Raw genomic sequence first — 72,089 nt, forward strand, 5'->3', positions numbered from 1 at the left:
GGCCAATCAAATTAAAAGAAGGTAATTAAAATACATTAAAGGATAAAGAAGAGAGAAATTCTGGAATTTGCAACAGCCATTTCTTCTTCCTCCTTTGCCGTCCCATGTCTCTCCCTTCACTCCACCATTTTTGAATTTACAAAGCTTGAATTCCTTGGTCTTTTCTCAATAAAACCCTAACCTAGCAACATAAAAATTTGTTCTTACATCCTAGTGAAGCTTTTGGGAACAAAAAGAAGTAAAGTGGAAGAGTTCTTACAAGCTTGAAGGGTGACTCCATTAGAGGTTTGTGACCTAACCTTGGTTTTCACTTTAAATTCATGTATAAGGACTATGAATGAGTGCAAATGACAAAGAAATTGATGAAATACCATTTGTATGCCATTCCTAAATTTCGGCAGCCTTGGTTGGGGTATGATTGTGATGATTTTTATGGAGCTAACATGCTAGTATGGCTGCCCTCAATATGTATCTCCTAAGTGGATTGATGAAATGCAATGATAATGCATGGTTTGTAATGTTTGAGTTAGGGTTTGGGGTGGAAATTGAGACTTTGATCATGTCATGATGGAAGTAGGTTTTAATGGTCAATTAGTGACCATTTGGTTTGTTTGAATAAAAAATGAAGTGAATTGTGTAGTGGGATTTGAGTTTGGTGTGCCTGCCCTTCGTGACCTGCAGGACTGGGCATGAGTCCAGCAAGTTTGGGCAGCAATAACTGGAATTGCAGACGTTCAATTGGTGCAAGGCCAATTGGACATGAAACTAGACACATAATGGCACAACTTTAGTGAAGAAACCATGCCCAGAAAACCAAATCAAGTTGATCAAATGATTGCCCTAATCTGGGTGACCTGCATTCTACCTGGGCAAAATGACCAAATGAACAGTGTTTAGTCATTTGGCCATAACTCAGTGTAGAAAGGTCCAATTGACCTGAAATTTTACCAAAAATAAGCTGAGATATGGACCAACAACTTTCATGAAGAAACCTAACCCAAATTATGACCATAACATATTCAAAAAGTGACCTGAAGTCACTGCTCCTAATACTGTAGATTTGGTCAGTCCAGAAATTCTAGAGAAATTTCAATCCAGTTGTGGTTTTTGGGCTATAACTTAAGCTACAAAACTCCAAATGGAGTGATTTAAAAAAATAAATGCAACTAGACAAAATGAGGAACAACTTTCATGTTGATCATTTTGCCAAATTCCCACTGCAAAAATGACTAATGGAACAGTAAAGACAAAGCATGAAAACTGAAAATTCTGTCCAATTAATATTAAGTTTAGAAATGGTAGTGGCAATCAATACCAACAAATTTAGAATGCAAAATGTGGTATGTTGGGAGTATTAGAACCAATGTACCTATTGTCTATGCAAAAGTCAACATTTTAGTTGACTAATGAATTGAATAGTAACACTAAAAACTTGAATTTCAAAAATTGTGAAACTTAAAAATGTAAAATGCCCTAGTATACCTAGCAAGATTGGTTTGGATAGGTTGGCATGCCAATAGGGTTCAGTTAGCAGTACTGCATATGGCTTCATGCCATTCTGTGTTTCATGGCTTCCTATGCCATTTTGTGACATAATAGCCTTTGGCTATGTTATTTGAGTTGTTATACTCGAGTTTTATCCCTGATCATTATTACAGCTTATCAGCTGTTCTATTGCACACCGGGAGACACAATGTGACCAATGGTGTGATGGTCCGAGGTACTTAGTACCCAGTGCCAGTTAACCCATTTATCCAGTCCAGTCGACTAATATGGGTTACTCGGGCAATGATAATAAATTTTACCAAATTTTAATCGAATAATACTGCAATAAATATCAGAAATTAATTCTACCCAAAAATGAAATCATACATTCTGCATATTTATTTTATTTTATTTTATTTTATATTGTCACCACTAAGCAGAATTGCTTAGCGTGTCGCTTTTGCCACGCGCAGGTACTGGAGACCTAGCTGGGGAGCCCAGCAGACATCAGATCGGGTGAGCCTTCAAATTTGCATCCGGAGTCCAGAGTCACCTCTCATCTACAGTGCATATAGAAGGACATTAAGACTTTGGGTAGGATTTTGTATTTTGCATTTTGTATTAGTTTTGGACTATAACTATAAACTCTTGAAATTATTTGATGATGTAAATATATGAAATTTCATGTTATTGAAATTTTCTATATAATGTATGTGGAAAAATGAAATGTTGAGAAATATGTATAAATGTGCTTCAAGTGATTAAGTGAAAAGAAAAATTTCTGAAAATAGTATTGTGATTTGAGATTGAGTTGAGATATGTGTGTATAATGGAGTTTGGATTTGGAAATTATATTGGAAGTGTTTTTAAACAGGTTCAGAAGAACTGTTTTTCCAAATTATAGTCGGCACTCTGCCGGATTTTCTATAAAAATTACATAAAAATTCAGTTTTATCAAAAATTGTAAATAAATGAATTAAAAGGGATAAATTGTAATTGAAACATGAATTGGTGTTCTGGCACACTGAGTGGCATATCTTGCTCGGCTACACTGTAGACGGGTAAGGGGTGTCACATTTTACCTTTATCCTTTCCTTGTTAACTACATTATTACCTCTTAGTCCATTACAACTCTTAAAAGTCCTTTTGATATTTTGATAGTATTTGGATATATTAGTGGAGATTGAAATTGAAGAATTGCCTAATGGATTGGGATAACATTCATCCATCCATTTATTTCCATTGTTATCTGTGATGCTTTAGTTTATGGAATGCTCTAGAGTCTATCTAAGTATGATTTTTTTTTTTGGTAATTGATTGGTTTGGGCTTTATGAGATAGATAATTGACTCAAGGCTAAGCAATGATAGCTTTGGTAGGGATTAAATTCTTTGTACCTTGAAAGTGGGTATATGATTTGTTAGTGGCTAAAGGCAAGCTTGAGAGCTTGGATAAGTAGTTTTCATGAATCCAAGGAAGGTACCCCAATTGCATTAATTGTTTTTAATTAGCTTGAGGATAAGCAAAGCTTTGAGTTTGGAGAAATTCATTACACTCATTTCGTATATGCATTTTAGGGTAGTTTTGAATCTGTTTTACCCTTATAATTAAGTACTTTTCATGTTTTTAGCTTATTTGTTAATTTTAGTTACTTGATATTTAATTTTTGCAATTTTGATGTTTTAATAGGTTTTTATGGTAAATTGAAGGTCAATGATGCATTAGGAGATGATTTGAAGAAATCTGGAGCCTTGAAGAATGAAAAAAGTTGAAGAAATCAAGCTTTGAAAACTAAGTTTGCCGAGATTTACTTGAGATATTGCTTGAGATGTTGCTTATGGTATGTCACACTGCTTAGCCTATGACATAGGGCAAGTCGCAAGTCAAGCACGGCTTAATTCTAGCATATTTAGAATTTTTAACATAAACCTACCGAGATTTGCATGAGAAGTTGCTTGAGATCCTATTTAGGGTATGTCATAATGCTTAAGATGTGGCTCATGTTAAGCTAGAAGTTAAGCATAGCGAAAATTTCATTGCAACACAAAAATTACCGAGGTTTGCTTAAGATGTTGCTTACCCTATATAGACAGGTAATGCAGAACCTAGAATTTGCTTAAGATGTTGCTTAGGGTTAAGCAACTTCATCAGCAGGTAATTCAGAGCGAGAAAAATTATGCTAACCTAGAAATTTCTACACCTCATCTCTATCCATTTATTTTTCCTTGTCCATTTTTAGACCTATTTTAGGGCAACTTTTGGGACCATATAAAAGCATCATTTTTTAGTTTTTGCCCGAATGAGTGAGAAGAAGAATCATTAAAAATAGAAAGGAATAGGAAACGCCATTAATCCTGGACAAAGGAGCTGCTACTACCACTTTTCGAAAGCTCTAGAATTTCAAGATTTTGGGTTCTTCTACCTGAGTTCTTTTATTTTTAGTCCCTTATCATATTTTTCTTTACTTTTTCATCATTTCCTCTTGTAAATATCAACATGAGTGAGTAGAATCTTTAGATTTCAAAGTTGGAAGCTGTTGTAAATATCAACATGAGTGAGTAGAATCTTTAGATTTCAAAGTTGGAAATTGTGTTTTAGATTAATTTATGAATTTGGACTAGTTTATTCTAGATTTTATATAAATATGAGCTTTCATTCTTCTCGGTGTGTGTCTATTTTACTTACTTAATATTGATACCCATTGGTCATTGTCTTAATCTTTGATTTGAAGGACCGAAAAATGAAAATCATTAATAGATATCACGGATTAGAACTTAAAATCACTTAGATTTAGAAATAAACTAGGAATTTAAGAGGATTCATTGATTAGTTACAAAACTTAATGGGTTTTAAGTGAATCACATGCCATACGATAGTAGGTTTGGTTTTCTTAAAATACTATTTGGTTTGCTTGAAAAAAATATCAAAAGATTTTAGAATCAATCACCTTCAAACTCTATTTTCTCTTAAGATTGGATGAACCAAGACAAATCCTGATTAAGTTATACATAAACCCCAACTCTGGAATCATTTTTATAATTAATTAATCTTTGATTTTAATTACCTGTTATTAATTTAGTTTAATTGCATCTAGATTAAGAATTTACTTGCCTTACTATTTACTTATTTTGTTTTGATTTACCAATTTCATCAAGACTATTTACATTTACATTTTATTTCCATTATTATTAGCCCAAATAATCTCTTCATTCATAGTTTGGTACTCAAATGCAAATCCTCGTAAGAATAATACTTGACTTATCACTTTATTATTTGATACGGTCTGCACACTTGTGGAAACTCAACATTAAATTGGTCAGTAATTATGTTGGTATAAATTTTTTTAAATTTAAATTCTCTTTCTCATTGGTAAAGCATCGGTAAATCGTCAGTAAATTACCAATGAAATTCTGTGGTCAATAATTTTCATAGTTATTTTTAAAATTTCTTGTAATATATTTATTTAATATCAAAATTTCATAGGGTTCATATAAGTTATAAAATATTTTAAATAATATAAATCAAAGAAAATAATTTATTTAATATTATAAAAATGTGTAATAGCAAGCATAACAATTCATTAACAAAGTTACATGTTACCAAAAAGAGTTCCACAAAACTATATATATCTTATATATAAACAAAATTGAGGCAATAACCTCTGTAACTCATGACCAAAATATACTAACTATGTCTTCAACTCTTATCCCTAAAGAGGGAGATAGAAGAAGGGAGCGAGTTGGGGCTTATTAAGTAAAAGCTTATTAGGGAAGAAAATGTGTTTAAATGAAATAATTCATACATGTGAATGCAACATACACATGGTTTTCATAGCACAAACAAATCATAACTGGATAGTTCATTTCACCAGTGGTTCCTCCATCCCATTTCCTTAGCTTCTATTTCGTATACAACATAAATGGATTCCAGATACATAGAACTGCCTTACCTAGACATCCCATTGCATTTCATTAGTGAGATTATTTGCATGCATGCAATTACTTTCCTTTCCTTTCCTTTTTTATTGGAAACTAGTAGGTCATCAATGAACTATCGTCACATCACAAGTAATAATGCACCTTTGTGATTTATGAAATAAATATTAATTTATATAAATATGCAATTATAATATAATTATAATATAAATGTCTTGATTCATGAATGTACATAAAATAAAATAAAATAAAATAATTTAAATGTTAATTTAAAAAAATTTTTAGAATATTCTATTCACATTAGAACTATCTCACCTACTGCTAAACAGTCCTTAGACTCTTTAACTTTAGATCCTTGATGTCCTAACTTCATGTCTACGAGAAACTATTTGAAAGGGCATTTAATTAGGATTTAAACATAATCGTATAAAATTATAATTTTGCTAGTAGAACCACTTTCGACTGCCAAAAGTCTCATGCATTGTTTACATGAATGTTCATATAGTTTGGTGCTATTCTTCGGCTACTGAACCTATGATTTTCTAGAATTTAGTTCACAATCCAACACTCGGGTTCTAAACTCTAAAAGCTTAACATTTGATCCTCGAGTTCTTATTCTAATCCCATTCTACTATTTTATGCTTTAAATAGCTAAAATTATTCTTAAACAACCTAAATTTCTAAATTAAAGTTAAAATCCATAAATTTATAATAAACCCTACAACAAACCTAAACTAATTTCATTAACAAATATTAATCCTAAATCATTAAATAACCTAAAAAAAGGGCAGGGAGAGCTTACCTCATTTAGTTGGGGTCCTCAAGGGAGAGAATTCTTCCAATTCTTCTCCACATAAGCTTGAGAGGGGAGAAAAAGAAACTTTTACCCTTTTTAGGAGCTTAGGGTTGATTTCTACTCATTTGAGAGTTAGGGTAGTGAGCTTTGGGGAGAAAGGGTTGAGAGAACGGAAGGAGAGAGAAAGAAAAGATGAGAGAAATCAAGGTTCTAGAAGGCTTTGATATTTTCAAGTTTTAACTTAGGTTTAGGGAAAGGTCTCTTTATAGGTAATTAAAATTTAAAATTCTCTTTTGAATGTTTATTTTGACAAAACCCAATTCTTGGAAACTTCCTGTCATTCAGGACTTTGAGAATATTCTGACTCAAGGCATATATTTTGGCTGGCTTGAATGAGAGGTATTACAAGCGAACTTATGAAATGCCATGGATATCATATAGTAACCATGGAGAAGATCTTGAGGAGCTTTTCACAATCGAAGCAAACCAACAAAAAAGTAAAATTGCCTAATTAGTGAGTCAATTGACGCTCTCTTTAATAATTCTAACTCTTTTTTGTGCATCGACAACTTTGTTTGGAATAAATTAAATGCGTGAAAAGAATTAAATTGAATTTTCATACAATCAGATTTTTTTTATTTTTTTTATTTATTTTAAAATGATTTTTTAAGTTAAAAAAGTTGAATGATTTTACTTATTATATTTCTAAACATGGAAATTTATTAAAAAAAATCAATTTAATTAAATTTTTACAAATTTATCATTTTTAAAAAGATTGAAGAATAACTTAAATTAATGTGAAATCAGAAATAACTCCATCAAAATTTATCATAAAAAAAAACCATCAACTCACAAGTTACCTGATTTTTTTTTAAGCCTATAAAGGTAAAGATATTTACTTTTACCAAAATGAATTGAATACATTATAATGGAATTGTGCCCGCGTCACAAAGACCAATACCTTACATAATCATTTGAGAGGCATTTTCTTCATGGGAGTCTAGTTCACAATGGTCCCATGAATGCTTCAAGATGAATTGTTTTATAGCACACATACATGATATAAAGCAACACATAGAATACACTAACAATTCATCTTCCAATTATTATTCTCAATCCCCACGCAACCCTTTCACTCAAATGATACCATCCTCATTTCCCACGAATACAATCCAAATCTAACCCCTCACTTCCAAATGGCATGAACAAAGTCTAGTTTTACTGTTTTACCGTAGCAACATCTTTTTCCTTTTTTACAATTACTCTAATTAAAATTTGAATTTGAAATCTTATTATCTTGAAAATAACTCTAATATTATTAAATTAAAACTTATTGATCAAATTCTAGTTATTCTTAGATAAATAATGTAAATACTTTTAATAAAATATCTATTTTAAAATCATTTTAAATTCAATAAAATTGAAATAGTGTATCATAAAAATCTTAAATTTAAATCCCATTAAATCAAATAAATCAAGAAAATTTATTTTAAAAATATATTTTTATTTAAACTCAATTTATAAGTCAAAACATATTATATATGAATATATTCATTTTGCATACGTAACTCAGCTCTTTTGCATCCACAGAAGATAAACAAAAATTTTCCATAAAAGTAAGTTAAATTAATGTCTATTTTCTATATAAATTTTAACCTTGTTTTATTATACCATTTATGTTTTCAATTAATAACAAGTTTATAACATATGATTTTAGTTAATGGGATTACCATGTGTTAAGAAATGGTGTTAAAAAAAAAAAGATTTTACATTAAAAATTAATATCTAAGAAGCCTCTACATCTACTAGCCTAGATTTTAGGATTGTATCTTAGATGAAAAAGCTCAACAACAACAATAATAATAATAATATTTAAAAGAAAAAAAATCTAAATTTAAGAACACATGTAAATACTAATCAATTCTTCATATTATTTTTTTAAATTATATTTAAATTTATTCATATAAATCCAAAGTATAAATATGTAAATCTAACATATTCTACATGTATCCCATTATGCATACATATTATGTTTCCCATTATGCATACATATTATGTTTTGAATCTATAATGAATTAAATCTAGACAAAATTTACCATTTCTTTAAAGTTTAAATCAAGTTCATAGCAAACATTGGTGTGCACTAGAAGGTTCTTCAAATCTAAAGCTTCTTCAAATCTACATCTATCTCAAATTAACCTTGCAGCTTTAGTTTAACCAATTGCCAGCCTTAATGAAAGTGATAGCTAAACTGTAGTTTTGGGTTAGTTACAATTAAACTTTAAGAAATGGACTAAACAAGAGAGAAAGATGCAATTGAACATCTCATCTAATACATTATATAATTATTTTTTTCAAGAAAAATGCTAGTATAATTTTAGATGACCAGTCTTTATCCTTTTTGACTAAACCCTATAAAATTATTCTTTAATTACATTGTATAAAAGCAGCACCACTTGAGGTTTTAGCAACCCGTTTTTCTTTCTCTTTAAATAATAGAGAAGGGTTTAATTTTCTTGGTTTTCTTTAGCAAGAAAGTAAGCTAGCTAGCTATCTTGTGGGTCTGCTTCTGTAATGGAGTGAACACAGTTTCAATGATCTCTATGGTACCACTCACATGCACTAGTCCAGCTAGCTTTTTATCTCTCTTCCAGATTGCCTAAACGTAACTCGAAAGCAAAAATCAAACTGATCAGAGCAAGCAAAAGCTGCAAAAACACAAGCATTCTTGTTGTTTTCGCAAAGGGTACTATACCCAATTCCTTTATATAACATATATCAATCCACTGACCTCTAGCTAGGTCTCATACCCTTTTTTCAATTCTTGCCTATCTAGCTATAGTGCAATGGGTACAATCCCGTATGATTCTGATGGCATCACAAATCAATTTGATATGATTTGGCAAGTATTGAAAGTACCAATAATCATACCAGCATTGAAATTATTGGTGATAATGTGCTTAGTAATGTCAATAATGCTCTTCATTGAAAGGGTGTATATGGGCTTTGTTATAGTTTTTGTGAAGTTGTTAGCGAGGAAAGCTAGCAAGAGGTACAAATGGGAGCCCATGAAGGATGATATTGAACTTGGAAATTCTTCTTATCCAATGGTTCTAGTTCAAATTCCAATGTACAATGAAAAGGAGGTACTTTCTCAAGCTTACAATTAAAGAAGTCCTTTTATTTTTTATTAGTGAAATAAGTTATATAAATATCTAGCTCTCTTCATTCTCATAAAATCTTTATGCGTAATATTCTTTTGTATGTATGCAGGTTTATCAACTGTCAATAGGAGCTGCATGTGGGCTTTCCTGGCCGTCTGATCGAATCATAATCCAAGTACTTGATGATTCAACTGACGCTGGCATTAAGGTTCCTATAATTAACTCAATCTTGCTATCCTAGTTCTCCCCTGGGGTTTCAAGGTACTTGTACCCTGTGCCCAAAATGTTGCACCTTGATTTTGGGTAAAAGTTTATATTTAGTTCACCATAGACCAGGGTAATTAGGCTTTGTCAGGGGTCGATTCCGTCCTAAACTGGATTGGAATTGATTTCGATCGAACTAGGAATTGACATGAGTCAACGGTTCAGTAAATTAGATTGGCCTCGAATCGGATTATTGGGAGGGGCTGCTCCTGAGGCTCTGAATCAGAACCAAATTGAATTCGACAACTCAAATCATCGATTTTGGCCCAATTCAAACTAGATTGAAAAAAAAAAAAAGGTATGTGGCAGCTTTAAAGAGTACTGCATGGATTAAATTATTTTCAAACAGGAACAAAATTGCCAAAATTGACATTGAAATGGCTTTTAAATTGGACCAAAACTAGATCAAAACTGATTAAAAATCAGAACCAGCTAAAGTCGGTTGATCTGAATCACCAATTTTGATCCAAAATCGACCCAGCCCGAACCCCTTGCCGGCCCTAGGGGTAGTTACAAGTGGGAGCTCTAGATCCAACACCCTACCCTTCTTAAAAAAAAAAGTTAAAAAAAAAAATGGATTAGCATTCCAATAATTGAGAACAATCTCGGCATCTTCCTCCTTTTCTAATAAATTATTTATTCAATTTAAGCAAAAAAAATTAGCATAATTTGGTGCTTGTGTTTTGTTGGTTTTGGCTCATATAAAACAGAGCTTGGTGGAAATAGAATGCCAGAGATGGGCAAGCAAAGGCATAAATATAAAGTACGAGATAAGGGACAACAGAAATGGGTACAAGGCGGGAGCTCTTAAAGAAGGAATGAAACACAGCTATGTGAAACATTGTGACTATGTAGCCATTTTTGATGCTGACTTCCAGCCTGAGCCTGACTTCCTTTGGCGTACCATTCCTTTTCTTCTCCACAATCCTCAGATTGCTCTTGTTCAAGCTCGCTGGAAATTTGGTAAAATTAATATTTTCTTTGTAATTAATAATTCTACTGATCCTTAATTACATTTTACTCGTGGGTTATTTTGCATAGGCTCATTTGTTACACTTGCAAGTTATTCTGTCCCCTGGTTTGATCTGGTTGTGGTTTTTGGGGTGGTTTTGTAGTTAATGCTGATGAATGCTTAATGACAAGGATGCAAGAAATGTCACTGGATTACCATTTCACAGTGGAGCAAGAAGTGGGCTCTTCGACCTATGCCTTCTTTGGATTCAATGGTACAAACCATCTTAAAACTAGTAAAACCATCTTAAAACTAAGTAACAAACAAATGTCTAATAAAAAATGGAGTCTGCAGCTTTCCATACATCTTAAACAAGCCAATTCCGACTTCTATATTCAATGCAGGAACTGCTGGTGTATGGAGAATTTCAGCTCTCAATGAAGCAGGAGGATGGAAGGATAGAACAACTGTGGAAGATATGGATTTGGCTGTCAGGGCAAGTCTAAAAGGCTGGAAATTCGTTTATATTTCTGACCTCAAGGTATCTACCAAAGGCTGCAATATCTGTTAGTTTCCCTTAATTGACTTCTATTAGCCTTCTGCTCAAAGTTGTCGTTAATTTGTTATTTGTGCTATGAAAACATATGCAAAACCCGGTTTGATTCTTGTGTTTTAGGTGAAAAATGAATTACCAAGCACATTCAAAGCGTACAGATACCAGCAACATAGATGGTCTTGTGGCCCTGCAAATCTCTTCAAGAAAATGGCGATGGAAATAGTAAGAAACAAGGTAAATGCTCTTTCAATTTTCATATTCATTTACACATTTTTTGGTTCATTTGGCTCTGATAGGGACTCAAATTTTGAGCTTGAAACCTAAAGACAATTCAAATATTTATATTTTAGACCATCTTCGTACTTTAACTACTGTTATCATGTACTATCTTCTGCAGAAAGTGTCAATGTGGAAGAAGTTTTATGTGATCTACAGCTTCTTCTTCGTTCGAAAGATCGTAGCTCATATCGTTACATTCCTATTTTATTGTGTTGTTTTGCCAGCAACTGTTTTGGTTCCTGAAGTAGAAGTTCCCAAGTGGGGATCTGTCTATATTCCTTCTACTATTACACTGCTTAATGCTGTTGGAACTCCAAGGTCTCCACCTACAAGACAAAACTTACCAATTGTGCAACATATTAATTAGTCAGCTTCTAATTATAATTCTGTGTATATTTATAATTTTGCAGATCACTGCATCTACTGATTTTCTGGGTTCTCTTTGAGAATGTCATATCTCTGCACAGAACCAAGGCCACATTTATCGGTTTGTTGGAGGCAGGAAGAGTGAATGAATGGGTTGTCACTGAAAAACTTGGAGATGCTCTCAAGATTAAATCAACTGCCAAAGCTCCCAAGAAACCTAGCTTCAGGATTGGAGAAAGGTAAACTTAATATTGGAATCCTTATTTTATTTCAATCAGCATAGCATTTAGCACAAGAAGTCCTTCACATTAAAAAATAAATAAATAAATAAATAAATCTTAAGCATGATGAACTAGTCAACTCATATTCATGTGGGTTATGCTCCATTTTTCTTTTGACCTCCGCACCCAATAGATCTTATACTTTTGAGTTGGATCAAGTTTCTCTCACAAAGTTGAATAAAATGCATTTGCAATGTGGATTTATCTTGCTAGACATGGTCTATCATGAACCCAAGATACAATATGTATGATGTGATCCACTTATTAAATATATGATCTCACATATTTGTGCCTTGAATCTATAATAACTAAGTCTAGGCAAGAATTTTCCAATAATCTAATGAAGAATCACAAAGTGCTCCTAAACATCCTGCTCTATCCAAACCCCTCAGGACTAATTATGCTGATATAATCTTGTGATAATTGCAAGCGTAATGTTTGTGTGTGTGTGTGTGTGTGTGTGTATATATATATATATATATATTATAAGCAAAAATTTGTAAGAAAAGAGTTACAAAATGAAGTTGACACAAGCTTCTTTGTTGTTTGCATATATACACAGAATGCACTTGCTAGAGCTTGGAGTTGGAGCCTATCTCTTCTTTTGTGGTTGCTATGATTATGCCTTTGGAAAGAATAGTTACTTCATATACCTATTCCTCCAATCAATGGCCTTCTTCATTGCAGGAATTGGCTATGTTGGGACCTTCGTTCCCAGCTTTTAGCCAAAAGCCTTGGCCAAGAATGATTACACAATTTTTTGGGAGCCTTTCCCTTTTTCTTTTAATTATATAGTCCTTTCCTCCAAGAAACTATAGTCCTCTAGTTCCTTTGGGAGCCTTTCCCTTTTTCTTTTAATTATATACACAATTTTTTTTTTTCAATTGTTGAGAGAGTATATTCTGGTCATTCTTTAATATTGAACATAAGCAAAATTCTATAAAAGGAACAATTATTTTTTTGTTGTTGTTTTTAAAGTAGAGAATTTAAGAGGTGAAGCTGTAATTTAGTGTACGTAAAATGGGATTTATCCAAAGTAAATGATGTAGACAAATATATTATATGGGTTGTTTGGAAATAGGGAATTGGAATTTTTTTTTTTCTTGGAAATAAAAGTGAAAGGTGAAAAGGATGCTTATATTGAAATCAGAATTCTACGCTTGCCCTTTCTCTCTTTTGTACTTTACACTCTTCTGATCCTAATTTCACATTCACTGATGAGATCATATTTGCTTTATGAAAATATCAACTTTCTTCAATTTAGATATGCTTTTTTAAATATACTATTATCTTTAATTAACTTTCCTTTTAGTTATATGTCAATCTACCATTTAATATTAAATTATATTATGTTGCCTGCCATATCAATACTGACAACGCTAATACTTAACACCCCCTTAAACCATTCAAAATTAAAATTATTAAATTAAATTGCAGACTCTATTTATTTTATGAAAAATAATTTATATATAAAAAATATTTTCTATGAAAATATTTTTTGCTATTTGGTTACAATATTAAACTAATATAATGTGCTTATATCATGTATATATAAGTGTTTTCATATCATAATAAGTTTATTAAAATAAAAAATTACTTTCTCTTTTAAAACTGAAGGAGTGGAAGCATGGATTAAAGGGCATTAGGAGCTTGAATTTTAAAAATTAATCTAGGGTTACGTGCCACATGTTTGATGAGTTATGTGCCTAATCAATTTTCAATGCCCAACTGCATACCAAAACACATTTTAGCATGCTTTAAACTTTCATTTGCCATCAAAGATTGTGAATTAACATTTAATTCAACTAAACCCTAACTAAAAGAGGGGTTTTTGATTACTAACCTCAAAGTGCACAATCAATGAATCCCTCTTGCTTTTGATGCCTCTAGGACTCCAATTGCAGTCCCTCTAGCTTGTCCACTACAAGCACACCAAGAAGCAACTATGGCAGCCCCAAATCTTATCTCTCAGGCCTTGCCAACCACTTGATGATATGGTTTAGTGCTTTAGTGAAGGTTAAAGGATGTTTAGTGAATTAGAAACAATTTCTAACACTTTTAATTCAAAGAAAACAAATAATTTATCTTTGAATCAAGTGAGAAAATGAAGAGAAGAGGAGAACACCAATTTGCCATCCACTTTGAAGAAGAAGAAGAGAATTAATTCTCTTTCTTCCTTTTCCCCTTTTATAGTAAAGTCAAACCTTATTAACTCCTTGTCACATGTTGCCACAAGATCTCATCTTTCTTTTGGTTGACTTAATCATATGGAGTCAAGTGTCAAGCTCCATTTAAATCATAAAAAGTGGTCTTCCATCATAGGAAGACAAGCGGCAAGATCATATGATGCCATGTGTCAATATCTCATGGTGCCATATGTCACCATACGATTTTGAGTTCTAAATTCAAAATAATAATTTCTCTTCTTTAAATTAATTTATATCAAATATAAATTAATTGATTAATTAATCTCCATTAATTAATTTCTTACAATTAAATTCATATTTAAAGGATGTATAATATAAATTTAATTTATATTATACATCCAATAACCTAGATTTTGTTTGAAGTTATGCTAGGGACTTTACAATCTTATTGCAAACCAAACCTATTTAATTAATTAATTAAACTCTTTAATTAATCAATTATATCACATTTTACTTGGTGATTAACTTGTGTAGATGTGTGACTCACTATGCTCATTACTTATTGGCAATGATAAATGATATTATCACATAATATCATTAGAACTTTTTCTTGCCTTAAACGATTTCTCTAAATCATTTCAGGCATATCATAGACTATGGTTGACACCTAGCATAGCATGCCATGGCCACCCAATCAGTAATAAGGAATACCTTAAATGAACCTTTAATCATATGTTACCATGCACTAGAATCTCTCCGTTACAAAATCCTAATTCTAGCTGGAGTCATGGTTAATGTCAAACTTCATTCACTATGAACATTATGTTCTCTTTTAATTCCAATTCTTGATTAATTAGATTTTCTTGTCAGAAACTCTTTCCTGACTAAATCTATCCGTCCTGGCCAGGAACTTAAATCATCAAGAATAATTAAATGAACATAGGATCTCATCCCTATTTACTTAGGGTAATGGATTTCATCTTGATCAACACCTATCTTCATATATAACTAGTAGGAGCCAACACATGCCTATATAGCCATACACAGTATGAGTATGAAGGCAATATCAAACTCAAACCACCTATATACAAGATAATTGTGTTATCTCAGATCTAAAAATTATATGCACTAATATGATATATGACAATGCAATGACAAGAGTAAACTCCATGTGCTTGTCATAAGCGTCACTGGTTCGGCCTACTTATCATGTATAAGTGCCTATCATGTTTGTTATTCGGCATGAGACTCACAACTCCAACTTATTTATATCTCATATTAATACTTTGGGAACAAACATGATTACAATCTTTCTAGATAAAGTCATATCCTCTGAGAAGTATCCTTGATTGTGAACCAATTTATGATACTTTGTACTAGAAATACTGTCACTCATATTCTTAACAACTTAAGAATAGAATTTCTAACAAAATATCAATGGACCTTTTCAATTACACATAAATAGATTATGTAAACGGCAAAGTGAAATTTCCTTTTATTAATAAGATATGTACAAGATACACACAAAATGATATGCTCTAGGGCATACTACTAACAATCTCCCACTAGCACTAGAGTCATTCATTACAATATCTTAGACCCATCTTATGTCGGTCTAACTGAGTTTGTGATATAGGCTTTGTGAATGGATAAGCTGGATTTTTAGCTGATGCTATTTTCTGCATGGCTACATTGCTTCGCCCAACTATCTCTCTGATAATGTGGTAACACCTTTCTATGCATTTGGATTTCTTGTGAAATCAGGGTTCCTTAGCCTGTACGACCGCTCCATTATTGTCACAGTAGAGAGGAACTGTTGACTCAATGAAAGGAACTACAGCAAGTTCTATCACGAATTTCTTTATCCAAAAAGCCTCTTTTGCAGCATCTAATGCAGTAATGTACTCGGCCTCTGTAGTGCAATTAGCAGTCGTACTCTGTTTGGAACTCTTCTAACTAACTGGACCTCCATTACAAATGAACACAAAACTAGAGGTAGACTTTCTATCATCGATATCTGATTGAAAATCAGAATCAGTATAAGCATCCAATTGTAGGTCGCCACCTTCATAAATCAAGAATAAATCCTTAGTTCTTTTCAAGTACTTAAGGATATTCTTGACAGCTATCCAGTGTTCCAAACCTGGATTGGATTGAAACCTGCTAGTCAAACTAACAGAATACGCGATATCCGGCCTAGTACACAACATTGCATATATCAAACTTCCAATAGCCGAGGCATATGGAATCCTAGCCATCTTGTCTCTTTCTTCAGGTGTCTTTGGAGATATCTCTTTAGAAAGATGGATGCCATGTCTTACTGGTAACAATCCTCTCTTGGAATCAAGCATGTTAAACCTCTTTAACACCTTTTCCAAGTATAGACTTTGGGATAAACCAATTATTCTTTTCGCTCTATCTCTATAGATATGAATTCCAAGAATATAGGTTACTTCCCCTAAGTCTTTCATGGAGAATGTACTTGACAACCATAACTTGACAGTTGTCAGTATACCTATGTCATTGCATATCAACAAAATATCATCTACATATAAGATAAGGAAAGTGATAGTACTTTCACTAACCTTCTTATATACACATGGTTCATCCACATTTTTTATAAAACCAAATGACTTAATGGCTTCATCAAAACGAATGTTCCAACTCCTCGAAGCTTGTTTTAACACATAAATGGATCGTTTTAGCTTGCATACCTTGGAACTATCTTTGGATTCAAAACCCCTAGGTTGTTTCATGAAAATGTTTTCATCAATATTTTCATTGAGAAAAGCTGTTTTGACATCCATCTGCCAAATCTCATAATCATAGTATGAGCTATTGCTAATAAAATCCTAATTGATTTAAGCATGACAACAGGCAAGAAAGTCTCCTCATAGTCGATTCCTTACCTTTGGCGAAACCCTTTTGCTACTAGCCTTACCTTATAAGTCTCTACTTTTCCATCAGAACCAATCTTCTTCTTGAAAACCCATTTATTTCCTATAGGTACAATACCTTCAAATGGGTCAACAAGATCCTAAACTTGGTTCTTATGTATGAAATCAATTTCGGATTTCATAGCTTCAATCCATTTAGAAGAGTCTCTATCTGATATAGCTTCTTCATAGGTAAAAGGATCATCTCCATGATCTATTTCTTCATGAGCAAACAACTCTTGTTCATCTGCATGAAGAAAACCATATCTCTCTAGTGATGAGATATCCTGGTTGATCTACGAGGAATTACTGTAGAAGTTTCATCAATAAGCATAGGTTGACTAGATGGATCTATATCCATCTGATTTGTTAGTTGGTCAGAATTCTCTAATTCTAACTCTATTTGCCTTCCTTTGCCACCTTCTTGAATAAACTGTTGTTCAAGAAATATGGCATCTCTACTTACCACAACCTTTTGTGATGTAGGCAAATAAAAATAATATCCAAAACTTTCTTTTGGATACCCAATAAATCGACCTCTTTCTGATTTGGTTTCTAATTTATCAATCTTCAGCTTTTTAATGTAAGCTGGACTGTAACACCCCTATTTGCATAGCTTGGTAGATTTTACTGTTCCGGTGACGGGTATCGGTCCGGATAATTAAGGGGATTAGAACCACACTTAAAACAACTAGATGAGCTATAAACACAAATAGTTGGTAATTGCCAATTAGTTAAGTATAAATAAGAAAAACAAAATATAAGAAGTTAAACGAGCTGAAAGTCACAGCGATGGGTGACCTTCTCGTGAAGGACTGCGAAGTCAATTTAAACTCAAATTTCGAATTGTAAAATGTGACGCTGTGGTCCTTAGGACCATTATAAACACAGTGGAAAAGAGAAAATCACGAAAAAGAATTGTTAAGTCAGTCAAATAACTAGGTCAGAGAGCCGGAAGAAATATTGAATTATTTATTGAACCACCGAGGGGCAATTTGGTCAATTGACCCCGAGAGCTGACTCCTGACCTAACTGTCAAATAAAATCGGAGAAAAGAAAATTTCAGAGTTAGGAATTAAATTAAAGAACTAATAGAAAAAAAAAAAGAAGAAAATGAAAAAGTGAAGGGAGATGACATCATGCATGACATCTTGCATGATGCCATAAATATTATAATTAATAAATTTAATTAAATTGATTTATGGTCTTCCTAAGACATAAAAAAAAAAAAGAAAAGAAAAGGAAAGAAAAAAAAATAATGTAACACCCTCCTGGTAGCAATTCCGTACATTTTACTGTTCCGGTGACCAGTGTCGATCTGGACATCTAGAATGTCCGGAAAAATATTTAAACATAAGTGAGGGACCATAATCAATTCAAATATTAATAATAAAAATTTAATAAAAATTTTAGAAATAAAATACAACCAAATTAAACGAGCCGATGCCCTAGCGAGGGGTAACCAGAGGGAAGTTGCGGTTCTCGCAACGAGGAGCCCTAGACCTGGGGGAAAAATTATAAAATAATTTTTGGGACTCCAGAGAAGGGTCATTGAGGTTCCTATGGCATTACAATGCCAAGAAAATATTTAGGAAAATTTTTCAATCGGTACAACCAATTTTGACCCGTTAAGCCAAACGGAGGGCATTTTGGTCATTTCGCCTTCAGAGGTGATTTTTGGCCGACTTATCCAGTTAAGTAAATAATTAATATGACATAAAATATGAATAAACATTACCAAAAATTAAATTGAAATTGAGTAGTGATGAAAAGAAAAGAAAAATCCATAAAAATGCCAAATATGACATCATTATGATGTCATTTGAAAGTCTCCACCAATTATAATTAAACAACCATATTATTAACTAATAAAAGAGACTAAATGAAGACCAAATTAACCAAAAATACAGCAGCCACCTCCTTCAAACCAGCCAAAACGTAGAGAGAGAGAAGATAGGGTTTCCACCATAGCCATTCTTTGCAAGCTTTCATTCTCATGCTTCCTCACCATATTTCCTCAAGACCCCAACACTAAAATGAATCCTTGGACCTAGAGGAAGTGTTTGGCAGCCAAGAGAGTACAAGAAAAGTGAAGATTAAACTTGGGCAAAAAGTGCCACTTAGAGGTTAGTGCATTAGATACCTAAAACTCTTTATTTTCATGATTAGTAACTTGAATTGAGTAAGAATTTGTAACTAAAATGAGCAATAATTATGTGTATACATACCATAAATTTCGGCTACCCTATTGAAGGAACAATAATGGAGTGTTTTGATGGACTTAAAGTGGATTAGAGATTATGTTTAAACCATATATGCATGTGGATAGTGAATGAGATAGTTAATTCAAGCTGTTTTGAAAACTCATATGGAAATTAGGGTTTTGAGAAGTGAAAATTTGACTTGGCTTAGGAAATTGTTAGAGAACCTTTTAATGGTCAATTAGTGACCATTTGAGGTAAGTTGACCACAATTTGGACTGAAATATAGCATGGCAGAGTGTGTAGGCTGCCTAAGGACAGCAGCAGAGTGACTGAAATTTCAGTCCATTTGGACTGCCATATCTTTGGCTGTGTTGGTCCAATTGGTGTTTGGCCAATTGGACATGAAACTAGTCTTACAATGGCACATTTTTTCTGAAGAAACCATGTCCAAAAGACCAAAGCAAGAGGACCAAAAGTTGGCCCCAATCCGGATCCCCGCATAAAGACTGCGAAATGACCAAATGAACGAGAATCGTTCATTTGGCCATAACTCACTTTAGATTTGGTCAATTGACCTGAAATGTTTACAGCAACAAGTTAAGACATAGACAAACAACTTTCATGAAGAAACCTACCCCAAATTATGGCCAGAACCTATTCAAATATGCAGTCACAATCACTGTTCATGTTACTGTAGATATGGTAATTTCTACAGAATGGAAATCTGGCCAGCTGTAGTTTTTGGACCATAGTGTAGGGCCACAGTCGAGGTGACACTAACGAAGATCTGTTTATCTTTCTTATTTTGAATAGGATATGGATCCTTCATCTTAGAGAGCCGTTGAGGAGGAAGTGGAGAGTCATGCTCCACCTGCAGCAATGAGACCGGGGCATGAGAGAATGCGCTCACTTGACTCAAGCGAGCATGCTCAGCCTCCACAGGCCATGTTCCAACAAATGGCCGACTTCTTCAGACAAATGGCCGGGGTAATGCCAGCACCACCACCACCACCACCAGCTTCACAGCAGAAATCACACCTAGAAAGGCTAAGGAAGTTTGGAGCTGTGGACTTCTATGGCAAGAGAGAAGATGACTCATTGCGGTAGAGAATTGGTTGAATGCAGGCAGAGTACTAAAACAACTCCACTGCACTCCAGAGCAAAACCTGGAAGCTGCCATCTCTTTACTGCAAGATGATGCATATGAGTGGTGGGACACCGTGTCCAGTGAAGTGCAGATAGAAGCTGTAACTTGGGACTTCTTTCTTTCAGAATTTAAGAAGAAATATGTGGGTACTATATATCTGGAAGAGAGAAGAAGAGAGTTTATTAACCTGAGGCAGAGACAGCTGTCAGTGGCCGAATATGAGAAGGAGTTTGTTCGATTAAGCCGTTATGGAAGGGAGATAGTCCCTAATGAAGCTGAAAGGTGCAAGAGATTTGAAGAGGGACTAAATGACAACATCAAGATCCAGCTCACTGCCTTGGGAATCACAGAATTTACCAAGTTAGTGGAAGCTGCAATAAAGGTGGAAAAAGTAAGAATCAATGAGCAGACCAGAAAGGATAGACAGTAGAAGAGGGGCCCGGGTCAGTCTAGTTCAGCTCCTGCATTTGGGAAGAAGTTCAAGGGTCCTCCTGCACAGAGTTCACCACCCACGTGGTCGTGGTCGGCCTCGGGGCCTGTGCCACAGTTCACCCCTAGGAGAGGTCAGTCCACACCATCAGTGGGCAGCTCTCCAGGGATGGGGTTCAGGGGACCAGCCCCAGCATCTTCTGCATGTCCACACTGCCTGAAGTGGCATAAGGGGGAGTGTTGGAGAGTAACTGGTGCCTGCTTGAGGTGTGGGTCAACAGAGCATCAGCTGAGGAACTGTTCACGCATAACTACTGCAGCTGCTCCAACACAAGCAGAAAGACCTGCTCCTGCACCACAGAGAGGTAGAAAATCCGCGATCTCGACGCATGGGACCATCACAGAGGCCTGCATCTGAGCCAGCAGAGAGGCCAGATAATAGACCACCTGCCAGAAATTATGCCCTGAGAGCTCAGGAGGAGCAAGATGCCCCGGACGTCATCAGGGGTACGTTCTCCCTCTACAATACACCTGTGCATGCATTGGTGGATCCAGGATCCACTCACTCATACATCTGCATCAACCTACCCGTAGAAAGGGGGATACTAATAGGGGAGAGTGACCATGACATTCTGGCCACTAATCCATTGGGCCACAGTGTAGTGGTGAACAAAGTATACAAGGGTTGCCCGTTAAGGATTCAGGGGTATGAATTCTTGGCAGACTTGATTGAGTTGCCCTTCCATGAGTTTGACGTGATTTTGGGAATGGACTGGTTGTCACGTCATCAGGCAATAGTTGATTGCAAATTGAAGAGAATTTCTCTAAAAACTTCAGAGGCTAATGAGATCACGGTTGTGGGGGAAAGGACAGATTTCCTGTCCAATGTCATCTCAGCCATAGTTGCAAGAAGAATGATGAGAAAAGGCTGTGAAGCCTACCTAGCACATGTGGTGGATACTAGGCAGGCTAAGCCAAACCTGAGTAATATACCCACAGTAAGAGACTTCCCAGAGGTATTTCCTGAAGAATTGCCTGGTTTGCCACCAGAAAGGGAAGTCGAATTTGCTATTGAGACACCGTACAAAGACCAATATTATTGCTCCTTATAGGATGGCACCCATGCATTGAAGGAGTTGAAAACTTCGCTGCAAGAGTTGCTTGATAAGGGGTTTATACGCCCAAAGGTGTCACAATGGGGAGCTCCGGTCTGTTTGTGAAAAAGAAGGATGGGACTTTGAGGCTATGCATTGATTAATGGCGCTTGAATAAAGTGACAAAGTGAAGAACAAATATCCGTTGCCTAGAATTGATGATCTGCTTGATCACCAAGGGAGCAGGAGTATTTTCTAAGATTGATCTCGCATCGTGGTATCATCGATTGAGGGTGAAGGATGTAGATGTGCCCAAGATCGCATTCAGACCCGTATGGGCATTATGAGTTTACGGTGATGCCCTTTGGCCTAACAAATGCACCAGCGCATTCATGGACCTTATGAACCGTATCTTCCATCCATACTTAGATCGGTTCGTAGTGGTCTTTATTGATGATATTCGTGTATTCCAAGACCGATGAAGAACATGATGAGCATTTGAAGATTGTTCTCAGAAACCCCGAGAGAGAAGAAGTCAGTATGCTAAGTTGTCCAAGTGTGACTTCGGTTAAATGAGATTGCATTTCTTGGACACATAGTGTCACCGATGGGATTAGGTGGATCCCAAGAAAATAGAAGCGATGATGGAATGGAAGCCTCCCAGAATACAACGAGGTCGAAGCTTCTTGGGGCCACCGGGTATTACGTAAGATTTGTGAAGGGATTTTCTTTAATAGCCGCTCCAATGACCAAGTTGTTACACAAGAATGTCGATTTGACTGGAATGACAAGTGTCGCACCAGCTTTGAGAAGTTGAAGGCTATGTTGACAGAGGCACCAGTGTTAACACAGCCAGTGTCAGGAAAGGACTTCGTGGTCTATAGTGATGCTTCTCATAATGGGTTAGGGTGTGTATTGATGCAAAAGGGGAAGGTGGTCGCTTATGCTTCCAGACAGCTAAGGCCACATGAACAGAACTACCCTACCCATGATCTAGAGCTTGCAGCAATTATCTTCGATCAAGATATGGAGGCATTACTTGTATGGTGAAAAGTGCTACATTTACATAGACCACAAAAGCACAAATACTTGCAACCCGGAAGGAGCTCAACCTTAGACAGAGGCGATGGATTGAGTTCTGAAGGACTATGACTGTAATTGGCTACCATCACGGGAAGGCAAATGTAGTTCTTGATGCTTTGAGCAGAAAATCCATGACACCTTGAGATCATTGAATGCCCGTCTATCTTTGATTCGAGATGGAGCTATTTTGGCCGAGTTGCAAGTGAGGCCAAACTCACAAGCAGATTGTAGATGGGCAAAAGGCACATGAAAAGTTAATGGCGAGTATGAGCAAGATCTCGAGGGAAAAGCAATCGATTATGGGGTGAAAGCAGATGGGTGCTCAGACTACAAAAAAGACTGTGTACGGATGATGGGGAATTGAAGACCAAGATTCTAAAAGAGGCACACACCGGTGTATATGCTATGCACCGTGAAGTACAAAGATGTATCATGATCCAAGCTTGATTGGTGGCCTGGTATGAAGAGGGACATAGCTGACTATGTAACTAAATGCTTGACATGTCAGCAAGTCAAGGCAGAACATCAAGTTCCATCAGGTTTGCTACAGCCTATACGCATACCTGAATGGAAATGGGATCGGGTCACCATGGATTTTGTAAGTGGTCTACCTCTCACCCAGAAGAAACATGATGCAGCATGGGTAATAGTTGATAGATTGACAAAGTCAGCACACTTTCTGCCAGTTAGGACTGACTACTCACTAGAGAGGTTAGCAGAATTGTATATCAGTGAGATAGTTAGACTGCATGGAATTCCACTTTCCATCATATCTGATCGAGATTCAAGGTTTACATCGAGATTCTGGAAGAAGTTACATGAGTCCTTGGGTACACAACTCCATTTCAGCACAGCTTTCCATCCTCAGACGGATGGGCAATCAGAAAGAGTAATCCAGGTAAACAATTGAAACTAATGAAATTGATACAAATATTGAATTAAAATGATAACAATAACGTAAAATATATGTTAGGTCCTTGAGGATATGCTGAGGAGTTGTGTCATTGAGTTTGAGGGAAGTTGGGACAGATACCTCCCACTGGCAGAATTTGCATATAACAATAGCTACCAGGCTAGCATTCAAATGGCCCCATATGAAGCACTGTATGGAAGAAAATGTAGAACTCAGCAGTCTTTGGACTGAATTGGGCGAAGATAAACTAGTAGGCTGCACTGGTGAAACAGATCGAGGACAAAGTAAAATTGATCAAAGCTAATCAAGGTTGCCTCGATGCATGTAAATCTTATGCCGACCTGAAGAGAAAAGAAATAGAATATGTGATTGGCGACAAAGTGTTCCTCAAGGTGTCACCGTGGAAGAATGTATTGAGGTTTGGAAGAAAAGGTAAGTTAAGCCCTAGGTTCATTGGCCCATATGAAGTCATTGAATGTGTGGGTCCAGTAGCTTATAGGCTAGCTTTACCACCAGAGCTGGACAAGATCCACAATGTGTTCCACGTGTCCATGCTCAGAAGATACCGCTCAGATCCTTCACATGTCATCTCCAGGGAAGAAATTGAAATACAACCGGATTTGACATATGAAGAAGAACCTCTACGAATCCTAGCTCGGGAAGTGAAAGAGTTGAGGAACAAGCAGATTCCACTGGTGAAAGTGCTTTGGAGGCACCACAACACCGAGGAGGCAACTTGGGAAAGTGAAGAGACGATGAGGCAACAGTTCCCTCAACTGTTTGCATCAGGTAAATTTCGAGGACGAAATTTAAATTAGAGGGGAAGAGTTGTAACACCCTCCCGGTAGCAATTCCGTACATTATACTGTTCCGGTGACCAGTGTCGATCCGGACAGCTAGAATGTCTGGAAAAATATTTAAACTTAAGTTAGGGACCATAATCAATTCAAATATTAATAAGAAAAATTTAATAAAAATTTTAGAAATAAAATACAACCAAATTAAACGAGCCGGTGCCCTAGCGAGGGGTAACCAGAGGGAAGTTGCGGTTCTCGCAACGAGGAGCCCTAGACCCGGGGGAAAAATTATAAAATAATTTTTGGGACTCCAGAGAAGGGTCATTGAGGTTCCTATGGCATTAGAATGCCAAGAAAATATTTAGGAAAATTTTTCAATCGGTACAGCCAATTTTGACCCGTTAAGTCAAACGGAGGGCATTTTGGTCATTTCGCCTTCAGAGGTGATTTTTGGCCGACTTATCCAGTTAAGTAAATAATTAATATGACATAAAATATGAAGAAACATTACTAAAAATTAAATTGAAATTGAGTAGTGATGAAAAGAAAAGAAAAATCCATAAAAATGCCAAATATGACATCATTATGATGTCATTTGAAAGTCTCCACCAATTATAATTAAACAACCATATTATTAACTAATAAAAGAGACTAAATGAAGACAAAATTAACCAAAAATACAGCAGCCACCTCCTTCAAACTAGCCAAAAGGTAGAGAGAGAGAAGATAGGGTTTCCACCATAGCCATTCTTTGCAAGCTTTCATTCTCATGCTTCCTCACCATATTTCCTCAAGACCCCAACACTAAAATGAATCCTTGGACCTAGAGGAAGTGTTTGGCAGCCAAGAGAGTACAAGAAAAGTGAAGATTAAACTTGGGGAAAAAGTGCCACTTAGAGGTTAGTGCATTAGATACCTAAAACTCTTTATTTTCATGATTAGTAACTTGAATTGAGTAAGAATTTATAACTAAAATGAACAATAATTATGTGTATACATACCATAAATTTCGGCTACCCTATTGAAGGAACAATAATGGAGTGTTTTGATGGACTTAAAGTGGATTAGAGATTATGTTTAAACCATATATGCATGTGGATAGTGAATGAGATAGTTAATTCAAGCATGTTGTGAAAACTCATATGGAAATTAGGGTTTTGAGAAGTGAAAATTTGACTTGGCTTAGGAAATTGTTAGAGAACCTTTTAATGGTCAATTAGTGACCATTTGAGGTAAGTTGACCACAATTTGGACTGAAATATAGCATGGCAAAGTGAGTGTGTAGGCTGCCTAAGGACAAGGCAGAGTGATCAAATTTCAGTCCACTTGGACTGCCATATCTTTGGCTGTGTTGGTCCAATTGGTGTTTGGCCAATTGGACATGAAACTAGGCTTACAATGGCACATTTTTGCTGAAGAAACCATGCCCAAAAGACCAAAGCAAGAGGACCAAAAGTTGGCCCCAACTGATCCCCGCACAAGACTGCAGAATGACCAAATGAACAGTAACTGTTCATTTGGCCATAACTCACTTTAGATTTGGTCAATTGACCTGAAATTTTTACAGCAATAAGACATAGACAAACAACTTTCATGAAGAAACCTACCCCAAATTATGGCCAGAACCTATTCAAATATGCAGTCACAGTCACTGTTCATGTTATTGTAGATATGGTAATTTCTGCAGAATGGAAATCCGGCCAGCTGTAGTTTTTGGACCATATCTGGAGCTGCAAAACTCCAAATGGAGTGATTCAAAAAAAGGAAATTCAACTAGACAAAATAAGGAACAACTTTTATGTTTACCAATTCCTCAAATTTCCACTGTAACAGTTCCTAATGGAACAGTAAAGTTATGGTACAAAATCTGAAAAATCTGCTCCTTTGGTTTAATACTTAGAAATGGTATTAACGCTTAATGCCAATAAGTTTTAAATATAAAATGTGGTATGTTGGGAGTGCCAAAGTCAATGTACATATTTTCTATCCAAAAGTCAACATTTTTGTTGACCAATGAGGTGAATAGTAACACCAAAACATGAAATTTACAAATTGAAGAATTTAAAAGTTTCAAATGCCCTAGTATATCTAACAAGATTGGTTTGGATAGTTTGGCATGCCAATAGGATTCAGTTAGCAGTACTGCACATGGCAATATGCCATTCTGTGATTTTATGGCTTTTAGCCATTCTGACCTTGCATTGAGACTTGGCCTTGTGCCTGGTATTATTTACAGCTTGTTAGCTGTTCTATTGCACACTGGGAGATGCATATGTGACCGATGGTGTGACGGCCCGAGGTACTCGATACCCAGTGCCAGTTTTCCCGTTTATCCAGTCCAATCGTCTAGTGTAGGTTACTTGGGCAACCAAATGAATAAAAGTGGGCAAAGTTAATGAAATAATAGATATACCAATACCAAATAAAGAAATCATACACATTCTATACATACTTACTTTCAGCTATTTTCTTTTATTATATTATTGCACCACTAAGCATTATTGCTTAGTGCGTTACTTTTGCCACGCGTAGGTACTGGAGATACAGATCGTGAGCCCAGTAGACCGCAGACTGGGTGAGTTCATCCTGCAGCTCTGCACAGTGTCCGTGTCACCTCACTACCTGCAGTGCATTGGTAGGGCACTAGGTGTCATTTTGTCATTTGGTAACTAAATTTTTATTTTCTCATATGTATTTGGATCTATGTAATGCATTTTGATGTTCATGTAAATAATGAAAGTTATGGTCATGAATGCAAAATTTGAGCATTTATTTGTTGTTTGTATATGAGTATTCTGAGAAATGGATGTTTGAGAAATGAAAAGGTTGTTGAGACCTGAAATTGAAAAATTGTTGAGATTTTGGATATTGGAGTTTGGGAATGATTGAATGTGAATATTGGAAGTGTTTTTTTTCAGGTTTCGAAGAACTGTTTTCTCCATTTTTAGCCGGTACTCTGCCCGATTTTCTTTAAAATTTTCGGAACCTCAAATAAATAATACTTTTGATAAATGGCTAAAATAAATTATATTTCATAAATTATATTCACAAGCATGGTATAAATTATTTAAGGTATATTAGAATGTGCCGGTACACCGTGTGGCATTACTTACTCGGGTATACTGTACACGGGTAAGGGGTGTCACAAATAAAGTCTTCTTCATCTTCCCTAAGTTGCTGCCCCACCTCTCCCTTAACACCACCATTACCACACCTCCATGAAAGCTTGCTCCAAGTTTTAAATCCCCCATTAAACCCTAATTTCTTCCCTAATCACTTCATAAAACCTTATTTTCTTCCTTTGAGAAAGAGATTTAGCAAGAAAGAAAGAAGAAAAGAGAAGAAAAATTGAAGATTGAATATCAAAGTTGAGGTAAGCTATTTACTTTGGAATTTTGAGTTTAATACATATGTTTATGATTGAATGAACTTAGAAATAAGCTTAAAATGAAATGAAGACAAGTGTTATGGGACAAAGTTGAATTTTGGCCAACTAGGGTTTGATATATGTATGCATGGACTTGGTGAATTTAAAGGTGTATGTGAGCTTATTGGTGTTGAATGCTTATGATTAAATGTCTTGAATTAGTTAAATGCAATGAATTAGTGTGGTTAGGCTTTGACACCTAGGGTTTAGAGGCAAAAATTTGGAGAAATGGTGAAATGATGTATATGATCTTGTTTGAAGTGAAAAATGGTCATTTGTGACCAAATGAAGTGTGTTGGAAGTGTTGGAGTTAAGGTTAAATTCGGATTCAATGTGGTCATGCTGCTGGCAGCAGGACCAAGGTCACTTTGAGGGACCAAATATGAAAATTTACAAGTCCAATTGGTATGATACCAATTGGGAATGAAAATAGACACTAAATGATACAATTTTCTTTCATGAACCATACCCAAAAAGTGACCAAAACCTAGTGAATAAATTGACCCAATCCGGAAAATCTCAGTCTATCCGGTACAAAATGACCAAATGAACAGTGTTTGTTCATTTGGCCATAACTTGAGCTAGGCAGGTCTAAATGACCTGAAATTTTACCAGTGGATAGTTGAGATATAGATCTAAAACTTTCATGAAGAATATAAACCTAAATTATGCCATTAACCAAGTCATTTGGCCACCCAAATTCGGTGACCTAAAACTGCCAGAACCAAAATTTGAGAATTATAGTTTGTTGAATGAAATTGTATAAATGAAATGTAAATTTTCTTATACATTTAAGGATTTATTGCATGGTTTTGAGAATCGTAAATTTTAAGTTTGATGTGTTGCCAACCTTGAACATGAATTTATGATGATTAAATATATTGATGATTTGTAAATACTTTGTAAATAGAAATTGTTTTGAATATGATTTGAAACCACAGTTGACATGGCAAAATTTGTTGTGAATTCTCATTAGCTTGTCTAGTGAGATATCTCCTCCACTAGATGGGGCGAGTTCCTTCCTCTCTAGCTTGCCAGTTGGAGAAGAATTTGAATGAGTACTCATATATACTAGCTAGTCTTTATTTCTCCCTTTTAGCCTCGGTTATTAGGAGAGTGTGAAATGTCGTGGTGTACAACATGGCATCTATTTGAATTTTGGGTCATGGGTTCAACTGTGTGAATTGTTGACAATACCCTTTAAATTATGCATAATTTGATAAATTGTGATTGAAATAAATAGTTTGTTAGTGATTCAAAATATTTTTGTATTGTTTTAGAATTTAAAAGAAATGTAAATAAATAGTTACTATTTGATCAAAACGTTATTCAAATGAATAAGTTGCATGAATTAAAATATTGATTTTTGAATGTCATGGATTTTGAAGAATTTAGAAATCTTAAATTTTTATTCATTATGAATTGTTAAGAATAATTTTTATTAAGTTTTAAATTATTAGTTTGTGCACCACTGAGTTCACCACTCAGCGATAGCTTTGTATGCTGTCGCAGGAGAAAGAAAATATATAGAGCAGCTGAGTGAGGTTACTAAAGGACACGGACAGATTATCCTTGGGTATATCATAGGTATACCCTTGTACATTAGCTTTTGATGTAATTCTGTAATTATATGTATGAAATTTACTCTGAGCAGTTGTACCAACTCTTTTGTAATATATATATTTAGATTGTAATCAAATACAAATTATTGTAATATTATATTGAGATTTTATGTATTTATAAAGTTTGCACTACTAAATTTCTAATACTCCCACGAATATAAATATTTATTTTGTTATCTTAATGAGATATTTCAATGTTTGATTTAATTTAAACTGTGTATTGAATTGCTTGTGTTGATTTGTGAAATGAGGATGGTTTGAATTTTGAGACTTGAGAAATTGGTTGAGATAGATTGTGAAATTTGAAGAAGTTGTTGAGAAAAATATTGAGAGTGTCTTTATTTTCAGGTTTTGAAGAACTATTTTCTTAAAATACAGACGACACTCTGCCGAAATTTTTGTAAAAATTGCGGAGATTTTTAAATATCTAAAAAAATTTGATTTATGTTTGGACTTTAAATAAAGATTTTTAATATTTGAGAAAATTTTACCCACCAATTTAAAAATGAACGAAAATCGTTTCAAATCCCTTGTAGTATATTTAATGGGTTACCGGTAGGCGAAGTACGGTAATTCATTAGGTGTACTATGGGAGCATGTTACATCTTACGAGGAGTAGGTTGTGACATGTTTTAGTGGTATCAGAGCTAGTTTTTAAAGTAAATTTTGAACTGTGAATTTGAAATATTTTTCGATAAGTACAACTGCTTGAATGTTTGATACATATAGTACATTTCCATCATAAAAAAGAGCTAACGGGGTGAAAACTCTTTGTGTTAGTTGTACAGGAAATAGAAGAAAAAATCTTGTGAATAGATATGAACAAGGGGGATAAAACGGTAGAGTAGTCTGATACAGCTAACGTACAAGGAGAGGCCCCAGTTTCGCAGAGTGTTGGAGGTCCAACTGCACCAATCCCTCTTATACAAATTACTGCACAAACGGCCCAGTAGATGGCCACGTTCTTTCAGCAAATGGTTGATAATCTGTCAGCCCAGGCTCAAGCACAAACCCAACCCTCTCAAGAGCAGCATGAAAAAGAGAAAAGTGGGAAACTTATTGGTCAAAGTTCAGGTAGTAATTTGGGAAAGAGAAAAGATTTTGAGGGACCCCGAGCTCCTAAGTATGACAGAGGTCAATCTTCAGGGCAGAAACAATCACGAACCATTCGTCAAAGTACCTGAAGTTCCTACTCAATCTGTATCTGTGACGTTTGTGGAAAATTTCATGGGGGTATTTGCCATAGGGTCACTACAGCCTGCTTCAATTGTGGTGGAATTGGACATTTCGCCCGAGATTGTACTAGTGCACGTCGATTTATGCCACATACTACACTAGAGGAATCAGTTCAAGATTCTGATTTTAGAGGCTCACTAATAGTCAGTAGGGGCAGAGGCAGAAGTAGAGACAGCACTTCAGGTAATCCTCACACAATGGACCAACCCAAGCAGAGGAATACACTAGAAAGAGGGAATGCCATGCATCGAGGGGAAGAAGCAGAGACTTCAGATGTAGTTGCCAGTCTGTTCTTAACTTGTGAAAGGAATAATTATGTACTATTTGATTCTAGCTCTACTTATTTATATGCTAATGTAAAATTATATGTTCTACTGTTATTCCCTTGCATGGAGATAAATTTTAATGTGTTAGTAATTAGTCTTTTAGGATAAGAATTGCGATAATAAGCATGATTGGAATTAATTTTTGAAAAGTTTCTAGTGAGAGACATCTCCTAGACTATGATAAATTATAAAGTTAATTTGTAAGCTTAATTAGGTAAGGCAAGAGGACCAAAAAGTAAGTTATAGCAATATATCTGCCCTAGATGGAAGTAAAGGTATTACTGTTGATAGATGTCAGTAAGTACCATAATCAAAATAAGTTTAAGATATTAGTGGATTTGAAAGAAATAAGACATAGGGAAGTTTGATTTATTGGGATATATCGTAGTAACTATGCAATATTCTTGATGTTTGTGCTGTAAGCTACAGATTACAGTACTGACTTGAGATTTATTGTGTAGAGCTACCTACTACCCAATAGTATATAAGGATAAGAATAGTTATAAATGACTTTCACTCTGGTACAAATATACCAGAATATAGTTTTATTACTAGAACTGAGTTTGAAAATCCTAATTCGGGATTCAAAACTCTATAATTAGAATATCAAAAGATCATGGTTGCAAGGTAGTGAGAGTTAAAGACTCCATTACCCTAGCATGAATTACAATACATCAAGAATTGTTATAAGACTAGAGATTTTAGCATGGTAAAAATTTAAAAATAACACCTATAGGGCTAAGTCATCCAGTCTCCAATATGGGGTTATAGTTGTTTTGATATTGCAATGGATCTTTTGCTCAAAGTTTAGTAAGGAATAATATTCTATTTGTGTAGTAGTGAGACACAAAATATAATTTTGTTCCCCTGGAAGAGACAGGATGCTATGGATGACAATTATAACTTATAAAACAGTTAAGAAATGATGTTCTACTGAGAACAGTAATTTGATAGGAACTATATGCTCAGGTTTTCTTTAGGAAGAGCACAATTTTATTGTGCGGATCATAAGGATTAGATTAGAATTAAAGTGAAACTTTTGAATAGCATGGGAAACAAGAGAGTCTGGTAGACTCCCTTCTTAAGATTAAAGAATTGTTTATGGTTAAAAAAAAGGGTAATGATCGCAAACCAGTAGAAAAATAAGCTATAAAATATTGGTAGATAAAAGAGTTGTGGAAGTAAAAATTAGAATAGTTGGTGCAAATGTAATAAAGAAACGTTATGAATATTAGTTAAAGTGTTGACTAGAATGGTCAGAGGACCAAATCAAAGTAATATCGAAGTATAGTGGATTTATTAGGGATGATAAGAGGTGTTAAATTACGACTCAACAGTCAAGTTAAGGAAGAAGATAAGATTGAGGAATAAAATAATTAAAGTTAAGTTGTGGAAGAAAAAAAAATGAGTCTACAAAGGAAAATAATGGCTAAAACAACAGCAAGAAAAGACTAAAATATTCTAAACTAAACTGAAGGTTGCATTAAATGATCAAGAGATTTGATAAGAAAAGAGTAAAACTAAGTTCCTACCCATAGGATCGTATGAGGTCCTAGAAAGAGTGGATCCATTAGCACACAGATTTGCTTACCTCTAAAATTGAAATGAATTTGAATCTAACTTATGATAGAGGCTCATAAGAAACTTGGCACACGAGGTGAGCAATCGATGCGAAAATAGTATTGGTGAAATTGTTGTGGAACCATCATTCGTGTAACACCCCTCACCCGTCTACAGTGTAGCCGAGCAAGGCGTGCTACAATCGGTGCAGAAGCACCCTAATTTATCTTACTTTATTTTTTTTTAATTTTGAATTCGTTAAATTTGACATCAATTATTTTTTTCGACGGAGAAACTAGCGGAGTTTCTCCTATTTTATTATCATTTGACATATTTCAATATTCACCTGTTTGAAATTCAATAATATTTCCAAAATAAAATCTTATCCATGCTAATCATAATTATCTCATATTTCAAATCTCATCCATACATTTCAATTTCATAATCATTTCCATACATTTCCATTCATACTCAATTCATATGTAAACATTCTCAAATTTCATGAGCAAAATTTTCAAATTTCCTTAATTTACATAATTTACAAAATAATTACAAAATTTCATAATTTACATGATATACAAATTAATTACAATTTGCTAATTTATATTACAATATAAGAAATAAATAACATACACAATACATGATATGCTTAAGGTTGAGCCCTATCTACATGCATTGCTGAGGAGGTGACAACCTTGAACGCTCTGCAGATCAAAACTCCAAAATCTCTGTTTAGTATTCGCTGGGCTTTAACTTCAGTACCTGCGCGAGGAAACAATTCCATCGCGCTAAGCATTGCTGGTTAGTGGTGCAATAATATAACAAGGAAATAATATACAAATAAAGATAGAAATAAAACATCATTCAAATAATTAAGATCTATTTATACTTCACATGCGGTTTCTAAAATTTAATATGTTTTATCCTAATTTAGTATTCTTTGGAAGCGTTTATTTCGCCAATGTACAGTAATAATGTACAAGAAAAAAAAATGATCTGAAAATAATAAATTTATGCTTATATTATTATATAAGTCTCATTTGCAATATTTATTTATTTTATTATTTTCTTTGCTAATCTTTTAGCATTTTCCCAATACTTGCTAGGTTGTCTCAGATTATCTCATAATAAGTAAATTTTAATATCTGTCCAGTTCATTTCGATTCTTTCTAATAAATAACTATTCTAATTTATTTTAGGTCATCTTACTCATTTATTTTATTTTATTTCTAATATTTTAAATTGCTAATATTCTTAACTTATCTCAATAAATTTCACTGCCCAAGTAACCTATGACAGGCTGACTAAACTGGATAACGGGTCGTTGGCACTGGACACCTTGGTGCCTCGGGCCGTCATACCATGGGACGCAGAACGTCAACCACGTATGCAGTCAGTATGGCTAGAAAGCCATGATAACACATAATCGGGCATAAAAGCCATGAATGTTGGCATAAAGCCATGAATACGGGCACAAAGCCATGAATACAGGCATAAAGCCTTTCGCAGTACTGTTAAAACAATACCCTATTGGCATGCCAAACTATCCAATCTGACACACATGTCTAGGCAATACAAGGGCACATAATATCATTAAACATTAATATATTGTGTTTTATGACTTCATTATTTCATAATAAATTTCAATTATAATTCATACATTCATTTGATCATTTATATGATCACAATTCACATCAATTATCCTTTTTATACCATTGTACTCAAAATACTTCTCCTTTCTACAATAATGAGAACTAATGTCTCATTCATACATTAATATGGTTCATTTATTCATTCTTTTTGTTATTCATATTAATCACAATTCTAAACAATGGTTCACATGTACCATTGTATTCAAAACATTTTTTCTTTTCTCATTTATACATTCAAGAATCTACTTATGTAATTGCAAATTTTATATTTCAAGTTGAGTTATTAATATTTTATAAATTCCATTTGTGATGGGCATATAAGCCCTAACTATCTATTCACATCAATTAGGTGACTTATTTTTCATGTTTCAAGTAATCCATGAATATTTCATGGATTTCAAATTTATGGCCTTAATTTCTTTTTAACAATGTTGACTAGGATGCATAGTCCACATTTGTCATACAATTCTAAGCATTTAAGCTTAGAATTGGTTCTAGGTATTCATCTTAATTTACTAATTATTTTGATTACTATTCACCTTACTAGTCAACCAAAATGTTGACTTTTTCATACTTAGTGGATATATTAATTCTAATTACACCAAGATCCCACATTTTGAGTTTTACATTTGCTAGTATTAATTGCCAATTGCAATTTAAAGTCCCCTAGATGCATTTCTAATTTCAAATTTTGAATTTCAAGTTTTGGTGTCACTATTCACCTCATTGGTCAACAAAAATGTTGACTTTTGGATAGAGAATAGGTACATTGGTTTTGACACTCCAAACATACCACATTTTGCATTTAAAACTTGTTGGAAGTGATCACCATTACCATTTCTAAGCCTAACACTAAGTGGTAGAATTTTCAGTTTTTGTACCATAAGTTTACTGTTCTATTAGGGACTGTTATAGTGGAAATTTGAGGAAATGGTAAACATGAAAGTTGTTCCTTATTTTGTCTAGTTGAATTTCCTTTTTTGAATCACTCCATTTGGAGTTTTGTGGCTCCAGATATGGTCCAAAAACCACAGCTGGCCGGATTTCAATTCTGCAGAATTTACCAAATCTACAGTACCATAAACAGTGACTGCCACTGCCATTTGGGTTAGGTTCTGGTCATAATTTGGGGTAGGTTTCTTCATAAAAGTTGTTTTTCTATGTCTTAACTTGTTGCTGTAAAAATTTCAGGTCAATTGACCATTTCTACAGTGATTTATGGCCAAATGAACAGTTACTATTCATTTGGTCATTTCTGCAGGTGTTGTTGCAAGGTATCCGGATTGGGGCCAACTTTTGGTCCTCTTGCTTTGGTCTTTTGGGCATGGTTTCTTCAGCAAAAATGTGCTATTATAAGTCTAGTTTCATGTCCAATTGGCCAAACACCAATTGAACCTACACAGCCAAAGTTATGGCTATCTAAGTGGGCTGGAATCACAGCCTCATTGCTGCTGTCTCTAGGCAGCCTGCACATTTCACTTTGCCATGCATTAGCTCACTTCAAATTATGATTAACTTGCCTCAAATGGTCACTAATTGACCATTAAAATGTTCATTCACCATTACCTAAACAAGGTCCAAGTTTCTCTCTAAAACCCTAACCCTAATTGACCAAGCCTCCAATTCATGCATCCCACTCCTAATTTGCTATACTAATCATATAATTTATAAGAGGGGCAGCAATATGTCACTTTAAACCAAAGATTTCTCCTAACCCTAACTCATGTCAAGGCTGCCAAAACTTCATGGAATATAACCATGCTTCATTAATTCAATTTTTGTCAAATTTTTAACTTAACTTAGCTCAAATTCATGATTAGAAAGATGTAAAAGCAAAGGTTATGGCACTAACCTCTTTGGTGATTTTCTAAGCTTGTTCACACCTCACTTTCTTCCACTTTCTCTTCTTCTAATTGCTGCCCAAGTCTTGCTCTAGTGGTAAGGGAAATTTTTAGTGAAGGGAGGACAAGGTTTTGAGGTGGTTTGAAGTGGGAAATGAAGCTTAAGGGAGCTTTAATGGTAGAACCTCTTCTCTCTCTCTCTCTCAACGTTTTTTAGGCTGCCCAAAGGTTGAAGATGCTGATTGTTTTTTCAAATTTTTGGTCACTTTTATCTCTTTTAATGAGTTTAACAAATTGTGATTGGTGGATAGGTTTTTAATGACATCATATGATGTCATTATTAGGTATTTTCTTTCATTTTCTTTTCTTTTCATCTCTACTCATTTTCAATTTAATTTTTAGTAATGTTTATTCACATTTTGTGTCATAATAATTATTTACTTAACTGGACAAGTCGGCCAAAAATCGTCTCTGAAGGCGAAATGACCAAAATGCCCTCCGTTTGGCTTAACGGGTCAAAATTGTCTGTACCGATTGAAAAATTTTTCTAAATATTTTCTTGGCATTCTAATGCCATAGGAACCTCAATGACCCTTCTCTGGAGTCCCAAAAATTATTTTATGAATTTTTCCCCGGGTCTAGGGCTCCTCGTTGCGAGAACCGCAACTTCACTCTGGTTACCCATCGCTTGGGCACCGGCTCGTTTAACTTGGTTGTATTTTATTTCAAAAATTTTTCCTAAATTTTTCTTATTAATATTTGAGTTAATTATGGTTCCTGACTTTAGTTTAAATATTTTTCCGGACGTTCTAGCTGTCCGGACCGACACCGGTCACCGAAACTGTAGAATGTACGGAGTTGCTACAGTGAGGGTGTTACAATTCGGGCTAGGAGGCTACTTGGGAATGGGAGGAGGACATGAGGAGGCAGCACCCGCAGCTGTTCAGAGATTGATACCAGGTAAAATTTTGAGACGAAATTTATATTAAGGAGGGGAGAATTGTAACACCCCTATTTCCATAGCCTGGTAGATTTTACTGTTTCGGTGACCAGTGTCGGTCCGGACAATTAAAGGGATTAGAACCACACTTAAGACAACTAGATAAGCTATAAACACAAATAATTGACAATTTCCAATTAGTTAAGTATAAATAATAAAAATAGAAATAAGAAGTAAAACGAGCCGAGAGTCACAGCGATGGGTGACCTTTACGGGAAGGACTGCGAAGTCAATTTAAACTCAAATTTCGAACCGTAAAATGTGACGCTGCGGTCCTTAGGACCATTACGAACACAGGGGAAAAGAGAAAATCACGAAAAAGAATTGTTAAGTCAGTCAAATAATTAGGTCAGGGAGCCGAAAGAAATATTGAATTATTTGCAAACCGGGTTGAACCGGCAAGGGGCAATTTGGTTAATTGACCCTGAGAGCTGACTGCTGACCTAACTGTCAAATAAAATCGGAGAAAAGAAAATTTTGGAGTCGGGAATTAAATTAAAGAACTAATAGAAAAAAAAAAGAAGGAAATGAAAAAGTGAAGGGAGATGACATCATGCACGACATCATGCATGATGCCATAAATATTATAATTAATAAATTTAATTAAATTGATTTATGGTCTTCCTAAGACATAAAAAAAAAGAAAGAAAAAAAAAATAAAAGTCTTCTTCATCTTCCCTAAGTTGCCGCCCCACCTCTCCTTTAACACCACCATTACCACACCTCCATGAAAGCTTGCTCCAAGTTTTAAATCCCCCATTAAACCCTAATTTCTTCCCCAATCACTTCATAAAACCTTATTTTCTTCCTTTGAGAAAGAGATTTAGCAAGAAACAAAGAAGAAAAGAGGAGAAAAATTGAAGATTGAATATCAAAGTTGAGGTAAGCTATTTACTTTGGAATTTTGAGTTTAATACATGTGTTTATGATTGAATGAACTGAGAAATAAGCTTAAAATGAAATGAAAACAAGTGTTATGGGACAAAGTTGAATTTTGGCCAACTAGGGTTTGATATATGTATGCATGAACTTGGTGAATTTAAAGGTGTATGTGAGCTTATTGGTGTTGAATGCTTATGATTAAATGTCTTGAATTAGTTAAATGAAATGAATTAGTGTGGTTAGGGTTTGACACCTAGGGTTTAGAGGTAAAAATTTGGAGAAATGGTGAAATGATGCAGTTGATCTAGTTTGACGTGAAAAATGGTCATTTGTGACCAAATGAAGTGTGTTGGAAGTGTTGGAGTTAAGGTTAAATTCAAATTCAATGTGGTCATGCTGCTGGCAGCAGGACCAAGGTCCCTTTGAGGGACAAAAAATAAAAATTTACAAGTCTAATTGGTATGAGACCAATTGGGAATGAAAATAGACACTAAATGACACAATTTTCATTTAGGAACCATGCCCAAAAAGTGACCAAAACCTTGTGAATAAATTGACCCAATCCGGAAAATCTTAGTCTGCCTTGTACAAAATGACCAAATAAACAGTATTTGTTCATTTGGCCATAACTTGAGCTAGGCAGGTTTAAATGACCCAAAATTTTACCAATGGACAGTTGAGATATAGACCTAAAACTTTCATGAAGAACACAAACCCAAATTATGCCATTAACCAAGTCATTTGGCCACCCAAATTTGGTGACCTAAAACTGCCAAAACAAAAATTTGCTTAGAAATCTGGGTTAACTCCAATCCGGCAGCCATGGTTCAAATGGCTATAACTTGAGCTACAAAACTCCAATTGGAGTGACTCAAAAAGGAGAATAAACTTAAGACAATAGGGAACATTTTCTATGAGGAAGTTTTGCCAAATTCTAACAATAAAATGACTAATGGAACAGTGCAACTTTAGACACCAAAACTGAAAATTTATTAAATTTGCCTAAAAGACTTAGAATTTGAATAAATAACCAAAACCAACAAATTTAGTAACCAAAATTTAATATGTGGGTGAAGTTGGAATTCCCATACCTAATAAGCCTTAGAAAGTCAACAAATTGACTTGAATAGTATAGTGAATAGTAACCCCGAAACGTAAAATTTAAAGAACGTCAAGTTTAGCACATTAGAGCTAGGTAAAAGTAAAGTTAAATTTATTTTTGGATTTATGTTAAGTTATGATACTGAAACACTGTGAAACTGTGTGTTTCAGTTGAAAAAAATACCTGAAAATAAGCTGAGGGATTGAGTCAAGGCCAAGAGGTGACTCGTATAAGGTTTGTGCACAACTAACTCTTTTGTTATATTTTTATTTCTAAATCGATTTGAACAAGTTATTTTATGATTTATAAATTTTGATGTGTTGAGAATTATAGTTTGTTGAATGAAATTATATAAATGAAATGTAAATTTTCTTATACATTTAAGGATTTATTGCATGATTTTGAGAATCGTAAATTTTAAGTTTGATGTGTTGCCAACCTTGAGCATGAATTTATGATGATTAAATATATTGATGATTTGTAAATACTTTGTAAATAGAAATTGTTTTGAATATGATTTGAAACCACAGTTGACATGGCAAAATTTGTTGTGAATTCTCATTAGCTTGTCTAGTGAGATATCTCCTCCACTAGATGGGGCGAGTTCCTTCCTCTTTGGCTTGCCAGTTGGAGAAGAATTTGAATGAGTACTCATATATACTAGCTAGTCTTTGTTTCTCCCTTTTAGCCTCGGTTATTGAGACAGTGTGAAATGTCGTGGTGTACAACACGGCATCTATTTGAATTTTGGGTCATGGGTTCAACTGTGTGAATTGTTGGCAACGCCCTTTAAATTATGCATAATTTGATAAATTGTGATTGAAATAAATAGTTTGTTAGTGATTCAAAATATTTTTGTATTGTTTCGGAGTTTAAAAGAAATGTAAATAAATAGTTACTATTTGATCAAAATGTTATTCAAATGAATAAGTTGCATGAATGAAAATATTGATTTTTGAATGTCATGAATTTTGAAGAATTTAGAAATTTTAAATTGTTATTCATTATGAATTGTTAAGAATAATTTGTATTAAGTTTTAAATTATTAGTTTGTGCACCACTGAGTTCACCACTCAGCGATAGCTTTGTATGCTGTCGCAGGTGAAAGAAAATATATAGAGCAGCTGAGCGAGGTTACTAAAGGACACGGTGAGATTATCCTCGGGTATATCATAGGTATACCCTTGTACATTAGCTTTTGATGTAATTCTGTAATTATATGTATGAAATTTACTCTGAGCAGTTGTACCAACTCTTTTGTAATATATATATTTAGATTGTAATCAAATACAAATTATTGTAATATTGTCTTGAGATTTTATGTATTTATAAAGTTTGCACTACTAAATTTTTAATACTCCCATGAATATAAATATTCATTTTGTTATCTTAATGAGATATTTCAATGTTTGATTTAATTTAAACTGTGTATTGAATTGCTTGTGTTGATTTGTGAAATGAGGATGATTTGAATTTTGAGACTTGAGAAATTGGTTGAGATTGATTGTGAAATTTGAAGAAGTTGTTGAGAAAAATATTGGGAGTGTCTTTATTTTCAGATTTTGAAGAACTGTTTTCTTAAAATACAGACGACACTCTGCCGAAATTTTTGTAAAAATTGCGGAGATTTTTAAATATCTAAAAAAATTTGTTTTATGTTTGGACTTTAAATAAAGATTTTTAATATTTGAGAAAATTTTACCCACTAATTTAAAAATGAACGAAAATCGTTTCAAATCCCTTGTAGTAAATTTAATGGGTTACCGGTAGGCGAAGTACGATAATTCATTAGGTGTACTATCGGAGCATATTACATCTTATGAGGAGTAGGTTATGACATGTTTTTGTGGTATCAGAGCTAGTTTTTAAAGTAAAATTTGAACTATGAATTTGAAATATTTTTCGATAAGTACAACTGCTCAAATGTTTGATACATATAGTACATTTACATCATAAAAATGAACTAACGGGGAGAAATCTCCTTGTATTGGTTGTACAGGAAATAGAAAAAAAAATCCTGTGAATAGATATGGACAAGGGGGATAAAACGGTAGAGTAGTATGATACAGCTAACGTACAAGGTGAGGCCCCAGTTTCGCAGAACGTTGGAGGTCCAATTGCACCAGTCCCTCCTATAGAAATTACTGCATAAATGGCCCAGTAGATGGCCATGTTCTTTCAGCAAATGGCTGATAATCGGTTAGCCCAGGCCCAAGTACAAACCCAAGCCCCTCAAAAGCAGCATGAAAAAGAGAAAAGTGGGAAACTTATTGGTCAAAGTTCGAGTAGTAAATTGGGAAAGAGAAAATATTTTCAGGGACCTCGAGCTCCTAAGTATGACAGAGGCCTATCTTCACGGCAGAAACAATCACGAACCATTCGTTAAAGTACCAGAAGTTCCTACTCAATCCGTATCTGTGACGTTTGTGGAAAATTTCATGGGGGTATTTGCCATAGGGTCACTGGAGCCTGCTTCAATTGTGGTGGAATTGGACATTTCGCCTGAGATTGTACTAGCGCACGTCGATTTATGCCACATACTACACCAGAGGAATCAGTTCAAGATTCTGATTTTAGAGGCTCATTAATAGTCAGTAGGGCAGAGGCAGAAGTAGAGACAGCACTTCGGGTAATCCTCGCACAATGGACCAACCCGAGCAGAGGAATACACTAGAAAGAGGGAACGCCATGCATCGAGGGAAAGAAGCAGAGACTTCAGATGTAGTTGTCGGTATGTTCTTAACTTGTGAAAGGAATAATTATATACTATTTGATTCTGCCTCTACTTATTTATATGCTAATGTAAAATTATATGTTCTGCTGTTATTCCCTTGCATGGAGATAAATTTTAATGTGTTAGTAATTAGTCTTTTAGGATAAGAATTGCGATAATAAGCATGATTGGAATTAAATTTTGAAAAGTTTCTAGTGAGAGACATCTCCTAGACTATGATGAATTATAAAGTTAATTAGTAAGCTTAATTAGGTAAGGCAAGAGGACCAAAAAGTAAGTTATAGCAATATATCTGCCCTAGATGGAAGTAAAGGTATACTATTGATAGATGTCAGTAAGTACCAGAATCAAAATAAGTTTAAGATATTAGTGGATTTGAAAGAAATAAGACATAGGGAAGTTTGATTTATTGGGATGTATCGTAGTAACTATGCAATATTCTTGATGTTTGTGCCGTAGTCGCAGACATCTGATCGACTTGAGATTTATTGTGTAGAGCTACGTACTACCCAATAGTACATAAGGATAAGAATAGTTATAAATGACTTTCGCTCTGGTACAAATATACCAAAATATAGTTTTATTACTAGAACTGAGTTTGAAAATCCTAATTTGGGATTTAAAACTCTATAATTAGAATATCAAAAGATCATGGTTGCAAGGTAGTGAGAGTTAAAGACTCTGTTACCCTAGCATGAATTACAATATATCAAGAATTGTTAAGAGACTAGAGATTTTAACATGGTAAAAATTTAAAAATAACACCTATAGAGCTAAGTCATCCAGTCTCCGATATGGGGTTGTAGTTGTTTTGATATTGCAAAGGATCTTTTGCTCAAAGTTTAGTAAGAAATAATATTTTATTTGTGTAGTAGTGAGACACAAAATATAATTTTGTTCCCCTGGATGAGACAGGATGCTATGGATGACAATTATAACTTATAAAACAGTTAAGAAATGATGTTCTACTGATAACAGTAATTCGATAGGAACTATATGCTCAGGTATTCTTTAGGAAGAGCACAATTTTATTGTGCGGATCATAATGATTAGATTAGAATTAAAGCGAAACTTTTGAATAGCATGGGAAACAGGAGAGTCTGGTAGACTCCCTTCTTAAGATTAAAGAATTGTTTATGGTTAAAAAAAAAAAAAGGGTAATGATCGCAAACCAGTAGAAAAATAAGCTATAGAATATTGATAGATAAAAGAGTTGTGGAAGTAAAAATTAGAATAGTTGGTGCAAATGTAATAAAGAAACGTTATGAATATTAGTTAAAGTGTTGACTAGAATGGTCAGAGGACCAAATCAAAGTAATATCGAAGTATAGTGGATTTATTAGTGATGATAAGAGGTGTTAAATTACGACTCGACAGTCAAGTTAAGGAAGAAGATAAGATTGAGGAATAAAATAATTAAAGCTAAGTTGTGGAATTAAAAAAAAAAAAGAGACTACAAAGGAAAATAATGGCTAAAACAACAACAAGAGAAGACTAAAATATTCTAAACCAAACTGAAGGTTGCATTAAATGATCAAGAGATTTGATAAGAAAAGAGTAAAACTAAGTTCCTACCCTTAGGATCGTATGAGGTCCTAGAAAGAGTGGATCTACTAGCACACAGATTTGCTTACCTCTAAAATTGAAATGAATTTGAATCTAACTTATAACAGAGGCTCATAAGAAACTTGGCACACGAGGTGAGCAATCGATGAGTAAATAGTATTGGTGAAAATGCTGTGGAACCATCATTTGAGCCAGGAGGCTACTTGGGAATGAGAGGAGGACATGAGGAGACAGCACCCGCAGCTGTTCAGAGATTGATACCAGGTAAAATTTCGAGACGAAATTTATATTAAGGAGGGGAGAATTGTAACACCCTATTTGCATAGCCTGGTAGATTTTACTGTTTCGGTGACCAGTATCGGTCCAGACAATTAAGGGGATTAGAACCACACTTAAGACAACTAGATGAGCTATAAACACAAATAATTGATAATTGCCAATTATTTAAGTACAAATAAGAAAAACAGAACATCAGAAGTTAAACGAGCTGAGAGTCACAGCGATGGGTGACCTTATCGGGAAGGACTACAAAGTTATTTTAAACTCAAAATTCGAACCGTAAAATGTGACGCTGCGGTCCTTAGGACCATTACGAACACAGGGGAAAAGAGAAAATCACGAAAAAGAATTGTTAAGTCAGTCAAATAATTAGGTCAGGGAGCCGGAAGAAATATTGAATTATTTGCAAACCGGGTTGAACTGGTGAGGGGCAATTTGGTCAATTGACCCCGAGAGCTGACTCCTAACCTAACTGTAAAATAAAATCGGAGAAAAGAAAATTTTGGAGTCGGGAATTAGTTTAAAGAACTAATAGAAAAAAAAAGAAGGAAATGAAAAAGTGAAGGGTGATGACATCATGCATGACATCATGCATGATGCCATAAATATTATAATTAATAAATTTAATTAAATTGATTCATGGTCTTCCTAAGACATAAAAAAAAGAAAAGAAAAGGAAAGAAAAAGAAAAAGAAAAATAAATAAAAGTCTTCTTCATCTTCCCTAAGTTGTCGCCCCACCTCTCCTTTAACACCACCATTACCACACCTCCATGAAAGCTTGCTCCAAGCTTTAAATCCCCCATTAAACCCTAATTTCTTCCCGAATCACTTCATAAAATCTTATTTTCTTCCTCTGAGAAAGAGATTTAGCAAGAAACAAAGAAGAAAAGAGCAGAAAAATTGAAAATTGAATATCAAAGTTGAGGTAAGCTATTTACTTTAGAATTTTGAGTTTAATACATGTGTTTATGATTGAATGAACTTAGAAATAAGCTTAAAATGAAATGAAGACAAGGGTTATGGGACAAAGTTGAATTTTGGCCAACTTGGTTTTGATATATGTATGCATGAACTTGGTGAATTTAAAGGTGTATGTGAGTTTATTGGTGTTGAATGCTTATGATTAAATGTCTTGAATTAGTTAAATGCAATGAATTAGTGTGGTTAGGGTTTGACACCTAGGGTTTAGAGGTAAAAATTTGGAGAAATGGTGAAATGATGTATTTGATCTAGTTTGAAGTGAAAAATGGTCATTTGTGACCAAATGAAGTGTATTGGAAGTGTTGGAGTTAAGGTTAAATTCGGATTCAATGTGGTCATGCTGCTGGCAGTAGGACCAAGGTCCCTTTGAGGGACCAAAAATAAAAATTTACAAGTCCAATTGGTATGAGACCAGTTGGGAATGAAAATAGACACTAAATGACACAATTTTCATTCAGGAACCATGCCCAAAAAGTGACCAAAACCTAGTGAATAAATTGACCCAATCCGGAAAATCTCAGTCTGCCATGTACAAAATGACCAAATGAACAGTATTTGTTCATTTGGCCATAACTTGAGCTAGGCAGGTCTAAATGACCTAAAATTTTACCAATGGACAGTTGAGATATAGACCTAAAACTTTCATGAAGAACACAAACCCAAATTATGTCATTAACCAAGTCATTTGGGCACCCAAATTTGGTGACCTAAAACTGCTAGAACCAAAATTTGCCCAGAAATCTGGGTTAAGTCCAATCCAGCAGCCATGGTTCAAATGGCTATAACTTGAGCTACAAAACTCCAATTGGAGTGATTAAAAAAGCAGAATAAACTTAAGACAATAGGGAACATTTTCTATAGGAAGTTTTGCCAAATTATAACAATAAAATGACCAATGAAACAGTGCAACTTCAAACACCAAAACTGAAAATTTATCAAATTTGCCTAAAACACTTAGAATTTGAATAAACAACCAAAACCAACAAATTTAATGACCAAAATGTGGTATGTGGGTGAAGTTGGAATTTCCATACCTAATAAGCCTTAGAAAGTCAACAAATTGACTTGAATAGTATAGTGAATAGTAACCCCGAAACGTAAAATTTAAAGAACGTCAAGTTTAGCACATTAGAGCTAGGTAAAAGTAAAGTTAAATTTATTTTTGGATTTATGTTAAGTTATGATATCAAACATCATGGAAACTGTGTGTTTCAGTTGAAAAAAATACCTGAAAATAAGCTGAGGGATCGAGTCAAGGCCAAGAGGTGACTCGTATAAGGTTTGTGCACAACTAACTCTTTTGTTATATTTTTATTTCTAAATCGATTTGAACAAGTTATTTTATGATTTATAAATTTTGATGTGTTGAGAATTATAGTTTGTTGAATGAAATTGTATAAATGAAATGTAAATTTTCTTATGCATTTATGGATTTATTGCATGGTTTTGAGAATCGTAAATTTTAAGTTTGATGTGTTGCCAACCTTGAGCATAAATTTATGATGATTAAATATATTGATGATTCGTAAATATTTTGTAAATAGAAATTGTTTTGAATATGATTTGAAATCACAGTTGACATGGCAAAATTTATTGTGAATTCTCATTAGCTTGTCTAGTGAGATATCTTCTCCACTAGATGGGGCGAGATCCTTCCTCTCTGGCTTGCCAGTTGGGGAAGAATTTGAATGAGTACTCATATATACTAGCTAGTCTTTGTTTCTCCCTTTTAGCCTCGGTTATTGGAAGAGTGTGAAATGTCGTGGTGTACAACGCGGCATCTATTTGAATTTTGGGTCATGGGTTCAACTGTGTGAATTGTTGGCAACGCCCTTTAAATTATGCATAATTTGATAAATTGTGATTGAAATAAATAGTTTGTTAGTGATTCAAAATATGTTTGTATTGTTTCGGAATTTAAAAGAAATGTAAATAAATAGTTACTATTTGATCAAAATGTTATTCAAATGGATAAGTTGCATGAATGAAAATATTGATTTTCGAATGTCATGGATTTTGAAGAATTTAGAAATTTTAAATTTTTATTCATTATGAATTGTTAAGAATAATTTGTATTAAGTTTTAAATTATTAGTTTGTGCACCACTGAGTTCACCACTCAGCGATAGCTTTGTATGCTGTCGCAGGTGAAAGAAAATATATAGAGCAGCTAAGCGAGGTTACTAAAGGACACGGTGAGATTATCCTTGGGTATATCATAGGTATACCCTTACACATTAGCTTTTGATGTAATTCTGTAATTATATGTATAAAATTTACTCTGAGCAGTTGTACCAACTCTTTTGTAATATATATATTTAGATTGTAATCAAATACAAATTATTGTAATATTGTCTTGATATTTTATGTATTTATAAAGTTTGCACTACTAAATTTTTAATACACCCATGAATGTAAATATTCATTTTGTTATCTTAATGAGATATTTCAATGATTGATTTAATTTAAACTGTGTATTGAATTGCTTATGTTGATTTGTGAAATGAGGATGGTTTGAATTTTGAGACTTGAGAAATTGGTTGAGACTGATTGAGAAATTCGAAGAAGTTGTTGAGAAAAATATTGGGAGTGTCTTTATTTTCAGGTTTTTAAGAACTGTTTTCTTAAAATACAGACAGCACTCTGCTGAAATTTTTGTAAAAATTGTAGAGATTTTTAAATATCTAAAAAAATTTGATTTATGTTTGGACTTTAAATAAAGGTTTTTAATATTTTAGAAAATTTTACCCACCAATTTAAAAATGAACAAAAATCATTTCAAATCCCTTGTAGTATATTTAATGGATTACCGGTAGGCGAAGTACGGTAATTCATTAGGTGTACTAGGGAGTATGTTACATTTTACGAGGAGTAGGTTATGACATGTTTTAGTGGTATCAGAGCTAGTTTTTAAAGTAAATTTTGAACTATGAATTTGAAATATTTTTTGATTAGTACAACTGCTCGATTGTTTGATACATATAGTACATTTACATCATAAAAATGAACTAACGGGGAGAAATCTCCTTGTATTGGTTGTACAGGAAATAGAAAAAAAAATCCTGTGAATAGATATGGACAAGGGGGATAAAACGGTGAAGCGATGCGTCTGACTAACGTCTGAGAGAGGCCCCAGTTTCGCAGAGCGTTGGAGGTCCAACTACACCAGTCCCTCCTATACAAATTACTGCACAAACGGCCCTGTAGATGGCCATGTTCTTTCAGCAAATGGCTGATAATCTGTCAGCCCAGGCCCAAGTACAAACCCAACCCCCTCAAGAGCAGCATGAAAAAGAGAAAAGATTTTGAGGGACCCCGAGCTCCTAAGTATGACAAAGATCGATCTTCAGGGCGGAAGCAATCAAGAACCATTCGTCAAAGAAGTAAAAGTTCCTACTCGATTCGTATCTGTGATGTTTGTGGAAAATTTCATGGGGGTATTTGCAATAAGGTCACTGGGGCCTGCTTCAATTGTGGTGGAATTGGACATTTCGCCCGAGATTGTGCTAGCGCACGTCGATTTATGCCACATACTACACCAGAGGAATCAGTTCAAGATTTTGATTTTAGAGGCTCATTAATAGTCAGTAGGGGTAGAGGCAGAAGTAGAGACAACACTTCGGGCAATCCTCGCACAATGGACCAACTCGAGCAGAGGAATACACTAGAAAGAGGGAATGCCATGCATCGAGGGAAAGAAGCAGAGACTTCAGATGTAGTTGCCGATATGTTCTTAACTTGTGAAAGGAATAATTATGCACTATTTGATTCCGGCTCTACTTATTTATATGCTAATGTAAAATTATATGTTCTACTCCTATTCCCTTGCATGGAGATAAATTTTAATGTGTTAGTAATTAGTCTTTTAGGATAAGAATTGCAATAATAAGCATGATTGGAATTATTTTTGAAAAAGTTTCTAGTGAGAGACATCTCCTAGACTATGATAAGTTATAAAGTTAATTAGTAAGCTTAATTAGGTAAGGCAAGAGGACCAAAAAGTAAGTTGTAGCAATATATCTGCCCTAGATGGAAGTAAAGGTATTACTGTTGATAGATGTCAATAAGTACCATAATCAAAATAAGTTTAAGATATTAGTGGATTTGAAAGAAATAAGACATAGGGAAGTTTGACTTATTAGGATGTATCATAGTAACTATGCAATATTCTTGATGTTTGTGCTGTTAGCTGCAGATTACAGTACTGACTTGAGATTTATTGTGTAGAGTTACGTACTACCCAATAGTACATAAGGATAAGAATAGTTATAAATGACTTTCGCTCTGGTACAAATATACCAGAATATAGTTTGATTGCTAGAGAATTGTTATGAGACTAGAGATTTTAGCATGGTAAAAATTTAAAAATAACACCTATAGGGCTAGGTCATCCAGTCTCCGATATGGGGTTGCAGTTGTTTTGATATTGCAATGGATCTTTTGCTCAAAGTTTGGTAAGGAATAATATTTTATTTGTGTAGTAGTGAGACACAAAATATAATTTTGTTCCCCTGGAAGAGACAGGATGCTATGGATGACAATTATAACTTATAAAACAGTTAAGAAATGATGTTCTACTGATAACAGTAATTCGATAGGAACTATATGCTCAGGTATTCTTTAGGAAGAGCACAATTTTATTGTGCGGATCATAATGATTAGATTAGAATTAAAGCGAAACTTTTGAATAGCATGGGAAACAGGAGAGTCTGGTAGACTCCCTTCTTAAGATTAAAGAATTATTTATTGTTAAAAAAAAAAAGGGTAATGATCGCAAACCAGTAGAAAAATAAGCTATAGAATATTGATAGATAAAAGAGTTGTGGAAGTAAAAATTAGAATAGTTGGTGCAAATGTAATAAAGAAATGTTATGAATATTAGTTAAAGTGTTGACTAGAATGGTCAGAGGACCAAATCAAAGTAATATCGAAGTATAGTGGATTTATTAGTGACGATAAGAGGTGTTAAATTACGACTCGACAATCAAGTTAAGGAAGAAGATAAGATTGAGGAAGAAAACAATTAAAGTTAGGTTGTGGAATAAAAAAAAAAAAGAGACTACAAAGGAAAATAATAGCTAAAACAACAGCAAGAAAAGACTAAAATATTCTAAACTAAACTGAAGGTTGCATTAAATGATCAAGAGATTTGATAAGAAAAGAGTAAAACTAAGTTCCTACCCATAGGATCGTATGAGGTCCTAGAAAGAGTGGATCCACTAGCACACAGATTTGCTTACCTCTAAAATTGAAATGAATTTGAATCTAACTTATGACACAGGCTCATAAGAAACTTGGCACACGAGGTGAGCAATCAATGAGTAAATAGTATTGGTGAAAGTGCTGTGAAACCATCATTCGGGCCAGGAGGCTACTTGGGAATGAGAGGAGGACATGAGGAGACAGCACCTGCAGCTGTTCAGAGATTGATACCAGGTAAAATTTCGAGACGAAATTTATATTAAGGGGGGGGGGGGGGAGAATTGTAACACCCCTATTTGCATAGCCTGGTAGATTTTACTGTTTCGGTGATCGGTGTCTGTAACACCCCTAAGTTCGGTAGTGCGTTTTACTGTTCCGGTGACCAGTGTTGTCCGGACAGCTAGGATGCCTAGAACTACACTTCGTTATGATAGAGGAGACATAAAATAATGAAATACAAGAAAAGAAAATACAAGAAAAAGAAAGGAAAAATAATAGCAAAGAAATGTAACCAAGTTAAGCGAGCCGAGAACCCTAGCGATGGGTGACCGCACCGGGAAGTCACGGCATGGACCGTTGACTAGCCCTGGACTGCGGGAAACCCTGGAAAATATTTTTAGGACTCAAATAAATATTTATTGAAGTATAAATATCATTAGAAATATCAAAGAAAAATTAAATAATTAGTACAAAAAAAAGTGAAATCGAAAAACGGACAAAATCCGGTGTTACCGAAAAATCGAGAATGCAACCCTAACAGGGGCATTGTGGTCATTTGACACCCCGAGTTGTCTTTTGACCTAAATGTCCATTAAAAATACATGATATTATATTTGTAAAATGTCATAAAAAATTAAATTAGTGGTACAAAGTTTAAATAGCAAAAATAGGAAGCTTAATGTGAGAATTTGGAAAATTAAGAATAAAAAAAATCATTAATTCTTACTTAGTGCTCCACTCACCTTACCTAAGTGGACCACTACACATTTTTGGGCAGAAACAAATCACCTTCTTCAACCTCCCAAACCAGAACCAGCTGAATCATTTTCTTCTCTCAACTTCCTCCATGGCCGTCCATGGCAAAGCTCTATGCATGCATGAAGTAAGCCAATTTCTTTCTAAGTTCCTTCATCAAAGTTAGTCTACACCAGTTGGGCAGCATTTAGGGAGTGAGAAAGGTAAGTTTTGATGAGTTTTTAAGAAGCTTCAAAAGTGGTAAGTTTGTGTTTTTGATTATTATTTAATTAAAGTTTGTAAGGATGTTATGGGTGTTTGATTTATGGAGAGATTTTTGAAGTTTGATGTTGAATGGGGAAGTGTACTTTTGGCAGCCATGGAAACACTTTAAAGACAGTTTATTTTTGCTTGTAAATGGTGGATTAAAGGATTGATTAAATATATATGTGTGTAGGAAATTGATTGGGTAATGTATACTAAGTATATTGTGAATGTATACTTGAATTTGGAAGCTTGGAACTTTATTCAAAGTGAGGTGTAAATTGGCAGCCTGGTTTGGTGAACCATAAGGATTTTATTTCATGTTTGGTTTATGGAATAATGATGTTAAAATGTGTAAATTGTTATGGCAGTTTGAGTGTGTGTATGGTGGTGTGAAGTGGGACATGTAAATGAGCATGTATAGGTGATTGAATTGTTGTAAATTGGATTGAAAAATTCTGCACTTGTTGGTGCACATTGAATGTCATTGTAAGCTGCCAAAATGACCTATAATGTGTTGTGAATTATGTTTAGGTCATGGTACAATCAGAATTGGCTTGAATGTTAAGTTTGGTAACTGTTAGGAGTGATCCTTGATGTGTATGGAAGAAATGCAATAAGGCAGTTTGAGTTTTAGGCCTATAACTTTAAGTGTGCGGCTCCAATTGGCATGAGACCAATTGGAGGTGAAACTAGGCACAAAATGTGCCAACTTTCATGAAGGAAGCATGCCAAAATTCTGCTTGCAAGGTAGCTTGAAAAATGACCAAATCCGGATTAAGTGCAAATAAGGCCTGAAAATTGACCATTTGGGCAGCAGTTAGTATTTAGGCCATAACTCACTCAAAACAGGTCCAATTGACCTGAAATTTTGACCATGAATAGTTAAGACCTATATCTACAAGTCTTATGAAGACACCAGAGCCCATAAATGACCATAAGAAAGTCAAACAGCTTGCACAAATTCGGGTCTAAAAACTGGCCGAACCAAAATTGACCTAAAATGACCTAAAGTGACCAATTTTGATGTAATTTGACCAGCAATAGTAAAATGACCATAACTTGGTCCGCATAACTCAGAATGACCTGAAATTTTGCCCCGCGTGCAATAAGACATAGATCTACAAGTTTGTAGTTTTGACCAAAACCCGAAAACCGAGGGAACTAGGTCGTCCGGCTAGGTCAAAATAGTATTACTGAATCCAGCAAATTGCAAGATAACGCAGTATACATGGAAATGAGTTAGGTAAAATGTACCAACCCTAAAAGACTATCGAATGTGACATATTAGTAACACTAAAACCTAATTTACCTAGAATGCATCGAGGGTCGATATATTAGGTTGATTAAGCAAATAATAGCATTCAGTGAATTATTTATCAAACATTATCGTTAGAGACAGTTTAATTAAGTACTGAAACACTTCAAATTGTGTTTCTCAGTTAGCAAAGACTCAGGGAAAGGGAAGGAAACACTGAGTCAAGGCCAGGAGACAGTTATCAGAGGTTTGTGTATAACAGTTATTTCTTTTGAATTTTTCAATTGAAATAAATTATGACTATTTGTATATTATTATTTTCAATTATGGAAATGTGTTTGAATGGATACTTATTGCTTGAAAAGCATTGCAAATAGTTTGAAACTGTGGAAAAATTGATTTAGTGTGATTTGTGAAAATTTGAAGTTAATTATGAATTATGTTGCCATTTTGTGAATGAATTTATGACTTTAGAAATTTATTGGATTCTCACGAATCATTTGAATAAAATGTTTGGAATTGATTTTGTGTTCACACTTAACATGACAGTATCATATCATTCCTTCTCCATTTATGGGGTTGTGATCGTTTATTTTCCTTATCCATTTATGGAGTCATGATCGTTTATTTTTTTCCCTCTCTGGTTTACCAGTTGAGGTGATCGGATGAGTACTCATTATATAGCTAGCTCCCTTCCTCATTGATTTCAATTAGTGGGGTTGTGATTGCTTTGTCGTGGTGTACAACGCGGCATTGATCAGAAATTTTGTGTCATGGCTTAAGTTGTGTATGAATTGGCAACACTGTGTTCGTAAATTATTTGACTAAATTGTGTTATTATGAGCTTTGATAATTTGTGAAATGGAGTTTAAATTCTTATTGACATTCACTGTCATTTGAATTTAACTACGTTTTGATTACTGAGATTTATTGTGATATTGTGTTAAATTCCTTATGACATTCATTGTCTTGAATTTAACTATGGTTTTACGTATCCATCATTTATATGATTTATGAATTGTGATTTAAAGTTGTATTTGGTTAATATTGTGCACCACTGAGACATTGTCTCAGCGATAGCTTTTTATTGCTGTCGCAGGTAGACAGATTGACAGGGCAGCAGACTAGGCTGCTAGTACATTCAGCGAGAAATCATCGGGTATATTGAGTATACCACATTTTGGATTTTGTACTGTAATGTATGTTCACTGTATGTATATATTGTTCTTGATTTTGAGCAGTTGTAAATTAAAATTGTACATTAAAGTTGTAAAGTAAATTGTGAGTATTTTGGCTTTTAAAATTTGTACTGTATTTCTTTTATCTCAGTCTTTGAAAAATTATTGTGGATTTGTGTTGAAAAACATATTGTGTTGAATTATGTTGGAGTTTGAGATTGAGAAAAATATTGAAGTGCTTTTACAGGTTTTTGAAGAACTGTTTTGTCCAAAATACAGATGGCACTCTGCCAAAATTTTTACAGAAATTATTAATAGTCTAAATGTGTTAGTTGTTTCACTTCAGTTCAAAAAGGTTTTTAACACCTGTAAATAGTGCTCACCACTATAAAAGGAAGTAAGAAAAGTTTTAAAATCTCTTGTAGTGTATTTAATGGGTTATCAGTAGACGAAGTTGGTAATTCATTAGGTATACTACGGGATCATGTTATGCCTTACAGGAGGGTAGGGCATGACATGTTTAAGTGGTATCAGAGCAAAGTTTTTAAAATTCTGTTTTCACCTATAATTTGAATATTCTTTCTTCATAGTACAACTGCTCAATATCATTGCTTGATATATACAGTACATTACATTATAAATATGCACCAATGGGAGGAAATCTCCTTGTGTTAATTGTTCATGAGGTCTAAGATCCTCGAATTGACTATGGAAGAGGGTGATCGTTCAGTCGATCAATCGATAGAGGCTGAGGTACAAGTTGAGGCCCCAGCTCCACAAAGTGTCGAAGGCCCAAGCTGTGCTTTCTTGGTATAAATTCTTTGCACAAATGGCCACTTTCTTTCAAGAAATGGTGATAATCTATCACCAAGCCCAAATCTGCACCCAACCCCCACAAGGGCAACATGAAATAAAGAAGAGGGAGAAACCTATGGGTCAGAGCTCAAGCAGTAATTTGAGAAAAAGAAAAGAATATGAGGAGCCCTGAGCTCAGGGATATAACAGAGGTGGATCATTAAGACAGAGACCACCAAGGTCCAGTCGTCGAACAACTAGAAGTTCCTACCCTCCCTGCCAATGCAAAATTTGTGGTAGAAATCATGGTGGGGTATGCTATAAGGCTATAGGAGCTTGTTATAACTGTAGAGACATAGGACACTTTGCCAAGGACTGCACCAGTAGTCGCAGAGTTGGAAAAGCTCCTACTACTGCAGAAGGGTCAGTTCAGAGCCCTGTCACCAGAAGTTTACAACCACCCAGCAGAGGTAGAGGCAGGGGTAGAGGTAACCCAGCAGGCAGCCAAGGCACTGTGAAACAATCAGAGCAAGATAGTGCTCCGGTTAGAGTCTACGCAATGAGACAGAGGGAAGAGGCCAAGACATCTGATGTTATGGTTGGTACCTTCTCAACTTTTAATCAGGATGTGCTTGTGTTATTTGATCCGGATTTTACTCATTCTTATGTGTGTGCTAGCATCATTGATTGCATTGTTGTTCCATGTACAAAAATGGACTTTGAGGTGCTAGTAACGAGCCCATTAGGACAAGAGGTCAGGGTTAATAGAATCTATAGGGATTGTCCTTTGGTGATCCAAGGACACACTTTTCTATGAGATCTCATTGAAATGCCCTTTAGAGATTACGATATCATCTTGGGCATGGATTGGTTAGCCACGCCATGATTGATTGTAGGCTGAAGACAGTCACTTTTGGTCTCCCTCAGTACAGTGATGTGGTAATACATGGGGAGAGACAGTTATTGCCATCAAACAACATTTCGGCTGCACTAGCCAGAAAAATGATCAGAAAGAGGTGTGAAGCATACTTGGCACATGTGGTAAACACCCAAGTGGGGAGTCCAGCATTGAGGGACATCCCTACAGTGTATAACTTTCCAGATGTGCTTCCTGATGAATTGCCAGGATTACCTCCGGAAAGAGAGGTGTAGTTTAAAATTAATGTTATGCCTGGTGTGGATCCAATCTCCATAACACCATATAGAATGGCACCAGCAGAGTTGAAGGAGTTGAAGGTACAGTTGCAAGAACTACTTGAAAAGGACTTCATCCGCCCTAGTGTGTCACTACGGAAGCGCCAATATTGTTTGTTAAAAAGAAGGATGGCACTCTTCATTTATGTATTGTTTGACCTAGAGTCTGAATGCTTTTATGTTAGTGTTAGAACTATATGTTCTGTTGTTATTCCTTTACAGGGAAATAAATTTTGATGCATTAGTGATTAGTCCGTTAGGATAAGGATTGTGATACTAAGTGAAATTAGTTTTGAAAGAATTTATCAACGAAAAGTATTTTCTAATACACCATAAATTATAAAGCTAAACGGCAAGCCTACTTAATGTAAGGAAAGAGGACGTAAAAGTAAGATGCAGTAATATAATTGTTCTAGATGAAGGCAGAAATGTTACTGTTAGTAATTGTTAATGAATATTGTAATCAGAATAAGTTTCGAATATCAGTAAATTCGAAAAGGATAAAATATCAGAAAATTTGATCTATTGGGATGTATCGTAGTAACTATGCAATGTTCTTGATGTTTATACTTTGTAAGTCGATTCTGATGATTGGATCGAGATTATTGTGTAGAGCTACGTACTACTCGATAGTACACCAAGATGAGAATAGTTGCCAACGGCATCTGTTTTGGTATAGTTATGCCAGGATAGAATTTAATTGTTAGAAATAAGTTTGAAAATCCAACTTAGGGATCTAAAACTCAAAAGTTAGAATATCGAAAGGTTATAGTTCAGTACAAAAGGAAGTAAGTTATAGAATATTGACAGATAAAAAGAGTTATGGAAGTAAAAATTCGAACAGTTGGTTCAGATATAACAAAGAAATGTTACGAATATGAGGAAGACTATGGACTAGAATGGTCAGAGGACCAATGACTAGATAAATCATTCTAACATGACCTCAAGGGTCATTCAAGAAGGAACATGAACCGAAATATTTGACAGGACAATAGTAAGAGAAGATTGGTGTTATACAAACAAATTAAACATTGAATTAGATTGTTAAAAGTCTTATACAAATTTGAGGAAAAGAAGATTATACGATCATATAGAAAGGAGAAAATAAACGTATGACTATGGTAAGATGGCTATTGGGTAAAATTTCGTGGACGAAATTTACTTTAAGGGGGGGAGAATTGTAACACCCCTAAGTTCGGTAGTGCATTTTACTGTTCCGGTGACCAGTGTTGTCCGGACAGCTAGGATGCCTAGAACTACACTTCGTTATGATAGAGGAGACATAAAATAATGAAATACAAGAAAAGAAAATACAAGAAAAACAAAGGAAAAATAATAGCAAAGAAATGTAACCAAGTTAAGCGAGCCGAGAACCCTAGCGATGGGTGACCGCACCGGGAAGTCACGGCATGGACCGTTGACTAGCCCTAGACTGCGGGGAACCCTGGAAAATATTTTTAGGACTCAAATAAATATTTATTGAAGTATAAATATCATTAGAAATATCAAAGAAAAACTAAATAATTAGTACAAAAAAAAGTGAGAAATCGAAAAACGGACAAAACCCGGTGTTACCGAAAAATCGAGAATGCAACCCTAACAGGGGCATTGTGGTCATTTGACACCCCGAGTTGTCTTTTGACCTAAATGTCCATTAAAAATACATGATATTATATTTGTAAAATGTCATAAAAAATTAAATTAGTGGTACAAAGTTTAAATAGCAAAAATGGGAAGCTTAATGTGAGAATTTGGAAAATTAAGAATAAAAAATTCATTAATTCTTACTTAGTGCTCCACTCACCTTACCTAAGTGGACCACTACACATTTTTGGGCAGAAACAAATCACCTTCTTCAACCTCCCAAACCAGAACCAGCTGAATCATTTTCTTCTCTCAACTTCCTCGATGGCCGTCCATGGCAAAGCTCTATGCATGCATGAAGTAAGCCAATTTCTTTCTAAGTTCCTTCATCAAAGTTAGTCTACACCAGTTGGGCAGCATTTAGGGAGTGAGAAAGGTAAGTTTTGATGAGTTTTTAAGAAGCTTCAAAAGTGGTAAGTTTGTGTTTTTTATTATTATTTAATTAAAGTTTGTAAGGATGTTATGGGTGTTTGATTTATGGAGAGATTTTTGAAGTTTGATGTTGAATGGGGAAGGGTACTTTTGGTAGCCATGGAAACACTTTAAAGACAGTTTATTTTTGCTTGTAAATGGTGGATTAAAGGATTGATTAAATATATATGTGTGTAGGAAATTGATTGGGTAATGTATACTAAGTATATTGTGAATGTATACTTGAATTTGGAAGCTTGGAACTTTATTCAAAGTGAGGTGTAAATTGGCAGCCTGGTTTGGTGAACCATAAGGATTTTATTTCATATTTGGTTTATGGAATAATGATATTAAAATGTGTTGATTGTTATGGCAGTTTGAGTGTGTGTATGGTGGTGTGAAGTGGGACATGTAAATGAGCATGTATAGGTGATTAAATTGTTGTAAATTGGATTGAAAAATTCTGCACTTGTTGGTGCACATTGAATGTAATTGTAAGCTGCCAAAATGACCTATAATGTGTTGTGAATTATGTTTAGGTCATGGTACAATCAGAATTGGCTTGAATGTTAAGTTTGGTAACTGTTAGGAGTGATCCTTGATGTGTATGGAAGAAATGCAATAAGGCAGTTTAAGTTTTAGGCCTATAACTTTAAGTGTACGGCTCCAATTGGCATGAGACCAATTGGAGGTGAAACTAGGCACAAAATGTGCCAACTTTCATGAAGGAAGCATGCCAAAATTCTGCTTGCAAGGTAGCTTGAAAAATGACCAAATCCAGATTAAGTGCAAATAAGGCCTGAAAATTGACCATTTGAGCAGCAGTTAGTATTTAGGCCATAACTCACTCAAAACAGGTCCAATTGACCTGAAATTTTGACCATGAATAGTTAAGACCTATATCTACAAGTCTTATGAAGACACCAAAGCCCATAAATGACCATAAGCAAGTCAAAAAGCTTGCACAAGTTCGGGTCCAAAAACTGGCCGAACCAAAATTGACCTAAAATGACCTAAAGTGACCAATTTTGATGCAATTTGACCAGCAATAGTAAAATGACCATAACTTGGTCTGCATAACTCAGAATGACCTGAAATTTTGCCCAGCGTGCAATAAGACATAGATCTACAAGTTTGTAGTTTTGACCAAAACCCGAAAACCGAGGGAACTAGGTCGTCCGGCTAGGTCAAAATAGTATCACTGAATCCAGCAAATTGCAAGATAACGCAGTATACATGGAAATGAGTTAGGTAAAATGTACCAACCCTAAAAGTCTATCGAATGTGACATATTATTAACACTAAAACCTAATTTACCTAGAATGCATCGAGGGTCGATATATTAGGTTGATTAAGCAAATAATAGCATTCAGTGAATTATTTATCAAACATTATCGTTAGAGACAGTTTAATTAAGTATTGAAACACTTCAAATTGTGTTTCTCAGTTAGCAAAGACTCAGGGAAAGGGAAGGAAACACTGAGTCAAGGCCAGGAGACAGTTATCAGAGGTTTGTGTACAACAGTTATTTCTTTTAAATTTTTCAATTGAAATAAATTATGACTATTTGTATATTATTGTTTTCAATTATGGAAATGTGTTTGAATGGATACTTATTGCTTGAAAAGCATTGTAAATAGTTTGAAACTGTGAAAAAATTGATTTAGTGTGATTTGTGAAAATTTGAAGTTAATTATGAATTGTGTTGCCATTTTGCGAATGAATTTATGACTGTAGAAATTTATTGGATTCTCACGAATCATTTGAATAAAATGTTTGGAATTGATTTTGTGTTCACACTTAGCATGACAGTATCATATCATTCCTTCTCCATTTATGGGGTTGTGATCGTTTTTTTCCTTCTCCATTTATGGAGTCGTGATCGTTTATTTTTCTCCCTCTTTGGTTTACCAGTTGCGGTGATCGGATGAGTACTCATTATATAGCTAGCTCCCTTCCTCATTGATTTCAATTAGTGGGGTTGTGATTGCTTTGTCGTGGTGTACAACGCGGCATTGATCGGAAATTTTGTGTCATGGCTTAAGTTGTGTATGAATTGGCAACACTGTGTTCGTAAATTATTTGACTAAATTGTGTTATTATGAGCTTTGATAATTTGTGAAATGGAGTTTAAATTCTTATTGACATTCATTGTCATTTGAATTTAACTACGTTTTGATTACTGAGATTTATTGTGATATTGTGTTAAATTCCTTATGACATTCATTGTCTTGAATTTAACTATGGTTTTACGTATCCATCATTTATATGATTTATGAATTGTGATTTAAAGTTGTATTTGGTTAATGTTGTGCACCACTGAGACATTGTCTCAGTGATAGCTTTCCATTCTTTATCGCAGTAGACAGATTAATGAGCAGACTAGGCTGCTAGTACATTCAGCGAGAAATCATCGGGTATATTGAGTATACCACATTTTGCATTTTGTACTGTAATGTATGTTCACTGTATGTATATATTGTTCTTGATTTTGAGCAGTTGTAAATTAAAATTGTACATTGAAGTTGTAAAGTAAATTGTGAGTATTTTGGCTTGTAAAATTTGTACTGTATTTCTTTTATCTCAGTCTTTGAAAAATTATTGTGGATTTGAGTTGAAAAACATATTGTGTTGAATTATGTTGGAGTTTGAGATTGAGAAAAATATTGAAGTGCTTTTACAGGTTTTTGAAGAACTGTTTTGTCCAAAATACAGATGGCACTCTGCCAAAATTTTTACAGAAATTATTAATAGTCCAAATGTGTTAGCTGTTTCACTTCAATTCAAAAAGGTTTTTAACACCTGTAAATAGTGCTCACCACTATAAAAGGAAGTAAGAAAAGTTTTAAAATCTCTTGTAGTGTATTTAATGGGTTATCAGTAGACGAAGTTGGTAATTCATTAGGTATACTACGGGATCATGTTATGCCTTACAGGAGGGTAGGGCGTGACAGTGTCGGTCCGGACAATTAAGGGCATTAGAACCACACTTAAGACAACCAGATGAGCTATAAACACAAATAATTGGTAATTGCCAATTAGTTAAGTATAAATAAGAAAAATAGAACATAAGAAGTTAAACGAGCCGAGAGTCACAGCGATGGGTGACCTTCACAGGAAGGACTGCGAAGTCAATTTAAATTCAAATTTCGAATCATAAAATGTGACGCTGCAGTCCTTAGGACCATTATGAACACAGGGGAAAAGAGAAAATCACGAACAAGAATTGTTAAGTCAGTAAAATAATTAGGTCAGGGAGCTGGAAGAAATATTGAATTATTTGCAAATCGGATTGAACCGGCGATGGGCAATTTGGTCAATTAACCCCGAGAGTTGACTCTTGACCTAACTGTCAAATAAAATCGGAGAAATGAAAATTTCAGAGTCGGGAATTAAATTAAAGAACTAATAGAAAAAAAAAAAAGAAGGAAATGAAAAAGTGAAGGGTGATGACATTATGCATGACATCATGCATGATGCCATAAATATTATAATTAATAAATTTAATTAAATTGATTTATGGTCTTCCTAAGACATAAAACAAAAAAGAAAAGAAAAGGAAAGAAAAAGAAAAATAAATAAAAGTCTTCTTCATCATCCCTAAGTGAAGGAACGGAAGCGTGAAAAACACAAGTTTATACCATTGAATTCAAAAATTTTCACCTAGGGCCACATACATCATCAAGATTTATTTTTATCTATTTGATTTCAATGATAAACAACATATTAAAACTCTTTTAATATGTTTTTGGATCTGTATTTGCCATTTAAGATTTTAAAATTAATAAGATTAATTTTAGAACCCTAGATTAAATCAAGAACGATTACACTAACCTCTTGATGCACTGCAGCGTGTCTGCGCCTTTGAGATTCGTCTTTAGGACACCAGATGTTGTCCCCCTAGGTTGTCCACACCAAGAACACCATGGCAGCCCTTGAACAGCTTCTAAAGCCTTTTCTATTAATTAGAAATTCAAGTTATGCCTTTTAAGAGATTAGAGATGTAAACAGGACACTAGAAACAATTTCTAGTGTTCTTAATTCAAGAGATTGATGGCTAATCTCTTTGAATTGATGAGAGATGAAGAAGAATAGATGAAAAGCATCAAGGTGGCGTGACAAAGGAGAGGAGTGGCTGCTGGTTGTTTTTTTTTTTTTTTTTTCCATAACAACACTTAAATAGCTAGGTTAACACATTAAACCCTTGCCACATGTCACCCTTTGATTAACTCTAGGTTTAAGTGACCCAATCACATTGTGCCAAGTGTCAAACCTATATTTAATCTTGATTTTAATCATCTTACATGATTAAAAAACATTTGGCAAGCTTATGTGTAATCCCATGTGTCACAATCTCATGGTGCCACGTGTCACACTGTGAAATGACCAAAATGCCCCTGTGTCTTAATTTTGAGTTCTTAACCCAAAATAATTATTTTTTTCTTCTTCTAATTTATATCAAATATAAATTAATTAATTAATCTCTATTAATTAATTTCTCATTAATTAAATTCACATTTAAACACTTTAAATATAAATTTAACTTATACTATACATCCAATAATCTAGATTTGGTTTCAAGTCATGCTAGGGACTTTGCAATTTAATTGCAAACCAAACCTATTTAATTAATCAATTAAACTCTTTAATTAATTAATTAAATCATATTTAAATAGGTGATAACTTGTGTATGTGTGTGACTTACTAGGGTCATCACTAATTGACAATGAGACATGATATCAACTCTTAATATCATCAGAACTCTTTCTTACCATAAATGATTTCTCTAAATCATTTTATGCACCTCATAGACCATAGTTAACACATAGCATAGCATGCTATGGCCACCCAATTTGTAATAAGGTTTACCTTAAATGAACCTATAATCATATGTTACCATGCACTAGAATCTCTCTGTTACAAAATCCCAACTCAAGCTGGAGTCATGGTTTATGTCAAACTCCATTTGCTATGAATATTATGTTCTCTTTTAATTTCAGTTCTTGATTAAAAAGATTCTCTCATCAGAAACTCTTTTCTGAATAAATCTATCTGTCCTGGCCAGGAACTTGAAACATCAAGAACAATTAAATGAACATAGGATTTTATCTCTATTTACTTAGAGGAACATATTCCATCTTGATCAACACCTACCTCCATATATAACTAGTAGGAGCCAACACATGCCCATATACCCATACACAGTACAAGTATGAAAGCATTATCAAACTCAAACTACCTATATACAAGACAACTGTGCTATCTCAGGTCTAAAGATCATATGCATTGATATGATTTATGACGAAACATTGACAAGAGTAAACTCCATGTGCTTGTCATAAGTGTCACTGGTTCGGCCTGTTTATAATTTATAAGTGCCTATCATGTTTGTTATATGGCATGAGACTCACCATTCCATCTTATTTATATCTCATATAAATAACTTGGGAAAAAACATGAATACAATCTTTCTAGATAGGTCATGTCCTTATTATGAAGTATCCTCGATTGTGAACCTATTTATGATACTTTGTGCTAGAAATATTGTCACTCATATTCTTAACAACTTAAGAATAATATTTCTAACAAAATATCAATGGACCTTTTCTATTACACATAAATATCTTATGTAAACGGAAAAGTGGAAATGCCTTTTATTAATAAAAATATGTACAAGATACATACTAAATGATATGCTCTAGGGCATACTACTTACAATCTCCCACTAGCACTAGAGCCATTCATTACAATATCTTAGACCTATCTTCTCAAGATGTCGGTCTAACTGAGTCTGTGACATAGGCTTAGTGAATGGATCAGCTGGATTTTCAGCTGATGCTATTTTCTGCATGGCTACATCGCCTCGCCCAACTATTTCTCTGATAATGTGGTAGCGCCTTTCTATGTGTTTGGATTTCTGGTGAGACCTTGGTTCCTTAGCCTGTATGACTGCTCCATTATTGTCACAGTGTAGTGGAACTGCTGACTCAATGGAAGGAACTACTGTAAGTTCTGTTGTCACACCTTACCCCTCTGTAAGGCATAACATGATCCCGTAGAATACCTAATGAACTACCGAACTTCACCTACCGATAATTCATTAAATACCCTACAAGGGATTTTAAAACAATTTTCTTATCTTTGACAAGTGGTGAGCATTTCTAATAAGTATTAAAAACATTTAGTTGAAATTAAAACTAATTAATATTTTTGGCCATTTTAGTTTTCCTCAAATTTTATAAAAATTTTGACAGAGTTTCCTCTGTATTTTGAGAAAACCGTTCTTCGAATACCTGTAAAAAAGCACTTCTAAAAGTTTTTCTCAACCACTACTTCGGTTTCACAATCAAACTCAGTCAATTTCTCAAAATTCACAAGTTCAATAGTTCTCAAAATACTGTCAATTAATATTATTCATATTTCATTAAAAACAAAATAACTTATACACAACCTTACAAATTTATATCAAAAGAAACATAAACTAAACTTTATTACAAACTTCATACAAATTTGTGTACAAGCTGCTCAAGACCCATTTTTACATGTCCATACATTTATGTGCAATATATACATCAAAAGAAGTATTCTGATTAGGGTATAAATTATACCGAAGGCTTCAAGTGATGACTTCACACACTTCAGACTCGATCTGCTGCTCCTCTAGTCTCTGTATCTGCGGCGAGAACAAAAGCTATCGCTGAGTACTAGGACTCAGTGGTGCACAATATACTAAAATAATCTTTATGCAAAGCTTAAAGCACATTCATTAAAAAATTTGGCTAAACATGAAAATTAAATACAATCATGCATTGTGAGATTTTACATGTAAACCAAGTTCATTTCAAAGTATCAAAACACATTTCATAAAACCCACAGTTAGATCACGCCATTCGAAACAAATAGAATCTCAATAGCCAGAGGCTAAAGAGAAATCAAATGAATCTCAATAGCCAGAGGCTAAAGAGAAATCATATCACAAGGCTAGATAGCTCAAATATATGGATATCCATTCACATCCTCTTCTACTGGCACACCTCAACACTTCTCCAGAGAAGGAATCAAAATTCAAAACTAATTACCCCCACTAGTCGTGCTAGTGAGGTGTTCAAATATGTGGTCATGACACTGTGGTTTCAAAACTTATCTTAACAATTTGCTAAACATTGTCTTTTCAAATATACATAATAACTTTCAACAATTTAGATCAAACATCATAAGAATGCCATAATCCGATATTTCATATTATTCAAAACGATATGCAAAAGATGATTATAAAAGTATATGTTGTGCACAAACCTCAAACGAGTCGCCTATTGGCCTTGACTCGACTCCTCGGGTTCTGTCCCGATATTCTTTTCCACTGAAACACGAAATTTTCCAATGTTTCAGTACTAAAACTTAAAATAAATCCAAAATAAACTTAACTTCACATTTACCTAGCTCTAACGTGTAAAATTCGACGTTCTCGAAATTTTGTGTTTCGGGTTACTATTCACTACACTATTCAAGTCAAATTATTTACTTTCTAAGGCTTAATAGGTATGGGAACTCCAACTTCACTCACATACCACATTTTGGTCACCAAACTTGTTGGTTTTGGTCATTTGTTTAAAGCTTTGGTCATTTTGGCAAAATTGCCAATTTTCGGTTTTGGTTCTCTGAAGTTGCACTGTTCCATTGGTCGATCTACTGTTGGAATTTAACAAAACTTCCTTCACAGAAAATGTTCCTTATTGTCTTAAGTGTATTCTCATTTTTGGATCACCTCAATCGGAGTTTTGTAGCTCAAGTTATGGCCAAAATAAGTTTACTATTCACGTGCACTGTTCATGCTGCAATTTGGGTTCTGGCAGATTTTGATCAAACTTTGGTCAATAATTTGATCAAGTTAAGTTCATAATTTGGTCTCACTTTCTTCATATGAAATGTTCTACTATGTCTTAGGTTTCCATCGGTTCAAGAATCACCTAAATCCGAGTTTTCTAGAGGGAATTATAGCCATCCAAACATTGCTGCTCACTGAAAATTCTGCAGAGTTGCAGGTTTAGTAACCTAACTTTGCTCAATAATTTGAATGGGTTAATGGCATAATTTGGGGTGATGTTCTTCATGAAAGTCTTAGATCTATATGCCCTCTAACCCCTGGCCAAATTTCAGGTCAATTTGACCTGTCTAACTCGAGTTATGACCAAATGAACAGTTACTATTCATTTGGTCAGTTTAGTGCAGTGGCAGCCTGCAATCAATTCACTTTGGTCAATTGTTTCACCAAGTTTTGGTCAGTTTTTGGCCATGGTTCCTTAATGAAAATTGTGCTCTTTTATGTCTATTTTCATCTCCAATTGGCGGCATATCAACGGGACTTGTAAAATTTGAGTTTTGGTCCTTCAAAGTGGGTTTGGTCATGCTGCCAGTAGCATGACCATTGACCTACGAATTTGGTTTAATTTCCTACCATTCCCACACAACTTATTTGGTCATAATTGACCATTATTTCATGTCACAATAGGTTAAACATGCCATTTATGCATTTCTCCAATTTTTAGTTCATAAACCCTAGCATTGAAACCCTAATCTCACTAACTCTTGCATTTAACTACTTCTAATGATTTTAATGTTAATCATTTAACTAAGTAAAGTTTCTAAACTCACTCAATTGCATCATATTCATGCAAACCACACTCCTCTCAAGCTGCCCGAAAATTCAGTTTAATTCTTCCCCCCATATTTGTTTCATTTAAATCAAGTTCTAAGCTCACTTAATTACCTAAACATGCATTTGAATGGAAAAATAGTAAGTTAGCATACTAACCTCAACTATTTTGCCAATTCTCCAATTTCTCTCCTTCTTTCTTCTTTCTTTCTTGTGCTTAAGTTGAGATTGCAAGGTCTAACAAGGTTTTTATGGGATTTATGAAGATTAAGTGGAGCAAATTAAGCTTAAATGTAAGCTTAATGAAGGATTTTTCATGGGAGCTAAGAGGAAGAAAATGGGGCGGCAAGATTGGAAAGAAGAAGAGACTTTTCTAAATTTTTTTTTTGTTTTATTTTTCTTAGTCTTATCCCTTTTTGAAGACCAAAATTCCCTAATTAATAAAATAATTAAATTAAACCTTTATGACATCATAAATGATGTCATCCCTTTGACTTTTCCAACCTCTTTCCTTTTCTTTTTTTTTTATTTATATTTTTTTTCTATTAGTTCTTTAATTTAATTCTCGATTTCGAAATTTTCTTTTCTCCGATTTTATTTGACAGTTAGGTCAGGAGTCAGCTCTCGGGGTCAATTGACAAAATTGCCCCTCGCCGGTTCATCCCGGTTTGCAAATAATCCAATATTTCTTCCGGCTCCCTGACCTAATTATTTGACTGGCTTAATAGTTCTTTTTCGTGATTTTCTCTTTTCCACTGTGTTCGTAAGGTTCCTAAGGACCGCAACGTCACTTTTTACGGTTCGAAATTTGAGTTTAAAATGACTTCGCAGTCGTTCCCGAGGAGGTCACTCATCACTATGACTCTCGGCTCGTTTAACCTCTTATGTTCTGTTTTTCTTTTTTATAGTTAACTAATTAAACATTACTAATTATTTGTGTTTATGGCTTCTCAAGTTGTCTTAAATGTGGCTCTAATCTCCTTAATTGTCCGGATCGACACCGGTCACCTGAACAGTGAAATATACTAGGCTATGCAACGGGGTGTTACATCTGTCACGAACTTCTTTATCCAAACAGCTTCCTTTGCAGCATCTGATGCAGCAATATACTTAGCCTCTGTAGTGGAATCTGCAGTCGTGCTCTGTTTGGAACTCTTCCAACTGACTGCACCTCCATTACAAATGAACACATATCCAGAGGTAGACTTTCTATCATCAATATCTGATTGGAAATCAGAATCAGTATAACCATCCAATTGCAAGTCTCCACCTCCATAAATCAAGAATAAATCCTTAGTTCTTCTCAAGTACTTAAGGATATTCTTGACAGCTATCCAGTGTTCCAAACCTAGATTGGATTGATACCTGCTAGTCAAACTAACAGCATATGCGATATCCGGCCTAGTACACAACATTGCATACATTAAACTTCCAATAGCCAAAGCATATGGAATCCTGGCCATCTTATCTCTTTCTTCAAGTTTATTTGGAGACATCTCTTTAGAAAGATGGATACCATGTCTCACTGGTAACAATCCTCTCTTGGAATCAAGCATGTTAAACCTCTTTAACACCTTTTCCAAGTATAGACTTTGGGATAAACCAATTATTCTTTTCGCTCTATCTCTATATATGTGAATCCCAAGAATATAGGTTGCCTCCCCTAAGTCTTTCATGGAGAATGTATTTGACAACCATACCTTTATAGTTGTCAACATACCTATGTCATTACCCATCAACAGTATGTCATCCACATATAAGACAAGGAAAGTGATAGCACTGTCACCAACCTTCTTATATACACATGGCTCATCCTCATTTTTGATAAAACCAAAGGATTTAATGGCTTCATCAAAACGGATGTTCCAACTCCTCGAAGCTTGTTTCAACCCATAAATGGATCGCTTTAGCTTGCATACCTTGGAACCATCTTGGGATTCAAAACCCTTAAGTTGTTTTATGAAAATGTTTTCTTCAATGTATCCATTGAGAAAAGCTGTTTTGACATCCATCTGCCAAATCTCATAATCCTAGTATGCAGCTATTGCTAATAAAATCCTAATTGATTTAAGCATGGCAACAGGCGAGAAAGTCTCCTCATAGTCGATTCCTTGCCTTTGGCGAAACCCTTTTGCTACTAGCCTTGCCTTATAGGTCTCTACCTTTCCATCAGAACCAATTTTCTTCTTGAAAACCCATTTGTTCCCTATAGGTACAATACCTTCAGGTGGGTCAACAAGATCCCAAATGTAACACCCCTATTGGTATAGCCTGGTATATTTCACTGTTCCGGTGACCGGTGTCGGTCCGGACAATTAAGGGGATTAGAACCATACTTAAGACAACTAGAGAAACCATAAACACCAATAATTAGTGATTTCCAATTAGTTAAGTATAAATAAGAAAAACAGAACATAAGAAGTTAAATGAGCCGAGAGTCACAGCGATGAGTGACCTCCTCGGGAACGACTGCGAAGTCGTTTTAAACTCAAATTTCGAACCGTAAAAAGTGACGCTGCGGTCCTTAGGACCCTTATGAACATAGTGGAAAAGAGAAAATCATGAAAAAGAACTGTTAAGTCAGTCAAATAATTAGGTCAGGGAGCCGGAAGAAATATTAGATTATTTACAAACCGGGTTGAACCGGCGAGGGGCAATTTGGCCAATTGACCCTGAGAGCTGACTCCTAACCTAACTGTCAAATAAAATCAGAGAAAAGAAAATTTCAGAATTGAGAATTAAATTAAAGAACTAATAGAAAAATAGAAAAAAAAAGAGAAAAATGAAAAAGGTAAAAAGGTGATGACATCATGCATGACCTCATGCATGATGCTATAAATAAATTAATTAATTTAATTAATTAATTAGGTTTTTGTAGTCTTCCATAAACCAAAATAAATAAAAGAAAAAAAATTTTTTTACTTCTCCATTCCCGTCACTTCCTCTCTCCCATTTCTCTCTCTCATTTTCTCTTCATTTCCACCATTTTTGAACTTAGAAAGCTTGCTTTTCTCTAGTTTCTTCCCATAAATTTCTTAAACTCCAACACAAAATCACACTCTTAGACCTAGATACATCACTTGGGAGTAAAAAGGAGAAGAAAAAACTTGAAGAAAAGAAAAGGAAAAAGGGAGTGAAATTGAAGAATTGGAATTCAAGTGAAGGTAAGTAATTTACTTTGAAATTTTGGTTTTGATTCACATGTATTAAGTTAATTTAACTTAGATTTTAATCAAAAAATCAAAGGAAACAATTGTTGGGGGACTTTTAGTGAATTTCAGCCACCCATGGATGTATGAGAATTTGATGTGTTAGGAGTGAATTAAAGGTGTTAGTAAACTTACATGAGTGTAGTAGTAAGATGGAAATGCATAAGTGTGATTAATTATAACAATTAAGTGAGTTAGGGTTTGAAGGTTAGGGTTTGTGAACCAAAATTTGGAGAAATGCATAAATGACATGTTTGACCTATTGTGAAGTGAAATAATGGTCAATTATGACCAAATAAGTTGTGTGGGAATGATAGGAAATTAAGTTAAATTCGGAGGTAAATGGTCATGCTGTTGGCAGCATGACCAAACCTACTTTGAAGGACCAAAACTCAAATTTTACAAGTACAATTGATATGCCACCAATTGGCGATGAAAATAGACATAAAATAGCACAATTTTCATTTAGGAACCATGGCCAAAAACTGACCAAAACTTAGTGAACCAATTGACCAAAGTGAAATGAGAGCAGTCACAGATAAATCGACCAAATGAGCGAATCGTTCATTTGGTCATAACTCGAGTTAGGAAGGTCAAATTGACCTAAAATTTTACCAGCAATTAGAAAAGATATAGACCTAAAACTTTCATGAAGAAACCATCCCAAATTATGCCATTAACCTAGTCAAATTATTGAGCAAAGTGGAGTTACTGTACCTGCGATTCTGCAGAATTGCCATTGAGCAGTAAAGTTCCAATGGCTATAACTCTCTCTAGAAAACTCTGATTTAGGCGATTCTTAAACCGATGTAAACCTAAGACATAGTAGAACATTTCATATGAAGAAAGTTAGGCCAAATTATGAACTTAACTTTATCAAATTACTGAACAAATTTGGACCAAAAATCTGCCAGAACCAAAATCTCAGCATGAACAGTGCACGTGAACAGTAATTGTATTTTGGCCATAACTTGAGCTACAAAACTCCGATTGGGGTGATCCAAAAATAAGAATACACTTAAGACAATAAGGAACATTTTCTATGAAGGAAGTTTTGCCAAATTCTAACAGTAGATTGACCAATGGAACAGTGCAACTTCAGAGTACCAAAACCGAAAATTGGCAATTTTGCCAAAATGACCTAAGCTTTGAGAAAATGACCAAAACCAACAAGTTTAATGGCCAAAATGTGGTATGTGGGTGAAGTTGGAGTTCCCATACCTATTAAGCCTTAGAAAGTCAACTATTTGACTTGAATAGTACAGTGAATAGTAACTCGAAACACAATTTAAAAAACGTTAACACGTTAGAGCTAGGTAATTGTGAAGCTAAATTTATTTTGGATTTATGTTAAGTTCTAGTACTGAAACATTGTAAAATTGTGTGTTTCAGTTGAAAAGAATATCGGGAAGGAACCCGAGGAACTGAGTCGAGGCTAAGGGACGACTCGCTTAAGGTTTGTGCACAATAAACCCTATTTAAGCATTTTATCCTTGAAAAATTGATTTAGTACGTATTATGAATTTATGAACTTTTGTGTTGCCGCCTTGTGACCAAATTGTAACTTTGGAAATTGATTTAATTTTTGTATGCAATATTTGAATGAAATGTTTGAAATGGATTTTTGATTCACACTTAGCATGACAGTTACTTATTATTCCTCCTCCATTTATGGGGTTGAGATATTTTATTTTCCTCCCTCTCTGGCTTGCCAGTTGAGGTTGTAGATCGAATGAGTACTCATTAGCTAGCTAGCCACCTCCCTCATTGATTTCGATTAATGGGGTTGTAGATTGCTTTGTCGTGGTGTACAACACGGCATTGATCGGAAATTTTGTGTCATTGCTTAAGTTGTGTATGACTTGGCAACACTGTGTTTATGAAATTGTTTGACTAAACTGTGTTTAATGGATTATTTGACAAAATGGTATCATTATGGACTTTGATATTGAGGAAATGTGATTGAAAAATATTTAAATTGTGTTTGGCTACGAATGATTTATTTATGGCATTTTAAATTTTTATTGTGCACCACTGAGTATTTTTATACTCAGCGATAGCTTATTTTGCTGTCACAGATAAAAGCAAGAGGAAAGCAGCAGAGTGAGCTGCTGTTGAATCGAGGACTACTCTGACCATTTTGTACGGGTATTATTTTATACCCTTGTAGATAATTTTGATGTAAATATATATATATATATATATATATATATATATATATAATGTTGTATGTATCAATGTAGTTGAGCAGTTGTAAATAAATTGTAATAATATTATTTTGGATTTTCTAT

General features: G+C 34.5%; 1 protein-coding gene across 3 annotated transcripts; it reads left to right on the forward strand.

The window, feature by feature from the left end:
* The first annotated feature begins 8,664 nt into the window (after nucleotides 1–8,664).
* On the forward strand, nucleotides 8,665–40,718 carry LOC110660536 (glucomannan 4-beta-mannosyltransferase 9). 3 transcript variants are annotated; one of them, XM_058151557.1, is made up of 9 exons: nucleotides 8,665–9,361; nucleotides 9,489–9,587; nucleotides 10,354–10,606; nucleotides 10,759–10,869; nucleotides 11,000–11,136; nucleotides 11,272–11,385; nucleotides 11,549–11,748; nucleotides 11,841–12,035; nucleotides 27,360–27,693. In XM_058151557.1, the coding sequence occupies exons 1-9, from the start codon at nucleotides 9,062–9,064 to the stop codon at nucleotides 27,379–27,381; spliced, it is 1,431 nt and encodes a 476-aa protein (XP_058007540.1). In that variant the 5' UTR covers nucleotides 8,665–9,061; the 3' UTR covers nucleotides 27,382–27,693. The 3 variants fall into 3 exon arrangements, with proteins under 3 accessions (XP_058007540.1, XP_058007541.1, XP_021674571.2); XM_058151558.1 differs by lacking the exon at nucleotides 27,360–27,693 and adding an exon at nucleotides 40,577–40,718 and having other exon boundaries at nucleotides 8,666–9,361; XM_021818879.2 differs by lacking the exon at nucleotides 27,360–27,693 and adding an exon at nucleotides 12,640–13,229 and having other exon boundaries at nucleotides 8,666–9,361.
* The last annotated feature ends 31,371 nt before the right edge of the window (nucleotides 40,719–72,089 follow it).

The sequence above is a fragment of the Hevea brasiliensis genome, chromosome 8 (genome assembly GCF_030052815.1).
Source record: "Hevea brasiliensis isolate MT/VB/25A 57/8 chromosome 8, ASM3005281v1, whole genome shotgun sequence".
NCBI classification, from domain to species: Eukaryota; Viridiplantae; Streptophyta; class Magnoliopsida; order Malpighiales; family Euphorbiaceae; genus Hevea; species Hevea brasiliensis.

What these genes read in the sequence shown, in the direction of transcription:
- LOC110660536 (XM_021818879.2), top strand. Translation starts at nt 9,062, where the DNA reads ATGGGTACAATCCCGTATGATTCTGATGGCATCACAAATCAATTTGAT. An exon ending in TCAAGCTCGCTGGAAATTTG is followed by an intron (nt 10,607 to 10,758) that starts GTAAAATTAATA and finishes GTGGTTTTGTAG; the next exon opens with TTAATGCTGATGAATGCTTA. An exon ending in AGCTTCAGGATTGGAGAAAG is followed by an intron (nt 12,036 to 12,639) that starts GTAAACTTAATA and finishes ATATATACACAG; the next exon opens with AATGCACTTGCTAGAGCTTG.